Source organism: Thalia democratica, chromosome 5, assembly GCF_965202585.1.
Source record: "Thalia democratica chromosome 5, ktThaDemo2.hap1.1, whole genome shotgun sequence".
NCBI classification, from domain to species: Eukaryota; Metazoa; Chordata; class Thaliacea; order Salpida; family Salpidae; genus Thalia; species Thalia democratica.
In genome coordinates, this window is record NC_139169.1 from 56,800,991 (window position 1) to 56,868,887 (window position 67,897).

The window sequence follows — 67,897 nt, forward strand, 5'->3', positions numbered from 1 at the left end:
TAACAACAATAAGAAAATATATGTAAATTTTAAGAAAATAAAAATGATTGTATTTTGACTAAAAATGTTGCTAAAAATTAAATCACAAACACTAAAATTTATAAAACTTTCAAATTTAAAAAAATAAAAGAGTATAAAAGAAAATAATAATATACAAAAAATAGATTGCAATGTAACACTTTATATTAGATGTATTATACAAATTAAGATTTTTATTTGACAAAAAATATACTTATAAATCCACCTTTACTGAGTACATCATATCATGATACAAGCTATCACTACATTCAGCTGGTTTTTCTCCATTGTATTGTTGACAAACAAACTTCAAAAGGTCTATTAAACAATAGTTCATTTTATATTTAAAATGCTAGCTAATGTTTAACTTATACTTAATTTTTTCTGAGTCACAACTATTTTATTATTCAACTTATTGTAAAAGGTTGCCAAAGGTTTTTTGAAAGTTTTTTCTAGGTTTTTAAATTTTTTTTTAGGTTTTGGAAAACACAAGTTTTTTGTCAATTTTTAGTACAAAACTAAGTTTAAGGTAAAAAACTGTCTTAAAAAGCATAAAAATATTGAAAAGATAGGGTAATACTACTTTAAATGTGCTTTATAAAAAAAAATCTAAACGATACAAAAAAAAAAGATATTATACGATAGATATTTTGTACGTTTTCAAATTTTAATAAAAGTTTAATCAAAAAATACTTAAAATGTTGGTTTTTGAATTATTTCAAAGATTCTTGTTCCAAATTCCATGCTTTTTCAAAACTTCCCAAGTTCCAGGTTTTTCCTTTTTTTTATCATAAATATCAAATTCCATGTTTTTCCAGGGCTCGAGGTTTTTTGGCAACCTTGTTGAAATATGTTATTTTGATTAAAAGAAGCTCTGTAGTGTCTCAAAAATACATAGAAAAGCACTTGCAAACCTGTTTGTGCATCGTTTTGCATCTGATCGTCATGAACATTGTTAACTGTTATCCAAGGCACATACTTGTGAGCTGGGTTGAGTTGCGATGTGGTTACTGCTGCCTGATGAACCAATTGCATACCTTCATTTAAATATTTATTTTAAAGGTAGAAAAAAAAACTATTAAAACCATCATACTTATACAGACCCCAGTTGTAAGAAAACGGGGGTCAAACAGCAATTGACTTTTTTGGTCACTAAAATAATAAACTAGATATCATACATAGTTGGATTTAACAGGATTTCTTGTTTTCAAATTAGCTCTGCTTTTATTCTGCTTCAAGTAATTTAGAAATTATGTAAGTTTAAATGCAAATAAATTTCCCTTTTAAAAAAGGCTAGCAAAAACAACACAAAATATCTGAAATACTTACAGATTTATTATTCAAATTACTATTTTTCTTAAATATTGTATAGATATTATTGAAATATAAGATAATTTACTCAAAAACTCAGAACAAAAAACTTAATAATTTAAAAAAAAATAATTTGACTTCAAATTATTGCATGCAAAATCCTCAAAAAACAGTTTTCAATAAACTTATTTTAGTCTCCCTATTATACAAGTTCAAGCCAAGTGAAAAAATCAGATTATGCTTTCCTATGTTCTTTTTAGCTTTATAACCTTAATATACTTTTAACTTGCCCTAATTACATCCCTAAATTTTCCAAAAACCTTTAAGGAATTCAAAATTAAAACTTAGTAACATTTATGACGTTTCATACATTCATGCGTTATCTTATTTTTCAGAACTCTATACCATGTCAAAGTAATTGATTAAAAAATGAGCCTAATATCTAATTACTATAGCTTATTCAGGTTTTAATTTTGTAGTAAATTTTGCAAAATTTTTAGGTATTTTTTAATTATTAAAACTAAAAAATCGGCGGTTTTCAACAGACTGAACTTTTAAAATACTTGGAGAACAGGTTACTTATATATACGTCAACCTTTGAGCTTTCAGCAATTTTTATTTACATTTGGCAAATATCGCAAAAACACCCAGTGCAAAATTCTACATAATTTGGACAAACTTTCACCTTGGCATCATTAGATTTTCTGAAAACCATCATATTGCAAATTGTATGGGACGCAAAAAATGCGACCTTAGAGTTTTTTGCTTGAAAGCTTTTTATATGTGGAAACTCGCTCATATACATATTGCGCTTAAATTAAGATAATTTAAAGAAAGTTTTATGGAGGCACTTCTTGAATTTTTAAAAGAATAAAATGGCATTTCAAAAAACTTACAAAAAGTGATAAAAAATTACACAAAATTAAAAAATGCCTCCATAAAACTTTTGTTAAATTGTCTTAAATGTGCACAACGTGTTTCGTGATAATTGACACAAGTAAATAGTTACAGCTAAAAACTCACAGGTTGCAATGTGGTGGTTTTCAGAAAGTCTGGTGCCACGATGAAAGTTTCTTCAAATCATCTAATATTTTGCACATGGTGTTTACCTGATATTTGAGAAATGCAAAAAAAAAATCTAAAAACTTAATCGCTGTATTTATAAACACCCTATGGAGAATAAAAATTGAAATCAATAAATCGAGTTCTATCTAACTATGCACAACACTTGATTTAATTTTTTAGTCTTCAAAAAGTCAATGGCTTTTTGCCAGCCCACTGTGCAGTACAATAACTTTCTTTAAACCAAACTAAAAATGAACAAGTTTTTAATTATGACTGTCATCATAGTGAGTATTGTAACTACGCGTTAGACTTTAATCATTCTGTTTTGAAAACTTCTACGACTATTTTCATAATTTTTTAATATTGTTAGAATTTTTAAAATTATTAAATAGGTAAATGTAAAATTGTTTCCATTCTGAATGTTGATTAAAAAAGTAATGAAGTGTAGTACCTAAACATTATTGATAAATTTTAATACTGGTGACAAGCTGGTTTACTATACAAAATACTATTATGTTTTTTCCTAGATATTTGGTAAAATAAGTGTCTAACATAATAAACTTGTTTCAATTTTAGAACCACAAATTGTTACCAAAAATTAGTTTATGAGCATTTATTACTTCTTATATTTACAATAACTTAACAAGTTCAAATTAAGTCCGTCAGAAATTACTTACAATACAATGTTTTTCCTCATCTAGATTGTGACTTATAATACTCGAAAAAAATTCTCCTTAAGAGTTTATTTCCGTTTGAGTAAGAACTATAACTGAAAATCACAAAAGGGAGAAAAAAAATTGGTTCTTTTAGTTAAAAGTGAAAACTAAACATGCTTATTCTTTAACCTGCAATTTTAGATGTTTAAAGTTTTTGATATATAAAATTAATCAAATTTGTTTGAACCATCTGCTGAACCTAGAATTTTTTTAAGATTTAAATCAAGTTAGTATGTTGTATGTATTTGGTATTCAATAAAACAAATAGACTTCCTAACTTTAGCTTTTATCAAAATAAAATCAATCAGAAGTTTATAACAGCACAATGTTTCTCTTTGCTGTGATCATCACTTAATGTTTCATTAAGAGGAATTTACACCTAAGGGGTTACTTTTTAATTTGAATAAAAAACAATAATAATATAGATGACAATGTTTAAAACTTTAATAATGACAATAAAAAAACCTGATATATATGATTACAAACTACAAAATTTACTAAGCAATCTGACAAAAATTATTGCTAAATAACTATTTTATAATTTCAAATAAATTTATCCTACATGTTTTGTTAAGATTTAAGGCCATTGATCATTTTTTGAGGTTGACTTAAATTTTTGGAGTTTTAACCAAGTTAAATCGTTCTAAAATTTTTAAATATTCAAACTAGTTTTTGAGATACAACAGGTTAAAGTCTCAAAGTAGAATGGATTCCTTAAGAGGAGAGAAATAAAATGATTAATAAATAAAATCGCTAAAAATATATCTATGTTTTTGAAGTAGATATGTAATGCTGTATTAGAAATAAAATTCGAAAATTACAAAATAGTTAATAAATCTAAGAACGCTTAAATCAAAACATATGATGTAATAATAAATAAGGTTTTTTTTGAAGACATGATAAGTTTTGGGCAGAGTAACTTGGTGTATAATACATACATGATGAGCTACTTTTGAAAACAACTTGTAAATGCTCTTATTCTCTCTTGATTTTCTTTATTTGCAATATTAAATTTCTAATTTGTTTAATAATAAACTTTAGTAATTTCATAGTTGTTTATAATGCATTAGTGATCTTTATTAGTATTTTAGTGATAGTTTAAGTTTTCTGTATTTATGTATAATTATTTAAAATTATCAAATTATTTCCATATTCATATTACTATTAATATTCAATTTGATATTTATATTGGTTTTCAAATTAATTTATTAGGCATTTATAATTCTCATTCTAATATTTGTTATCTTGTAAGTAAGAATATATTAAGATGATTGCAAGTGATTCAGAAGCAGTATCTGTTCTGCCTGTGCTACCAGGCCCTTCGAGTGGACACATACAACAAAATTTCAGTAATATTCTTTATAGTATTTAAAAAAATCTGTAAAAAGCATTTTGTAAAATTTAATTTTTTTTCAAAAAATTTATAAAAACATGGATTATTTCTGTTTTTAGGTCATAAAACTTACATTTAATGTGTTTTAATAATTTATTAAAACAATTTTTTTTATTGCAAGGAAAATTTCCTGAAAATTTTAAGTATTTATGTTATAAAAATTTATAGGAATATATATTTTTTGTAATATTTATTTATTTACTGCTTTAGATTTTTTTATACCATATGGAACCTATCATACTCTTAAAATTTTATTGTCTGTATGTGATACTTAGATTGAATATTAAAAAGTTGTAAAAAGTAACTTAAAGCCTTGTTAAAACTCTAAAAATTAAAATCAAATTGTATAAAAGTAATTCATCTTTATCGCCTTAATATCTGAGTAAATTCTGTACAACAATTATATATAAAATTAAAAAATAAATATGTACCTAACTTAATTCTATATATATAGCTGAAAATTTTCTTTAAAAATGAAATTAATCAAAAATCATAACATATTTTTCAAAAAATTATCAACTCAGTAAAAACTAAACTAATTTATTCTTAGGGTAGAAGCTTGAACAAAATTCTTCAGAAAGTAGACAAAAACAACATTTTGCTAGTATATTAACCAACCTCATGTTAAAATTATGCTATAAAAAAGAAAAACGTAACAAACCCTGAGTACCATTAGCACAAGTCTCAACATCAGACCAGTTTAAACCACCACTTTCCACACATCTTCTAGCATCTTTCACCCCTTGCTCGGATTTTTCAATGCAGTTGATGATTGGGAAGAACTTTTCAATATTATTGCTTGAGTGTGCCATTACACAATTTTCTATAGAGTTCAAAGTACATTCATCTTTACCATGTTGGCAAATGTATTCATATTGTCCTGTTTTTTTATTTTTAAATTATATATTCAAATAAACAAACAAGTTATCAGAGCTGTGGTGAAAAGTATTGAAAATAATTACTTATTAACAAAAAAATAACTGTTGCCTGCTTCTTGAGAAAATAAAAACAAGCTTGAGTTTATTATCAAAGCTTAAAAAAATATTGTGCCTCTGGAATTTTCTAATGCTACTAGGCTTCTAATAACTTATAATCTTCACAAATTTGTTGATCCACCAATTTATTTGCACAACAATGTTTCACTTCTTTAAGGGTATAAGGGGTAGGAGGAAATATAGCTTTTTTAAGTATGTATTTGTTTACATAAAAAACTAAGCTACCACTTACTTTTTATTGTTTTTGATATTCAAAGTAACTTTAAAATATAAGCAATCAAAATTAAAATTTTCAACAGGTTTTTTTTGGGAGGAGCAAACTAAAAAGGAAAATTAGACTATCTCACTAAAAACTATCTCCTCCTTCAGTTTTTAAGCTACTAGTTTAAAAAAAATTTCAGGTTAATCATTTATAAACTTTGAATTACTTGTAGAAAAAAAATTATTAATTTCTTTTATAATTATAAAAATAAAATAATTTTTTTTTTGTTTCGGTTATTAAATTATATAATATTAATTTACAAAAATCTGTTTCCTACAAAAGTTATTTTTAAAAGTAAAAGATTATTTCCTGAAAATTTGAAGAAATAACTTTAAAAATGAAGGAGGAGAAAGACTATTAGTTAAATTGTCAATATTAAAAAAAAACCATGAATTTTTTTATTGCATAAAGTCGTATTGAACTCTTTTTTACAATAATAAATATATCTGAAACATTTTGTAATTTGTAATAACTGATTGTGTGTTGACTTTGTTAGTGTTCACACAATTGGATTTTTGGTGTACTTTTTATTAACATCAATTGTAAACTTTCACTTGGGAGATTTAGGTTTAAGAAATTTCTTATGGTTGTCGGATTTTTACCTTGTGGGTGTTTACCAAATCACAAAACAATAACAGATTTTTCCATTGAAAAAGATTGTGTTTTTTTTATATTTTTTTTAAATAATTAGCTGTTAATCACATAAGAAGCAGTGAAACTATTACACTTAGTGAACTTATTTACTTAACTTTTTCACAGAGTTTATCATTGAAGAGGGGTTGATGTTTTTTTCACTAAAAAAAAGTAAAATCTTTAAAATGTACAGAGTTAGAAAGAAATTAGTTAAAAATGATAGTAAGCCACATATGGTTTATTAATTTCTGTAGCTAATTAAATGTAATTACAAGTAATAAAATAAACATTTATATATATATAATATTTAAAAACAAAATAAGGTCAAAGGGGGAGTCCAACATTTTTTTAAGAAAAATATCATTGGCTCTAATTTAAAAGTTTAAAGTATAACTACAAAATAATTTTGAAATAATAAAAAAGAAAGAACTTTTGAGATATACCCAGTTTAGTAAAAAAAACCTTATGAAACAAAAAAAATTAAGACTGATTGTCTCTTAAGTTTATAACACTCATTAAAAATATCTCCATCCTTAATTTTAAAATAACTTATTTCAAAATTTTATTAAATGATCTTTTAGATATTAGAAACAACATATACAAAGCAGATAAACAAATATTTACGCCTAAAACTAAACAAAATAATTATATTTCTTGTTTAAAATAAAAATCTTAAGTAAAAACAAAAAATCAGTTTTTGTCAAGTCGCTCAAAATTTGTTAAATATTAGACCAAAAAAGCTTTAAATCAGTTGCTCAAAAACTGATAGAGATTATGTTTTTTAAGTGAAATATTCTAACTTAACCTTTATAGTTTGCGCCTTCCATAAACAATCTATTAAACCCTCTAACTTTGATGACTTATATCTCAAAACTACTTATAATTTTTTCAAATGGGAAAAACAACTGGTAGTTTTGCTTTTTAGGAAAAAAACAAATCTTAATCAAAAAAAAAGTGTTATAAGTAAAAAAATAATAATTAGCTCCCCTTCCTATAGCCTCAAAGAATCAAAGTGTTAGTGGGTAGCCTTTTTAAATAAAGTTTTAGTAATTCTAACCATAAATAGTAAATCTAGAAATACTATTTATAGTCAAAACTAAAACTCTTTAATAATTGTTCCAATTCTAAAAAAAATTATATGAATTATTTTGTTTATTTGAAAAACTTTCAATTATGCTTATTCAAACATAAATTAAAAGAACAACTTATATTTGATTAAGTATAATCAAAAACTTTTGAAATAAACAAAATATCTCTTTAAAAGTGCTCAGTTTGGAAATGGCCTTTTTAATGTCATTTTATTTTTATCCTATTCATACTTCAAAGGCTTTTGTCTTTTGACAAAAGTCTTTCTTTACATTAGACATATAAAGATTTTGGTGTTAAGCATATGTAACCTGTTATTTTTTGTTTTTAATAAATATGATTGGTTCTAATTTGTATACAAAGTATTGAGCAATATATACCAATTTTTCTAGGTGCGAAATCATCCTAGGAAATTACCCCAATTTTAAGTAAAACAACAAATTTATTAAGCAGTTAAAAAAAACAGGTTAAGAAAGTTTTATTCTTCTGGTAAATTTAAAACATTTATTGATTTTAATGAAAGTTACAATACTAATTAAACATAAAAAATACCTGGAGAAACTTCTTTTTCAACTGCATTACCATATGCTACTAAAGTTACTTTCATAATTTCAGTATCAAGTAATTTGTTCCATGTTGGATAAAGTTGTTCAGTAATAAATTGTCTGCAAAATGGACACAGTGATTCATAATAAAGCTCAATGCTTACTGGATCAGCATTGCTACTATAAAACTCTCTGCAGGAATTTAAAACATCACATTCTTTTCTTATACTAGCATTTTGGCACCAGTATTTTGGATGGATGTTACACTTAGCAGATGCTCCAAAAGCAAAAAAAGTCAGTATAATGTACAGTTTCATATTTAAAACCTTTTGAAATTAATTTATGACTTATTCTTTAAGCTACAGCTTATATGCATAACTCAATGTAACAAGAAAATTTAATTATAATTTATTTAAGAATCATCACTTTGCACAATTAAATTTAGCTTATTTGAATTTATAATTTCATACATAAGGCTCTATTAGATAAACACAAAACTTAAGTGCAGGAAAAAATCATATTTAGAATTTTTTTTAAATAGCTTAACTTGAACGTCTCACCTATTCTTACTAAAGGGGCAGATTGAAAACTTATGTTACTGTTCAGTTTAGGTGATCACCCTTTTTTATCATGAAACGCATGACTTCTTAAAAAATGATAAATAATGAGCTTTATCACACGACTACCAAAAACAGTATCTGAGACAACCTACGACTGGCTTCGTCCTGATTACTACTCATCAGGCAGGCATTGTCGCGATAAATTGCTGTTGAGATCTTGCAAAGCGGGTTTAAGTACAAAATACTGAAGCGACTTTTTGTGGGTAAAGTTGAAAAAATTGATACAGCTAAATCATTCACAGCCCAATTCACAGCCTAATGCTTGTTAGATAATTTTTACCAACAAAGTTGAGATGCTTCAATAATTAATAATGTACTTTACCACACGACCATCAACAACTTCTTTAAAAATGCAGATTTTATATATAGATTTATATTTGTAATACAAAAAAAAACAACTACTTTTCGAATGTTTACTGCAGTTTTAAAGCGTTTAGCATGTCATCAAAACAATAACAAAGTTTGTCCTGAAAAAGAGGTAAAACTGTATCCAAGTGGTATACGAATCGGTAACTAAAAGGTTTTTTTGTTAACCAGATCCTTGGACTAAACTTTTTAAGCATTTTTTTTGTCGAGCAAAATTTATTGGCAAATTTTTAAAAAGTAACAAAAACACAAATCATGACGTTTCAAATAAATTTGAATAAATTCAGTTAGTTTATTCTAAAAACAACTTCTGCACAAGTTAATTTGTGGTTAGTTTTGTGTTGTTTATTTTTAATTTAATTATATTTTTGTTGCTGTTTTTATTGTTTTTTATATCAATGTTTTTCTTAAAATGCATGTTTTGGTTATGAAGGTAGGGTTGTTGTCTTTTTTTCTTTGTTTAGCGATTGTTCTTTTTTAATTTACTAATTTCGTTTTTTTTTTTCCAAGCTACATAAGTTACACGTTTGTTAATTTTTGGTCTTCTTTTAGTTCTGCAGAGTAATTAATTTTTAAACAGTAGTCTTTGTTTGCGTCTTTTAATTCCAATATGTTACTATTTTTATTCATTGAACGATAAAAACAGCGCTAAAAAAGTTTGGTCTAGAGACAAAGGAACCTTTTGGTTATCGAGTTGTACACCACATGCTTATCAAATTTTTTACGAGTTATTACACATATTTTTTTCTTTCATCTAATCATTTAAATATTTAATAATAAAAAAATCAATTAAACGAAATGAAAGAAAAGAAAACTGAAAGAAAATTAACTAACTTTTTTGTTTAAAAATGTACTTAAAAAATTTTCTAATAACATGAGAACTAAAAAACATATATAACTTTAAATTAACTTATAAAAGGAAATAAACGATACTAATAGCATACATGTGAATACTTGAATAATAGGTTACAACTTTATTAAAGAAATTAAAAATGTAATACGCTAAAACATTATTACGTAAAATTTATATACATATAGTTTGTTAGTTTAGTAATATGACTTTTCAATTTATTTTTAAAACTTGTCTTATGGTTATTGCATCTTTTTTTGAATGTTGTACTAGTTGTACCCACGTCAATTGGGTTAAGTCTTCTAATGGGTAACCAAAAGCACGTGGAATTAAATTTTATAACTTTTTTTTAAACTATGTGAAAGCCCAGAACTTGATTTTACATCTGAAATAGAAACTATACATGCTGTGCTATTGATAGTTGGACAAAATATGACGAAATTAAAAGTAGTATTAGAACTACGATTAATTTGCTTGAAACAAATCGATTATCACTGTTGTCTACTAAAACTAAAAATACACTGTGGCTTAGGAAAAGTGTATTTTTTAAAAGTTATAAATGTACAAAGTACATCTAAAACTCACTTAACTTTAAAACGCAAACGTATATTGATGCAACTTCTATTAACTTGAAACTACGTTATTGCAGTAAAAAAAATATATGCAACTTAAGGATGGCAGGTATTATAAGAATAACGAAGTAACAACTACTCTTTACTTTTTAGAAATATGTTCAGACTGCTCTACCTGTGTAAAAAAAATCCCATGATTAAATACACTTAAGAAACACTTATAAAAATATCTATAGTTAGTATCAAGTTTTTGTCTTCCTATATAGCAAGTTGCTTTAATTGTATTTTTAAATATAACCAAAAGTTTGTTAGTCACGTTTACTGAAAAATGAATTCACGAATGATAGCTTTTTTTTTGGTGTAGAAAATATTATTTTAAGTTTTTAGTATAAAACCTTCCATTAAACACCAATCGATACTTATTTTATCGAGTTTTTATTTCAAAATAAAAATATAGCAACTGACTATTTTTTTATAATAAATTAAACTGGTATTGAAAAAATTATTTTATGTATAGTTTAAAACGAAAATAAAATATATTAGTTATAACTTTGTTTCTTTTTTTACGTTAAAGTTTTTTTGGGTTGACTTAAAAAAAACTTATATATAAATTTTAAATCTTTCGTTTTAATTAAAAAAAAAAGTTTTGTTGCCTTAATTTTTCTGCAATTTGATACAATTTTTCTATTGACTCTTTGAATTTTAAATGTTTAAAGCCATCTTTTTATTTTTTCTTTGTCGAACTATTGTACTCTAGATCTTTTTAAATGTCATAAAAAAAAATTCTGTTTTAAAACACTTGGTAACTAAAAAAAGATGTTTCCTTTAATTCTTTTATTAAATTTCAGTAGATTTAGTAATGGTGATTACTTAGATACTTTTAAAAGGTTACTTAACAAACACTTTTTAAACAAATTTGGGGAACTCCTTTTTAACTATAAATTTGTTTTGTTGACGGATTTTAACGTTTAGGAATAATTATCTAAAAAATTTAAGAAATCTAGTCATAAGGATTTTTCAACTTCGAAACATAATGTAATAGAAAAAAAATTAGTATTAGACTTTGAACAAACATTAAATTATTTAATGGTCTATTTGCAAGCAACGGTGGTATAGTCAACTATTAAAAAACAGTAAAAAAATAATTTTCCTTATCATAAAACTGAGGTCGATATTTAATTACTTTCACACCAACAGGAAAAAATAATAGTTATCTATGAATCCTTAAAAAAAACTCTTATCTCTTTGTTCAATTCAGTTCTGTCCAGAACCAAAAAAAAAAAAATTGTTCCATTACTTATTATTTTTACTGCACATAATGAACTCAGTGGGAGTGTGTTTACTCGTTTAACACACAGAAGCATTTGTCGGTTTAATAAAGAAAAGTACTGTGAAAATTGTTTTATTTATTAAAAGATACTTAGTTACATAAAATTCTAAAGAAAATGTAATAGCCACTACGTTAATGTCGTAGTCGAATAGTTGAGATGACATGATCAGTTTTTAATGAACTAAAAGAATCAAAAGTTGAAAAACTTTTGTATATGTGTCGACCTGTAGGTTTTGACCTCGCAACACTTGACTTAACTTTTTATAGGTGTTTAGTTTAAAATAATAATTGCTTGCTTCGCAAAGGTTTATTTTTTACAATAAAATAAGTGTAATTAAACTTAAGTAATTCAATTGAACGTTTTTGAAATAAAACTAACTTTATTTTTAAGATCAAAAGCAATGCATTTTCATCGTTTATTTAAATTAAATATCTCTTTTATCGAAAACTTTAAGCAACTAAGTAATAAAACATTTTTTTTTAAGTTAAGCTTTTTTAAAATACTTAGCAATAATGACATCACCAACAAATTTTGGTTTTAAATCTATTTATGCTGACTTCCAGTGATGCACAAGGAAAATGGTAAAGCTTTCTAATGGTTATTCTTATTATCTAATAAATTTAACAATAGTTATTTAAAAACTTATCAAATAAGGGATAAGGGTGTAAATTAAAATAAAAGTATTTAAAAATATGTTGATGATCAGATAAGAAATACCTTTAACTATACTTTCCGTTATTTTGGAACTAGAGTCTTTGAAAAAAAAATACTTTTTTAACAATCCGGTTTTTTAGTGAAAAAATTCTAGAAACTTGTGTTTTCTCACTTTATCGACTAATAACTAAATTGTTATTGTGTTTTAGTTTCAACCAGATTACTAAATATTGTTCTTGAAAAAACCAAAAAACTATACTACTCAATTTGATGACCGAGAAGTCTTTTCGTACTGCCTGTTCCTTAAGCCATTTTTTCTATTGAGTATCTGTTTTTTTAATAAACTTATCTTAACATATCTATTTCTAACAAAAATACTAAAACAGTATGTGTAACTACTAAATTTTGTATTAATTAAAAGCACAGTGCAATTCAATTTGAACTTTGATAGCTACTGTTTTTGAATTCAACCATTTGCAATAAACTACTTAAAAGCCTTTCAAGATCGCTCTGTGGAAGATAACTTAATTTATATTATTATATATTTTTTATGTATTACATTAAACATAAGTAAGGACAAGATTCATTCAAAGACGTTTTTATTGAGCAAACAAGTAAAATACATTTCAGTTAACCCTTATCAACTACTTTAGTTAGCAATAAATATAAAAATTCTTCTTATATAATCTTATTATATATATAAACATATTGCTTTGCTTTTCGCACTTCACAACTTGTCTAACAAAGTTTAAAACGCTTTAACTGCTTTTGATAAAAAATGCACAATCAAAATTTGATTAATAATAGTTTTAGTTTCATTTTAACAAATGTAAAAATCATAAGTAAACAAAAACTTTAAGCAATTGATTAGAACACTAATTTTTATAGGTAAAAGCTAAACTATGGTAAATTTATTTTTAAAAACAGAAACTTTCAGTATATTTTTCAATGAAAGTTACTATTTATAAAAGTGTGATAAACGATTAAAACTTTTGGTGGATTTTTTCACTTTTAGTACTCAAACTGAGATGTTAATCAACATTTTGAACAGCTCAATTTTTATAATTAGAATAAAAATAAAACTAGCCGGCAAAAAAACTGATATGTTAAGTCAATTTAAAACTTATGAAAAATAACAAACACATTCGTAAATAAGAAATTAGTAATAAAAAAATGCCAGCGATGAACTTTTAAGCTATAGCTGTACTTTTTTATATAAATGTAATTTTAAACTTTTTTGTGACAAAAACTTACAAGCTAGACTCATAATTCAGTAACTACTAACGCTTTAATATTGCTTGATTTGTTACATTTCTGTTTTAAGATAGTGCATTTACTTTGTTTGAAGCAAGTATTTTAACAAACTGCGGACTGCGAATTATTTCTGTACAGTGGGACAACTTTATTTACGGAAATTGACCCACGACTTATTGAATACAACTTAGATATAATTTAAGAGTATATAATTAAATATTTTGAGCGTCTTTTTTTTTGTCGTTCAAAAAACTATAATAATAACAATAAAATATAAAACTTTATAAATAGGTAAAACATAATTCAGAAACTACTTAAATTATTAAAGAAAAACAATCTGAGTACTACATTCAGTTTGCAAAAACTATCATAATGTAAGAATGCAATATATAAGAATGTTAAAAGTTGTTTAAAATATTTAATAATCAAAACAACGAAAATATGCTACCTTTATTCTAGCTCAAAATTTGAAATCTAAATAATTTTCAAAAATTTATAAACGTTCCTTTTATTAAACCACAAAAACTACATTATAAGTAATCATTAAAATAAGATATTTCCTTAAAAATCTCAAATTCCTCCAAAATAAGTTGATATTGTTAAAATTAAAAATAAATATACTAGTTCAAAAACAAATCTAATACTATATTTAAATTATTTTTTGAACTTAATTTTAATCATAATAAAAAAATAACTAAAATTGAGACGTAAAAAAGTATAAAAGTTCGTCAACTTTAAAGTATTTACACAAGGTAGTCTATACAAGTAAAATAGTTCAACTATAATTGTGTTTTCAGTACCAAGGTATTTTTACACACGAAAAAGATCTTTTGTTAATTCAAATGGTTCTTCAAACCATTCATTTGTACGATCGTCATAAGAACATATTGATGATTTCAATTCTTGAGTTAGTATAAATTTGTTATTTGTAGACAACTTAATCGGCATGAAAAGGTTTATTTAAGGCCACAAACTTTTTCAAAAAATTTTCAAAAACTTCACAAATATTCGAAAAACCTCCAATAATATTATACTTGTCTTTTACAGCAGCTGAGTTGTGATCATGTTTAGCTTTGATCATTCTTGGCACTGATGTCCATTTGTCAGCAAAAACCTCATAAGATTATACTGGGCTCAAAGTGTTATTGTCGGCATCCCATCCGCCGAATACAGTGATGAGTTTCCTGAAATAAAATGCAAGACGCACATGTCTTTAGAACACAATCTAGGCTCAACTCCAGGTTTGCTCAAAATATAAAATTGTAAAGTTTTCAAAATGTTAGAATTTTATTGAATAATCTTCTATGATTCAGGGATAATTCGTTACCCATGACCAAATTAAGTTATTAATTATTTTGTTATTAAATTGAATAAATATTAGATAAGGTAATACATGAAACATTATTTATCAAAGAAACTATAGAAGTTTCAACTATTATAAAACTTTACGACAGGTTTTTAATACTTTAATTGAGATTGAGATGTATATCATACTTTTAGTTTACTATTTGTTTATTATCTTAGTTTTGCTCGTTAGACACTAAGAGTTTTGGTTAATAAAAAGTTAAGCATTTTTACTAAGGCTAACGTTTATTGTTCCTGTGTATGCAGTAATCTGCTATACAGTAGCGAAACATGGACTTTGTTTAGCGTGCAGAAGAAGAAAATCAACAAAATCCACCTATGATGCCTTTGTCGTTTCCATAGAATAGCATAGCAACAAAAGATCACTAACGAGGAAGTATTGAGACGTACAAATCTTACCAAAATGTACTTTACCTTCAGTAAGTGCAGGCTTCGCTGACTTGGTCATTGAAGGTGGGTGAAGAGCGAATCCCAAGTCTCTGTTGTATAGGGTCGTTGGCAAACGCAACCGAAGTCGCCCAAAACTACGGTTTAAGGACGTATGTAAGAGTGATTTAACAAGCTTGAATATAACAATTGATGAGTTGAAGTTGCTTGCAAACGAAATCTTTAATGTTGACCTACTGTTTGATGTATTGATCTAGTATTAGTGGTGCTGAAACCAATAAAAAAAGTGGTATATTTTTTATATTTTTCTTTGAATATAGCAAGTCTGACTAAAAAAACTATTTTTTATTTTATAATTTTTTATACATACAAACCATCAAACTTTGAAAACTAGTAAACAATAGCTTGTGCTCTTTTTGTGTTTTTTATTTAAATTCACGACTGTATTTGGTATAGAGTGGTTTTTAACCTTTTCTCATTTTTTACCCTTTTATAAAGGTATTTACAAAATTTATCCCCAAATAAAACTGATTAATAATTTCTTTTTCGAAATGGAAAAAATATTTAAGCATTCGAACTGACAAATCTATAAGTTTGCTAATATTGCCTCAATTTTTCTAAAATTTAAATAAAATTAAGTCTAAAAACAACAAATTCATGTAAAATTCTTATTCTGTAACACTTTTTGAAATGTTTATTTAGAGAAAATTTACCCTCTTAAGCAAGGAAATTTACTCCAGATTAAGAATCGCTGTTCTAAAGGAACAGGTTCACAGAATTATATAAAAGAAATTCAATTTAACTAGCGAACATTTTTTAAACCTTAATCTAATATGTTAGCAGTTTAGTAATTTTAATATTCTCTGAAAAAAAAAGTGTTTGTACAACAGAAACATTAGATAAAAATTGGCAGATCAGTTTAAACTAAATGGTTTGGTTTTAAACAAAATATAAAATCAATTTTTTTTAGATTTCCAATTTAAAACAAAATAATTTCATTTTTTTATTCTAACTTGCAGTTTTTAACGTAAAAAACGACTATTGTATTTTAATTGGGCTCGTTTAAACATTGCTTTGTACGTTGCTTAATTTTTCATTTCTTTTAACGTATTAATAATATAAATACTACTTATTTTTACAATGTTGTTTTAATGATTTCAAGTATTATAAATATACAAACTTTTATTTTTCTTGCCGATGTGACGTTCTAACATTCAGATGGTAGTAACTTAAGAATAATTATTGTAGCATATTGTAGTATGACGATAGTGTCTGTATGAATTCGGTTTTTTTCAAAAAATTAACTAAATACTTAATGCTAGGAAAAAGCTACTAAAAACTTTATAAAAAGATAAGTTTTGATTTGTAAACAAAACATCAATTTAGTTTGTTACAAAATACATTTTAAGGGCTTCTTATAATTTTTCAAAAAATTAATAATCTAAAGATTTTTTGAAATTTAGATTACGAAAAATAGTTATCATTGTAGTTTACCTTTCGAAAAAGAAAATAGATAATTTGAATTCGTATGACTAAACAGTTTAGCTAGTAAAACTGACAAAATTTTCTTTTTAATGATTGAAAATGTACAAAGATTTTTGACTTAGAAAAGCTACATATATTTTTTTTTTCAAATTTTTATTTTTTTTCAATTTTATAAAAGTTATTTAAAAAATTCCCTTTTCCCTGACAATCTATTTTAAACAAAGTTCATGAAATATATATATAAAGTTTATTTTTATGTTTTTGCCTTACAATATCAAATTTTTCAGCTAATAAGATAAGAAATAGTGTTATTTTGTTTTATTATTGTCGTTAAAAGTTTTAGTTTTACATTTTTTGGGCTTTTATAAGAAACCACATTTTTCTATGTTTACTCTAATATAGTTATAACGCTGTTAGCATTATAATTCTTTTTTGTGTATATGTAAGAAAATTTGTTTTACTTTTATAGGAAATTTTAAGAGTTTGTTATTTATTTCTAAGGTATCAAAGTCGTTACAAGTCAGAAATATTTACACTTTAAAACTTTATCAAAAACCATTTTTTTATTGCCGATCGTTTTAAAAAATATTCAAAAAAAAATGTTTTTTAGTATATTAGTATAACCAATTGTCTAAAAGAAACACAAGCAATTATACAAACATAAAAAAAAAAAAACATGTGTTAAATAAAAAACAAAAAAAAAAATTCAGTAAATATATCTAAAAAATTATCTGTGAAGTTATTTGTAGCTATCAGTTTAGTTGTTATGTAATAAACAAAACTAAAACTATAAATTTATGATTTTATTGTGTTTAGCGATTTTTTATATGTATAATTATGAATTTCTTTCCTTTTACTCTTATGCAAATTCATCGTTTACATACTCTCATCCGCCTCACCATCAGAGCTTTCGTCATCTACCTCACCGTCTATTTCATCATCTAACTCATACTCAGAACTCTCACCATCTACTTCATCATCTACCTCACCACCTACCTCATGGTCTACCTCATCATCTACTTCATCATCTAGCTCATCATCTAGCTCATCACCTACCTCACCATCTACTTCATCATCTAGCTCATCATCTAGCTCATCATCTACCGCATCATCTAGCTCATTATCTACCTGATCATTTACCTCATCATCTACCTCATCATCTAGCTCATCACCTACCTCACCATCTACTTCATCATCTAGCTCATCATCTACCTCATCATCTATTTCATCATCTAACTCATCATCAGAACTCTCATCATCTACATCATCATCATCTAACTCATCATCTACCTCGCCACTTACCTCACCATCTATTTCATCATCTAACTCATCATCAGAACTTTCGTCATCTAGCTCATCATCTACTTCACCATCTAGCTCATCATCTAGCTCATCATCTAACTCATCATCAGAACTTTCGTCATCTGGCTCATCATCTACTTCACCATCTAGCTCATCGTCTACCTCATCATCTATTTCATCATCTACCTCATCATCTACCTCACCATCTATTTCATCATCTACCTCATCATCTAGCTCATCATTAGAACTCTCATCATCTAGCTCATCATCTTCGTCTGAGATCTGATTAGAAAATTCTGAGCTAGATTGGATCATCGGATAGCCGTAATTGAGTCCCAAGTCTGTTTTGTTTATATAAAAAGATTGCCATGCTATATATGTTTACCTTCACAATTTATTTTAATTTGTAACTAAACTATTAAAAGATTTTTAAAATAGTCAACTGTGAATGTGTATACGAAAATTTTAGTATTTTAATTTGTTTTAAGCAAGTTTTTATCGATTTTAATTTTAACTAAAAATATTATATACCTTCAAGTGTAAAATGAGGAATTTGCTTTAGAGTAGATGAAGTCTCTTTTTTTGACTTTGCTTCTGTAGTTTTATACAAATAAATTAAGCCCTTTTCTAGTTTTTTGCAATTAAAATTAATTATTTTATTTAAATTTTTACAATTAAAAAAACAAAAAATTATCAACTAGATATCAAAACTCTCTACTATTTACTTTAAGAAATTTACTTAAAAAAAAACTTCAACAGTTTATTTTAACAAATAAGTTAGTTTAACTTGGTAACAGTTCACTAAAACGTTTTTAATTAAATAATGATTCACTTATAAACTTCAGAAACAAATAAAAAACTTCAAACCAAGTTTGTAAGTAACCTGTTGAATCTTTGATGTTATCTTCAATCTTATTTGCCGGTTTTTCTTCTGTGACCAATGAGATAGCATTTTCATCAACATGATCATTTTCTTTATCTGTTACAACATAGCTTTCCTCACGTTCAGGTTGTCGTTCCAAAAATTTTTCCTAAAGTTTATCATTGTTAAGTTAGCTACATCTTTGACTAATGCACTAAATAATTAGAATTTTATTTAAGTTATTTATTTTTTACTTTAAAAATTAAAACTTTGTTGGTAAGGCTGATGCAAACGGTTACTTTTACTAGGTCAAAACAATGTTAGAAATATAGAATTTTCACTTAAGCAACTATGCTCAACATATAATCTATAACAAGTGAAAAACAACATTAACTTACCAAAAATAAAATGATGTAGTTAAGAAGCACCAATAAGAACTGCAGTACTTTCACGCTCAAATATGAACCAGCAGCTTTGACTGTTTTTTTAACAAATAGCAGTGCAGTTCTTATACAACCGGAATGATTTACGACAACAAATTCAAGTTTGTCTGGTTCAAAAAAGCCAAGTTGTGTTACCTTCCTAATCATAGAATACATAGCAACAAACCTGTAAACATTTTAAATAGTTTTGTAATAAGAGTATTGATCTTAAATGATATAATCAAAATTATAAAACGCTCTCATTACTTCTCAAGTTTTATCTACTACCTAACGAGTTGTAAACAGTTTGTGATCTATTGCTGATTTAGACTATTATAGTTAAATTTTTGCACAAATTAGACTAGCTCATGAAATAGATTTATTTTAACATGGTTAAAAAAGGAAATGTTTTTATTTTCTTCTTAATCGTTGCTACTCTGTATTTTAGATTTGCAGTTACAAGTTTTATCCAATTATATCACCTTTAAACTAAAACCAAACTATCCAATATTAGTAAATAGAATTAACCAAACTATTTACACTTTTAATTTAGTTTTCAAGTGTTTATAAAAAAAATCTTTTAACTTTAATGTTTCCTAAAGTTCTGTATGTAACATTTTGGTTAAAACAAACAAGCTCGAGTCATATCGGGAAAATTTAAGTTTTGTAGATAAAAAAATTTCAATAAGTTAGTTGTGTTGACCAACTTAAACAATAAGCATTAACTCACATGTGTTTCAATGAAACCTTTGCTATAGAAAAATAAACCGCTACCAACAGAACCCCATAATCGTTTCCTAAAAACTTGGATATCTTTTGATCATATATTTTCTCTAGTTGAGTAAAAATAGTTTTCCTTTTCTGTTTTTGAGGTCTTGACCAAAATTTTACTTTTTGTAGAAAACTGTCTCTGATGATTTCTTCGTCATTTTCAATAAAGTTGTCAAGAAAATGGATAATTCTGTTTTCCACCGTTAGTGACTCTTCGTATTTTGCATCTATTTCAAGAGCTTTCGATGAGCTGCTAATAATTTTTTCTTCACTAAAGAAAAGCGTCGCTACAATAGCGCAAACGATGAGGTTATGTAATATTAGAAATCTCATTGTTACTCGTTCAGTTAATTTTTATGTTACTAATTACTATAAAAAAACATTAAAACGAAATCGAAAATAAAACGTCATAATAAACTAATACTCTTTAGTTTCTAATTAATATTTTTGTATGATTTTGTATATATTTTTTTATATTGAATATATTGTTCATTTTACTGAGTGTTAAGCTTATTTAAATAATAATAAAAGTCTTAATTAGTGATTTTGTTTATTACACACAATTATAATTTTTGCTGGTAATAGAAGGTTAAAAAACACTTTTATAAGATTTTATACACAATCTAGTATTTTTCAATAAAACAAGTAGACTTCTTTAGTTTATATCGACGCAGGGATCGGAATCCTTTAGTAAGCAACGGGCCAGCTTTCCTAGAATTGGTTGCTGTCGGGCCACTTTATTTAGAGAAAATTTTTCGCGAGCTTCAGCATCTAAAACAGTTGCACCAATCGGTAATAAATTCTATTCATACCAAACTGTGACAAAACAAGCAATAATAAAGCTCTACTAGCTATTACTAGTTATTACTTTAAGGGCCTAAATGTTAGTTTTTACTTCAAAACCTTTTTTTTTTTGTTATAATAAAGAACGTTTTGCTAAAAAGTACCTGGCAGGGCGCATTTTTGCTTTCAGAGCCGCAATATGCCCGCGTATAAGCATTGTGAAATAATCTGAAATAACCAAAGAAAAAAAAAAACTTTAGGATTGACATACACACGTACAACTATTTATTTTTGTTTAGGTTGTTTTGCACAAGCGTTTAATTTCACTTTGAAAAGAGACTAAAGAAGCAACAAAACTATCGACTTTTTTTAATTTTTCAACATCTTAAACTGTATGTGTTATCTTAGTATTTTCACAAATATATTCCTGTAAAGTAATATAATATTATTCTTTTTTCTTTAGAAGCTACCAACTTTACTTTTAGAGATGAAAAGCGTAAAATAGTTTATTAAAAAGCTCTATTTTGCTGGTCGAGAATATACTAAAAATAAGTAGCAGATTATGACCAAGTCTTTTTGCATTTGTTTGCCAACTATAGCAAAGATATATTTGAAACTTTCGACTAGAAGTTTTATTGAAAAGCACTGGACTAGTAAATATTAAAATAAATTTGTTCTATGTTCAATTTTTAAATAGTTTAAGATAATTAAGTACAAATTAAGTTATCAAAAGTTTGTTAAGCTCTAATTATACACAAAAGTAGTAATTATACACTTAATTTAAAATTTACGTTAGCTTTATCAATACAAGTATTCGAAGTTAAATAGATATTAATTTATAGTTTAAACAGACAATAAAAAATATACCTGCCTTTTAACAAATTGATTTAATTTTTAGATATATGAAGTAAATATTTTGTTACTGAATTAAAAAGGCTTCACTACAATTTAAGTTTCAATTTAAACGTCAAGTTTAATAATATTGTTTTTTTACAGATTAATGTAAAATGTTATTTACAGTAAATGATATTTGTAACCCTAATGATACAATATAATATACTAAAATTACAACAGTTTTACTTCGACATAAACTTTTGATTTGGTTATTTATTGTAAAACTGTTTAATAAAACATTCAAAAAAACACAGCATTAGGAAAATAATAAACTAGTCGAACAAAGTATCAATAAAACTAACTTTATGCAAATTTTAAATTTTGTAACTCAAGTTTAAATTAACACTTCATAACTAGACGTTTTTAAAATAGTATAAAAGTTGTGTTTAATTATTACTTTTTAGTATTTTACAATAAAGGGCGGTTTTAGACAAAACTTAATTCTTATATTATTGCTTTTTTAATCTTTGAACGTTTATTTTTACATTGTTTAAAATTATGATTTTTTTTTGAAAAAAATGCAGTTAAAGTTTTTTTACTTTTTTATTTAGTGAAAATTTTTTGTGGACTATGATTTTGGAATACTTTTCGTTTTATAAAATATCTTTCCCAAAAAATAAAGACTCTTGAATAAATATTTTCTCTATTTATTTTATACATTGTTTGCATTTTTTCTTTATATATTTATCACTAACACTGTTACCCCTATCCCTCGATCGCTAAGCGGTTCTCGAATTTGACTGGGTGGATTTTGAATGTGTCCCAAAAGAAATAGACAAAGCAGTTTTTATTTACTTCGTGTATTATAAGAGATTGTTAATCAAAAATCTTTCTCAAAAGATAAAAACCCTTCAGTTGTGGCCAGCATCAGACAATCCTCAATCGGAGTTGCGATTCCAATTGAGGCGCGGTGAATTTTAACTCATTTGAGAATCATCATACCGCAGTCATCATTTGATGATCTTACTGGTCTACTAATTGAGTAGACGCAGGTAAGGATCACCCATACTGAAGAGTAATTTTTACAGTCAACTGTTTGTTAATGTTTTGTTGTATGCAAGTGAGCATTTGCTTGTGACGTCATAATACACTAGAACTTTTCGTCACTCACGAAGGTGAAAGAGAATTTAAAATTTTCTTCAGTCTGCGTATTCATAAAAAAAAAACGTTTAAAATTAGAAATTTTCATTAAAGATAGTTGCTTTAGTCTATAAACGATTTATAGGATATTCACTAACAGAAAACTGTACTTCTTACTGAAAGTAATTTTACCTGTAAATAGTAGTTTAAGAAATACTTACAAAATGGATTTTGTAAAGGTCGTGATAACTTCAAATATTCTTTCGACAACATTAACAATCTTTAAGTGTCTAAACATACCTTAAAAATATTCTAATTGATCGAAGGTTCTCAATGTCTCCAAAATCTATGTACAGTAAGCAAATACAAACAAATTCAGTGCACAGTAGGTAACTTTTTAATATTTTCTTTTTTTAAAAACTAATAACCTACTACTTTTTATATATGCTAAAACTAATAAAATCATATTTGTTGAGTTATGTTATTAAAAATATTTTTTTTACATTGTTGGTCGTATTATTATATGTAAAATTGCTAAAATAATTATTTATTCATGTTTAACAACATAGAAAATAATTTTTTTAATTGTTGTGTTTCAGTTGCTTATTTAGCTAAATCTTGTGAACTAATAACGTTGTTTACTATTGAATCGATTTTTATTTAACAAAATTAAAATTTTAAATCCTATTACTGATGATTTTAGTTTTCTTTCATGAAACTTCGGATTATATGATTGTTACATTTGATGAATTACAGTACAATTAAATTCTACATATTGTTATGAAGATTGATATTTAAAAAACTTCAAAGTTGAAAAAATATTTAAGTTGAAAGTAGCTGCTGCAATAAAGGCTCATAGCGAGATAAAATGAATCACTTAAAAATTTGCAGCACAACTAATAGTCGCACTTTCAAACAACAAAAATAAAAATGGGCTCAATTTAAGGACTTACTTAAACTAATTGAGCAAATACTAATAGCTTGATTATTTATAGTAAATACTAGTTCTTTTAAAATAAAACCAAACACTTTCATAAAATGTTAAAAAAAACAGTTATGTTTTTATTTATTGTAGCTGTAGATCTTTTGATGACATTTGTGATTGGGGCTTCTTGGGGGAAGTTTGTTTGAGGTGCAGGTTCTTCGCGACTAGGCTTTTGCTGTTCAGTTGCTTTTTATGCTCTTTAACTCCCACGACTGAAAGCGGTGATCTAAAAACAAAGACAGTTTATTGAAAGTTTTAAGTAAAATTGTGAAAGCAATGAACAATTTATAGTGCTTTATACAATTAAAAACTTAGTTTCAAGTTTAATTAGGAAACAAATAAAAAACAGTCTGTCTTTACATGCTATTTACGTACCATGGAAACCTAAATTTTAATACAAAGTGCTGTTTTTAATAAGTTTTAAATAATGATATAACTGTCACGCACTCAGGCTAATTGAGGCTTGTTTGATCTTTGTTGAGGTTTTGTAAAAATATTTGGCTGATTCATGTTAGTTTTACTTTTATTTTTGGTTTAGGAAACAACTGAAGTCAGTTTTTTGTAGCTTAAATCAAACTAAGTAAATTTAATTTTTAATTATTTTGTAAAAAAAATTTGCATTAACTTAAATATTATTATTTTTGCCTTACGATTAGTTATTTTTTTAAATAGTACTTACAGGGTCGCTACAACCTCAGGCTGTTCTTTGCTAGATTATAAAATAGTTTAAGTTGATTAAATTTCAATTAGTTTGCTATTTTATAGAATTTGTGTATAAAGAACCTTCGGTTAAAAATACAGTGTTGATTTCAATTTTTGTAAAATTTTCTGCCTTGCGACTAGTTTTACTAAATAACAAAATAATTCCAAACTTTAATAACTATAAGTATTATATGACATGATAAAAGTATACTTTTCATATTAGTTTGAAAACATAGAGTGTGAAATCATATATTTACATTTCTGATTTTGGTAATTTAAAAATAAAGTAAAAGTGTATCAAAATTAAAAACTGTGGTTCTCTTCTCAGCATCTTAAAAAAGTTTTGCAGAGTGAATAACTAAAAAAATATCCACAGTAAACCACTAAAAAAATTGTATGCATAGCAGATAATTTAAAAGAATCTGTTTTGTTCATAAAATAACTTTATAAAATTTTAGCAGTATTTTTTAGTTAAATGAGATATTAACGTTGTTTAATGACTTTTTGAAAGTATTTTGAAAAAAAAACTTTATATTCATTTATTTAAGCATTTAAATATGATTTAAAAAGTTTTCTATGCACTTTAAATGACATTATATGCACACTTGCTAAATATAATTGCGGCAAAGAATTAAAAAATGTCTATATACAAAAAAACAGGAATTTTTTTTTTGAAAATACTAATTATGATGAGTTCGTACTAAACTAAAAAGTCTGGTAAAAGCTTCTTAACTAGAGAAAACACAGAATATAATGGATTTCAGGAAACAATTACAAGCTACCTCGTGCTTCTTTGAATTTTTCAGGACATTTTAAATTCAAGCTTGTTTTAAGTTTTTGTAAAAAACTCAGGCTATGTTAAATCTTTATATATCTCATGCTAACTTTAATAAATGTTTCAAACTTGTATTTTTCTTTTAGCTACAAAGTCTATTCGTTTTGTTTATAATTTTATTTTGGTATTCAAGCTTGATTACCAGTATTTTATTAATTTTTTGTCATGTTCTAAACAGATACTCAGGCAGACTCTAAAAACTTTAAGTAGTAAAAAAGAGTGACAACGTTGATGAGGTATAATTACAAACTTTGTAAAATTTTCAAGTGTTTAAAATATAAAGTGATGTATGACAATAAAAAAATTATATACGAATCAAGAATAGTCTAAGTTTCTAAAAAAGTTGTTTGTGTTATGAGTGTGTAAGTATTTAAAGATGAGTTTAGTGAACAGTACTACAGAAAAATTTCTATAAATCATTAAGATATATTGTGCCACAATATAGATTTGCTATTTCAATAAAAAGTATAATACAGAAGTATTTTAGTCTAAGCTTTTATATTAAAAAAAAAATTAAAGGCATCAAAAATATATAAATTCTTAAATCAGAGTACTAATTATCAAAGAGTGTAGCATTTTAAAAACTTAAACAACTATAGGTATCATATGACATGATAACACGTTTATTTAAACAATTAGGGATTTTAGCTTGCTTGATTAGTTAATAGCGTAAGAGGGTAAAGTATTTTTATACAAGTTGATCTTATTTTAAATAATTGTATTTAAGCTAGCAGTTACTTTTTACTTTATTTTGAAATCTATAATTTCTGTTAGACGTATATTGATAAAAGTTTTAAGACTTCAAGGACCAAGTAAAAATACAAAATAAGTCTATTTCATTGAAACCTATTTTCTCCTAGAGTTTTTAAGCAACCGTTCTAGAATTTTCTAAATTTGTGCTTTAATTAGTAATAAACAATTGTATTGTAAAAACTTTAATATTCTAAGTAAAAAAATATTAATTATTTTTTCTTCTTTTAGGCATAAAATTTTATTTTTCTTTAAACGTTAAAACAGGATGTTTTCTTGTAAAACAATAAAAACTGTTTTAAAATTTGAGGTCAATTTTAGAAAAAATTAACTAGAAGATAGATTTTTAATTTTTTCGTACTCTCTTTTAAATAAATGTTTAAACAGAGCCTTTATAAATTAACATATACAAAATATAGGTCTTTTAAAATTACTACTATTTTAAACTTTACAAAACTAAACATTTAACCATTTAAGTTTAATATTGATTTCAAATTGTGACAACAAACTACATGTAGTTTAGAGAAGAAATTTTTTTTTATGTAATAAATACATTTTTGATAGCTTATTTACTTTGCTTAATACATACTTACAACTACAAGCTTAATTACTTCTACAAAATTCCGGGAAAAAATAACTTTAACTAAACTAATATCATTAGTAAATATAACCAAAGATAACTAAAACTAACACGGGATTTTGAGTGTGAGTCATAATGTCTGGTGTCAGTCTTTCTTGGCTTCTAGAAAAATTTAAATACTTATAAGTTACACAAATTTTAATTATAATTATAAAACTAATGTATTTATTTATATATATGTATAAAGCAGGGTCATCGCGTGCAGTAGAGAACTGTAAACACCATTAGTAAATATTTTCAACGAAATTATTTAAATCACGTTTCGTTTTCGTAAAAAAATATTGTTTTGCATTAGTGCAAAATTACTGTTGGTTGATATTAGAAATTAGCGTATTTTTTTCTGTAAATTTTATGTTATTAGTGTTAAGTTATTGAAACAGTTTAAACTTTGTTACGTAGTTGATATTTGCACGTTTAAGTTTAAATTACATATAGAAATTAAAAAAAAAAGATCTATTTTTCAAAAAAGTGGAATTCAAGTTTTGTTTTAGAGTTTTAAAAAAAATTTCTGTAAGAGTTTTGAAAAAAAAAACTAAAAATTTGAACACTTATGTTTAAAAATTCATAATATATTAAGACTTTTAGTGAACTATTGTGTTTCTTAGAAAGTTTAAAAAGAAAATAAATCTTTCTATAAATTTGTGTATAAAAACTTTCACAAACTAACTACATCTCAAAAGAAGTTAAACTTTGTATAATAAGACTTTACTTTCAAAATATTTATACTTCAAGCTTTTAAATAAGTCCCTATATTACTTTTTTACAAAAATCATTTACTCTTCTATGGTTGTATGTTAAGAAAATATGGGTATTAGGTTAAGGTTTAAGAGCTAAAGGTTAACACCAAGATTACCCGTGCAAAAAAGGGGAAATCTGATACTTAGTAAGGACTTTTCAGTTTTTTTAAGGGTTTCAGTGTCCACTGTAGTTTAAGAAATCCTTCCAGGATTTTAAACTAGAAGTTTCCTTGTCCCTTTGTAGTACAAAACTAAATTTAAGGTATAAAAATGTTGTTATTAGTATAAAATTAATGAAAAGGCTCATTAATGCTACTTAAAATGTAGTTTAAAGTAAATGAAACTCTGAACAATTTTTTTAAATGCATATATTTCTAATTTAGTATCTAACTAAATTTTATTAATTAGCATATAAAAATTATTTTATTATACAAGTTTTCAGATTTTTCAAGGAATATTTTCATCGCCGGTATGCAGTAACAGCTTCAAACTTTAAAAAAATAAAGACGATATATACAAAACGTTTAACAAATTGTTAACTTATTTGCAATCTTTTTTTCTCTTATTTCTTTAGCAAACAGTAACTTCCTCAAATCTGATCTGAGTTCAATATTTTCTTCCATTTGCTTTATATTAGCCTATAAATAAATTCTTAGCTTTATTTATTAAATTTAAACAACATTGTTTCTTTAAAACTTTTTAATTACTTTATGTTCATTATGTGATAAGAATATTAATATAGCTGTTTTTTTTTAATTTGTAAAACATCATTTACAAGACTCAACATAATTTTTACTACAATACAATTTTATAGAAGATTAAATGAAATTTTTTCATTAATGTACAACACAACATTTATATGAGAACTTTTAGAAAGTATACATAACTAGTTCACTTTTTTAAAATTTAAGTAAATGAAACCTAAAAGTTATGAAACTTGTACCTTGCCTTAAAAAAGGGTTTATAACCCATAAGTTAAAGCTCTATAACAAAAAAGAAATTTTATTATTGTAAAAAGTATTTAAACAAATAAATTTATAATGTAGTTTCAAATTTTTTAAAGTTTTTGAAGTCATTTTAAAACAATTATTCTTATTTAATTTTGAAAAAAAACTTAATTGTAAAACTGGATACCTTATAAAGATGTTTTATTATGACGTCACATTCTTCGACAGTTGGTGTTCTTGGTTTTACACCTTCTTGTACGCTTACCTAAAGATAAAATAAATAATTATTTACTAATTAAGTGTTAAAACTTTTTAAGTAAAAATTTTTTTTAGTTATACCACCTAATAGAAAAAAGTATCGAAATCGAGCAACAACTTTAAGGTTTTTAGCAGGCTAAATTTCAATGATTTAAATTATATTGATTATATCTAAAATATAAAGCATACTTTGTTATTTAAAATATAGCAAACTCGTTAAGACAGGAGTAATAGTTTTACAGTTGAAAAAAAAGAGATCAAAGGGATCAAAGTTAGTGAGTTCAACAGGCTTTGCATAGAATTTAGAAAACTAAGTCAAAAGTAGCTATTTATTAATTTTATAAATTTCAATTAAGCTTCTTCAAATTTTCACAAGTAACTTCTAAATTTCAAAAATATTTGTGCAGGATTTAAAAGTTTTAGTCTACTGTTTTTTTTTTTGTTGTAAGGCCTACTCAAAAGAGTTTAAACTTTTTTTTTTTAATTAAATTTTAAGCAGCGTTTCTTTGAAATTTTAGTCTCTAGCTAAAAAAAAACAGTAAATAGACCTCAGTGTAATTTCAAAATTCTAAGAAGCTTTACAATGAAAAAGTTGCAGTCTATACATTAGTATCGGTGACTTTCTTCAAAACCAACTACATCTTAAAAATATCTTTTTTTTGTTCTACGAAACGTGACTTATAGTTCATACTTTAAACTTTTATATAACACGAATGCTACTTTATAGAAAAAGTACTTAAACCTCCTTTCAAAGCTTTAACGTAGAGATAGGCAACGTAAAGCCCGTCAAGCAAAATCTCTGGCCCAAAACTTATTTTTAGCTTGAAAATAGCTTATACAAAACAAAATAAAAAGGCTTTCTTACAACCAAATACTAGTTTTGTGTTCTTAATTTTACCTTCAGTACACATAAGTGACTATAATCGATACTTTAATTAAAACTCTACTCAAACAGGTGTCGTAAGCTTTCGTAGTATGTCTTTTAAAAAATACGCGATAAATTTTAAATAAGTTTGGCTTGCAGAAGAATTTTTCTAGTAAGTCTAACTTGCCAATAAAAAAGTTGCCCACTCCTACTTAAAAGTCATAGAAATATTTTTTTTATAATTTTATCTCTTTTGAAAAACGTTTTACAAGCTAGCATGCAATTGAATTTTACATTTTTGAGTCAAATTAGGTTTTGAGTTATAAGGTAGTTGTAATAATTAGATTTAAATCTATATTTAACTACAACTTTTTAGCTATCGTCCTCAACATTTATCAGTCAAAGACTATCTTAAAAATAAAGAACTAGGATTAAAAAAAAGTTTGAGCAAAGATATATATACATATGTTTTTTTTATACAACTAAATTTTATTTTTGGTAAACATTGCTGTTTTTTAATTATAACAACATTATATTTTACTTTCAATAAAAACAACATTTTCATAAAAATTAAGGTTAATTGCTTTAAAAATGAAGCTGAAGCAAGACTTATAGTATATCTATCTGAAATCTGAGAAAACAGTTAATGAAAAATTTCTTTTCCAGACGTTTATTTAGAAACTTTAAATTAAGCTGCCTACATATAAAAAGTTGATTAAATTTTTTGTTCTATAAAAATTGTTTTACATGACACAATTTGAGCTTTTATGTAAGGTCTAATATTACTTATAGTAAAACATTGAACTCCCTTTAATGGTCTTAACTTGTTTAAATCTTGAGCACTGTTCTACACAGCTATAAAGTATCCACAGAAATTCAAACAAACCATCAAGGGGTTGAGTGTGGCACCCAGGGGAAGGACGAGGGATTGCTGCGGGTTGAGAAGTTCAGTCGAGTCCTCCCGTTCGGGATCGTGCATGTCGTCCAGCTTCTGCGACAGTGTGGCGTGGTTGTTGATGTCCGCTTGGCTGTGGGACTTTTCTATCTGCAGCATCGGCTGCGTGCTGTCCACACTCACTCTGTATACATGTTGGATTTGCTAATACAACTTAAAAATACGACCTAAAGCTTAAAAATAAACTTTGCAATACATAATTTTGAGCACTAAAAAACCTAGTGATAGGTTGTGTAGCTAGTAAGTGTTTCTAACGTACGTATATTTCAATAAATGGCTTAAAATTCATTCGACCAAGAGAAAGAAATATACTGTTAGTTTTTTTGTATACAGAAATCCAATTTAAGAAATTTCTACAAATTCTAACAGAACAAATATAATTATTATTTAACTAAACTAAACCAGTAATTTTAAAAAATTAGAAAAGTAAACAAAAAATGGAGAAAGTTTTGCCTGATTTGAAAATTTTTGATTGAGTTACGATTTCAACAAAAAGTGTAGAAAATGTATGTGTGGTAGATAAAAATTTTTGCAAAGTTTTTTCAAGTTTTCAAACCACAGCTAGATAAATATAAAGCAAACAAAACGACAGAACAATTTTTATTATAGTATAAGGATAGCAGAACATAAACTTTATTTTCTGCTTAAAACAGTTTCCATGAACAGTAAAGCGAAAACTTATATAAAAAGTACACTCCATATGACTTAAAGCTAAAACAAGTATAAAAACAAATAAACATTATAAAGAAAAAAAAGTAACAAACCCAATTTTTCTCAGTGCAAAATGCAGCATGTTGTTTCTGGCTTGTGCATTTTTTATCATTTGTCTCAGCTCTTTCATCTTTTCACTATTCTCCAAGTTGTCATTAGGCTTTACTACGTCTGTTTAGAAAACAGTTGAACTATTTTTTGTTTTATGAAAAATATTATTTTACAAAATTTAATATAAATAACAATTTATTTAAAAATCCTAATAAGTATACAAAATTAAAATTAAATTATTAACTAAAAAAAATTAAAAAAGCTACAAAAATGTAATAAAGTGGTAAATACTTAAAATATTTTATAAAAAAATTGTAACCTATTTTTAAGATTTTTATTTTTCAAATATACATCTAAGTTTAAGTTAAATATATTTACACCTATATTGCTGTATTTTTTTAATCAAATACTACGTAAACAAGTTTATTCATAACTGGAGCAGTCAAATAAATAAAAAGTAAAGTAAAAAGGTTTACCAAAAAAAGCATCGTTAGTGAAACCTTTGTTGTCTGATAACTTTAAATTGCAACAAATGATAACTCTATTAGGCTAAAAACTATTTAAGTCAGCAAGTAGTATCATATAAAAAAAGTTAAAAAAGTAAAAAAAAAATTAAAAAATTTGAATTTCAAAAGTCATTGTATAATGTTGACCACCTCATTTTTTAGAAACTATTTCAATTTAATAATATGCTTCAAAAAACTTCATAAGTGTTGTTGGTCCTACTCGATAATTAAGAAAATCAATTCACAGTTTTTACAGAAGTAGATTTATAGAATAATATAAATAATCATTTTAATATTTTGAAAACTAAATCATTAGTACAAAGTTTTTTTTTAAAGCTAAACATGCTATGCTAAGATACAACAACAGCATTATATTTGCTAATTTATTCAAAAAAATGCTCTAAAATATAACACTTGATATCTTGAAATAAAGATAAAATAATTTTTTGTTATGATATTTATTACTTAAAAAGTTAAATAAAATTACTGTAGATACAATAACAGCATTATATTTGCTAATTCATTCAAAAAGAATGTTCTAAAATATAACACTTGATATCATGAAATAAAGATAAAATAATATTTTGTTATAGATATTTATTGCCTAAAGAATAAAATAAAATAACTGTATTAAACATTTAGTTTTCAACTTTTTAATGAATACATTATGTTGTACATATACTGGTTGTACATATATACATTATCAACTGTTGAATTGCTTACACTCATGGTTGGTTTCATTTCTAAGCAATAAGTCAACTAAAGTTATTTACACAGACATTCAAAAGGCTTTTGACTCTGTATCCCATTTTAAACTAATAAAGACTTTAACTCAATACAAAATTCATAAAAGTTTAGTTAGCTGGTTCAAAGAGTTTCTTGAAAACAGAACCCAAAAAGTAGTTATTGGTAACACTTTTTCAGAGTCTTTACCTGTTTTCAGTGGAGTGCCTCAAGGAGGGGTTATTGGCCCACTTTTATTTATAATTTATATCAATGATATAGCTGTAGAAGTAGATGTCGATAGCAACATAAATCTCTTTGCAGACGATACAAAAATTTTTAGCCATTCTAACACAATTCTACAAAAATCTTTGGATAAAATTTATCATTGGCTAAAAGAAAGAAAACTAGTTTTAAATCCTAGTAAATGTCAGGTTCTAAACATTCAAAAAATACATCTAGTATCACTTCTGAATTTAGAATAAACAACATAAGGTTACCTTCAACTAAAGTGTTTAAAGATCTGGGAATTTTTATTGCTGAAAACCTAAAATGGGACCACCATATCAATTACGTTTATCAAATTGCATCAACTATTTCTTTTCAAGTTTTAAAAAGTTTTAAATCTACAGATATAAACATTCTCAAAAAATTTATCTCGTTTACATTCGTCCTAAGTTAGAATACAACACACCAATTTGGTCTCCATACCTGAAGAAAGATATTAACCATCTTGAATCCATTCAAAGAAAATATACAAGAATAGTCTTCAACCGTTGTAACATCTCATACACATCTTATTTTGATAGACTCTCAAAACTTGGTATTAAGTCTTTAGAGTATAGAAGGATTGAGTTTGACTTAATTACTTTTTTCAAACTGATTATTAGTGAAACTACAATTAATTTACAGTCTATTTTTGAACCTCATAAATGTACTTATTTACTGAGAGGTAACAGCAGAAAATTTACATGCAGACATAATTTCAATAATAATGTTTGGCATAATTCTTTTTTTTATCGTTCAGTTGAATTATGGAACAAGCTTCCAAACGAATTAGTTTCTTGTAAAAAAGTTGAGCATTTTCGGTTAAGGTTAAAAAAGTTTGATTTAAATAAATATTTTGTTAGCAAAATTCATAAGTGATTTTTTTTTGTTGTTATTTCTTCATTAACCACTGCTTGTATTTGTCTAATTTGGTTTAACCTATAGCTTTATTTTATTAGCGGCGCCTTTCCTCTGTGTATAACAAAACCTGTTCCTTAATACATAGTTTATTGGGCTGTTAAAGTGCTAGAGGCCTTGGGTTCTTAAGTTTTGTTTATAGTCAGTGTTCTCAACATTTATCAGCTACTACGAAAGTCCAACAAACGCTGAGTTATCTGAGTATTAAAGATTTGAAAGTAAATATGAAGCAGGCTCTCCTAAGAAAAATGAAAAACGTTGTTCATATAAAAGCGGTTCTAGTTATACGAATAAAAGTGAAACAAGTTGTATGGATAAAAGTTAAGCCGATTACTCAAATGAAAGCTGAACCAGTTGTTCAAATAATGTGAAGCCAGTCGTTCGAATGAAAGTGAAACCAGTTTTGGAGTGAAACCATCTGTTCGGGTGAAGTTGAAGTAGGATATTGTTGTTCTCTTTTCGGAAGCACCGGAATTATAAATTTTGTGTTATAATTTTAGGTGTTTTTATGTTAATTTTTTAAACTTTAATTAGTTAAACTCAGTTTTTTTTTTCATTTTTAATGTACAATTTTGGTTTATATTTGTCTTTTTGTTGTATGTCTTTTTGTATAAGTGGCCTAGGTTTTGATGCCTGGGTCCTTCGTATGACAATAAACTTACAATAATAATAATAATATACAAACACTCTAAAAAATGTATAAACATAACTAGCTAAAAGTGAGAGAGTAAATAATTCCACAAACATAATAACCAGCTTTGTATTCAAAAATAAGCCTTTATTATCATTTGCTTTTAAAAAATCAATATAATTTTTCACAACGTATAATCTAGTTTCATTTTAACTTTTATTATACATAAAAATATTTCAAACGTTATTACAAATCAACTTAAAAGTTAAATCTTCTATTTTTAAATTCAGTTTAAAATGTATTTTTTAAACAAATTTTTTTATACTTTGGCGCAGTGACTTAAACGAATAATGTTTTTACAATAGTATAAAATTAATTAATGACTAGTAAACTGGTTAAAATTAGAGAAAAAAATTCAAATAAATACTTAGTTTTGTGTGCATTCTAAAGGTTTATAGTACTTATTAAAAAAGAATACTGTTGTGAATATTAAGTATTATTTTAAAACTTCGAAAAATGATACCAGTTTAGATATAAAAATTAAATCTAAAAAATTTACTAATAAATTTGTATTAAAACTGATGTATTTTAAATTAATTAAACATTCTAAGTTAGAATAACTAAAGTTAAACTAACTTTGTAATTTTCGTTTAATGATTGATTGAAATTGAAGATCTGCAAAAAATACATATTTTTTTAAAGTAGTCTTTTATTATTTCAAATTTTGTTGAAATAGATTTTAGTAAGTATAGCTTAGCATTTTGTATAGCCAATTTATACTAGACTAAACTAGTGATATCAAATGTTTAATTTATTAATTTAACAAACATATTTCTTAATATCATCTTGGATATTGCAAACTTGAAGTTACAACTGCAACAATAAATTTTTACTTCAAATTTAAAGTTTCATGACAAACTACATTAAATAAAAATAAACAAATACCTTTGTTTTCTTCTTTAAGAATTTCAATTTCAGCATGGAGTTTTTTAAGTGTATCGGCATGAATCTTCTGTAGAAATTTAACTGTCTTTTTGTATTGCTTTAACTTAACTTGAGCATGTGCTGATAAACCTTAAATTTATTACACAATTTAAGTTAAAATACCATTTATAAACACACCTTAATCATTAAACAGTAAAAACTGTAGACCTAAGTAAAGAGTTTAATTTTTACTGACTATACAATTATTTTCTATATTAGAGTAGAAATAAAAACATATCTATAAAAGTTACCTTCTAAGTCTTCATCATCATCTAGGCTGAGATCATCAAGGTTTAAAGTATTAATATTGCAACGGTCATTTACCTCCTCAGGTGGTAGTTTGGTTGGTGGCAGCTTTGACAATCTTTCAGACAAAAACAACTTAGGCCTAAATCTTTTGTTGTCAAGTTGACTCAGTCTTGCCCACGATGGCAAGTTTCCAAGTGGTGGTAGGGCCTTTGATGACATCACTAAGAAAATTAAATTTAATTAACTTAGTGAACTATAATAATAAAAGCTACTTTTTGTTATAAATCTAGTTTATAACTTTTTACCAAAAGTAACTTTCTATTTAAGGTTGTTTAGTTTCATTATAAATAATAAATAACCTGTAAAGACAATAGATTATGAAATACAATACAATGAGCTGCATTAGTCTATCAACACTAATTGTATATTAAGAGCAATATAAATAAATTAGTAAAAAATAAATTATAAGTTAGTAGTAATAGTGTACATTTTTTGTCATATTGTAAATTTAAAATTAGCTGTTGAGCATAACTTATATGAAGAATATTTAACAAAAAGTAGTTGTTTTACTTGCTCTTAAAACTTATCAGAAATGCTATAGACATAGATCTTATTAACTAAAATTTAGATGAAAAATTTTACTACTAAAGGTATACAATTAACATTATTACAGATTCTTTGTAATAAGAAATATGGATATAATCATTTTTAAAATCATACTATGTAAAAAACTACAACTAGGTTTAGGTTATAAAGAAACACAACTAAAAGAACTTAATAATAAGAACAAGTTTTTGGGTCTCAAGAACCTAGGTTTTTTTATAAACTAATCTTTTTTCAACATTTTTACTTACTAATTGCTTTTAACCATTTATTAAATAACAAAATAAAGGTACAAAGTAAAAAAGCACAGTAGGTAAATTTTAAAAAAGAAAATCTAAAAGGAAAAAGCTTATTCCATTAGTCTACCTCCTCTCATAATTTTTAAGCAATGAAAAAAAGACTATTCATAATAAAATAAATAAATATCAATATTTTACTTAATATAATTTTTTGTTGTGAGTGTAATGTTTTTAGTTATCAGGCAAGCTTAGTCTAAAGTCATAGGGGAAACAATTAAATGCTTCAGATTTATAAAGAATTGCTTCATAGAAAACTTGTAAAACACTAAATATCAGACTTTATTTTATAAATTTTTAATGAATAAAAGAACACTCAAACTTTTTTTTTCATTCCAATATATTTCGTCAAATTCTCTTCAGGGAAACTACAATTGAAACAATAAAATAAAACACAACAAGTATATGTACAAAATAATATTTTTTACAAACTAATTAACTGATCAATTAAGTAAACATAAATGTAATCAACGAAAATGTAATCAACAAAGCTTTAAAAATTAACACAAAATGGTCTTAACTAAATAAGGCTAGGGTGTAATCAAATTCTTTCTTTTTGCATAAATTTGGTTTGTTTAAATGTATTAAAATGGCTTCAAGTCTAATTAATTCCAATGTATTTGAACATTGTCGCATTACACTGAAATTAGATGATGCAAACTTTTTTCCACAACTTGGATTATTCACAAGGTGTTCTGCTATCGCAGATTTTTTTATTGCATTTTTGACTGCAATATTCTTTTTGTCTTTTTTGTCTTTAATATATGAAGTGATACACTTAGGAACATGTTCCTTTATTCTATGCTTTTTATATGAAGGCTTAAAGTATGAACTATAAGTCAGTTTTAATTATATCTAAAAATTCAATTACCTTTTGAGAGATGGTCATTTTTGAAAAAAAAAAGTTTTTAATTTAAACAAACCAATGGCAGTTTTTAGATTTCAATTTTCTCAAATATTAAAAAAATCTTTTAAAACCATTCAACTTTTTTATCTTAAACTAAAAGCCTAAACTTTTTAGTAAGCATACATTTGAAAATTTAAGTTAAATCACATTGGGAATTGTAAAACCTTATAATTAAAAGATTTCATAAAAAAAAGGTGGTCTTTTAAGAAAAAAAACTTTCATGTGAATAATTTAAATATTAGTAATGATAGCAATGAGCTGTTAACTTTGAATAAGATTAATTAAGAGTTCTCACCTTTTGAAGCAAAAGAACAAGCATAAGTTACAAAAAAATAGCCTGAGTAAGAAAAGTAATTTATTTCGAAGTCTTAAAAAATAGCTTGAGACTAAGAAAAATAAAGAAATTTTGCATGAATTTTGCAACAACTTCAAATAAATTTGTGCCAGCTATAGTTTTAATTTTCACCTGAGTTTTTTTAACTTTATTTGAGTGGTCTGAGTATCTAAATTGTGTGGCAAATCTTGTTGTTGATAAACGAAAGAGAATATAGGTTTTTAGTTAAATTAATTTTTGATGGTTTGGTTTGTGGGATCCATTAGCAACCTATTTAGCTAATTAAAAAATCTGATAGTAAAGATAAAACTCTATAAAATAAAATCAAGTTGCAAAAATTAAGGCAGAGTAGTGATAAAACATAACATAACAAGAAATAGTAAGTGTTAGGTCTGCATTATATAACTATATCTGAAAACAAATCCCGCTGGTTTGCATCTTTTTCATATTTTTTTCTCAAATGTTTACAGAAAAAAAAACAGAAACTTATCTTTTTTTTTTACTTATTAGGTATTTCAACTTATACTCCATTCAAAATTATGGAATTTCATAAGGATTTTTTTTTAAACTGCTATAATATAAAAAAGTGTATACCTTATCAACCAGTATAAAACTAGTTGAAATTTCTTTAATTTATAACATTGTGATCTTAACTGGCTAAAGTTGGCTAAAGTAAAAAAAGTCCTATAATTTCCGCATGAATAACTACAATAACAGTAGCTGGCTAAAGTTAAACTTGGCTAATGTTGGCTAAAGTTGGCTAAAGTATAAATTAATAAAAATGTAGTCCATTAATAATAAACAAACAAAATAGAAATAAAAATTAGCCTTAAGTATACTTTACAATTTGTCTAATATTTTTAATTTAAAAATTAATCTTTTATGTATCAATCGCCATCTACAGAAGTATATAATAGAAGTATGAGTGGAATAAGAAAAAGCAGCCGAAAGTATCAAATTGAGCAAATCGAACAAGCTTTCATAAGCCCAACAATTTTTAAAGAGAACATCAAAGATGTTCAGAAATTTTATGAAAATTTAGAAAAATCTACATTTTTTACAGTTAAAAACTTCATGATTAAGGTTTTAAAGAAAAAAAAAATTACTTACAAGACTTATAGTTCAATAAAAGAAGAGTTTATTAAAGTTGCCTATAGGTATAAAAACAGCTTGTTAGATGTAAACATCAATAGTCCTTGTTCTTCAACTCAGCAAGCTTTTAGTAGTGGAGAGCAAGAACAGCAAGATTGGACAAGAGATTTAAGAATAGCTATAGCAGATGGGATTGAGGAGTACAACAGTGAAGATGATTTTATACTACCTAAACACAAGAAAACTACATCATGTATAACAGTTAGTAATTAATTAATTTATTAATCTGAAACATTGTTTTATTTAAACTATTACTTTTTAGGAAGAACTTTTGATGAATGAAGCTGGACATGGTGAAAGTAGCATTAACGAAAGACAGCTGCAAGAAGACAACTTTCTTGAAGATGATTTTATGCTACCTCAGCACAAGAAAACTATACCAAGCATAACAGTTAATAATTAAGGCCATAGGCGGGTAAACACTTTTTTAATAATAATCTATCTCCTCCTTCATTTTTCAAGCAATCTTCTTTAAATTTTCAGGAAATGTTCCTTACATCATGGATAAAAAACATTATTTATAAATTTTTATAATTAAAAAAAGTTATGACAAAAAATAAAAAAAAAGATTTTTTTTTTTTAAACAAAATTTGTACCTAAAATCTTTTAAATTCACAGGTAACGTTTTTTTTTGTTATTGTATAAAGATTAGACTGTGAAAGCTTGAAGAAGATTGCTTAAAAAATGTAGGAGGATATAGATTTTAAACAAAATAGTCTTTTTTTGCTATTTTAGATTTCCCTTCCCATAGGGAACCTATTATGCAACCCGACTTTGACTGGTCATATCTCATAAATTAATTTGAATTTTTTATAACTATAAATAGCATCTTAAAGCTTAGAAAAAATTCTATAAATTTTTTTTTGTAAATCAATTTGTAAAAAACATGACTTTCTCCCCCCCCCCCTTCCCCACCCCCCTATGGCCTTAATTTACTTATTAATCTAAAACATTTATAAATTATTAAATAAACTACAATTTTTAGGAAGAACTTCAAATGAATGAAGCAAGGCAAGGTGAAAGTAGCATTAATAAAAGACAGATACAAGAACTCAACAATACTGAAGACGATTTTATGCTGCTTCAACACGAGGAAACTATAACAAGCAACATAACAGTTAGTCTTTTATTCATATATTTCTTTAAAATATACTACATAAAAAGAATTTTAATTACTTTATGTCTAAAAAATCAGACGAAAGAAGCTGAGCCTAGTCAAAATAGTAAAAAGCAGTTAGAAGAAAACAACAGTTTAAACTTTATTAAAAACGTAGAAGAAACAACAGATATTAATTTCAGTATTGACAAAGATGTATATAACAAGATAGTTAATGTAAGCAATATACAACTGAGAAACACTCATAAAATGACTATGGTCGGATATGAAGAGGTAGGAAATTATTCTACTTAAATTATTTATGCACCAATTAATTTTATGCTTTTTCAAAAAAAAATTTAATGAATTAAATACATTTTAATCAAATGTTTTGTTTTACTAAGTTTGCTTTATTTTCACAATTTGTACTTTTTTATATCTATTTACTTATTCTTAAGTAGTTTCTAGCATAATTCAAAACATTTTTTTATTTTTAGTAAATGAAATATCTCTTGTTGTTTATTTGTTTGAAAGAGTTAAGACACTTCTTTTAATAGTTTTATTTTTTTTTCAAACTATCAAAAGCTGTCTGATTCAACTCTAAAATAGGTAGACTACTTGCATGCTATACATATTTGTTATAAAATAAAAGTTTGTAATTTTAGTACTGAGTTTTTTTATTATTTTAGGTTATAAGAAGATTATTAGATGGAAAAATAAAAAACTGTTTTGTATTTCGTTTACGAAACACTTATTATAACTTTAAACAAAAGTGTTTGAAAGTGACACTTATTTGTGCCGTTTCAAGAAGTTGTAAGTGTCACTGGAAACTTACCATTTATGAAAAAAGAATTCATCTAAAGCGAATTAACTCACCAACCCATGAAAAAGAAACTAGAATGAAAGAACGAAACAAACTGACTAGCAAGGAAGCAGGTTATATGAGTAATGATTATTAAGCTTTGACTGTTTTAACATTTTAAGTACTTAGGCTTAATTCATATTAATAATTTTTTAGATCAAATTGTTCAACTACTAGACAAGAATGCCAATGTTGATTATGTTGCAATACTATTATATATTTATCCTAAAACTAAATTAAAAGCTAAATATGAATTACACATGAGTTTTGCAAAATTTTACAGTATGTCAACAAAAGTAAGACGTTTTTTACTGTGCTGAATCCTTATAAAAAAGAAGACCATGACGAAGAAAGAATAAAATATATAGCACAGCTAGCATGCATGGAAAAGATAGGCTATAAAACGTATAATCAAGAATATTTGCCTATGGGACAAGTTAACGACGTTCAATTAGCAATACTCAAAGTAAGTGTTCTACCAATTATGAAGTCATATACAAACTTTGTGTTAGACTAACAAGTTTTTATGTTTAGTATGCTGAGCAACTATTGAAAAACGACGAGACAAAGCAAATAAAACTTTTCCAAAACTCAACAAAGTATAGAAAAGAAATCTCCTTCGACATTCTACTTTGTGGTGGACCGTCGAACACACTAAAAGATGGTAATGTTTGTTTTCAATGCGGAAAAAAAACTGTAGACAAGGAAAAAAAACTGACAAAATCAAGATACGATCTTTGGGTATAATATTTGTTAAATATAAAGTGTTTAGTATATTAAAGTATATTTTGTTTAATTAAATGAATTTAAGATCTTCTGCGAAAGAAAAGAATGTAGACGTTGGTTTCATATCAATTGCTTATTCTTACGGAGTAAACCGAAGGTTAAAAAGTGGATTTGTCCAATGTGCAAATAGATTATTAGAGATAGATTCGTACTTTTAAAAGAAAAAAAAGGAAATTCGTTGCATTGTAAATTCTAAGATAATTTTTTCAAATTATTATCAGCCTGTTTGTTTAGTGAAGAAAGAAACACTGTTACTGGAGTTTTTTTTGTGCTTTAAACTTTTTTGTAAATGTTTTACAAGAACAACATTTACTTTTCAAGGCAAAGATTTTTGAAGAATTTTCGTTAAGTTATGATTGACTGTAACTTGTTTGATTTTCAAAATATAGACAGTATTTTTTTTCAAGTTATCATCAACTCGGTTTTTAATAAACATAAAGAAGAATATTTTCTAAAATTTTTGGTTTGGTAAGCAAAGTTATATTTGAAAACGTTGTAACTTAATTTATTTTCGAGATAGAGACATAATATTTAAAATGAAGTTTAATATATGATTCTAGATTATGCTTGCAAAGTTTTATAGGTGTTTAAGCTTAATTGTAGAAGATAAGTGAAAAACAAGAACAACGATTACTTCTAAAACAGTAAAAGTTAAGAAAACTGTGTTTTAAGCTAAGTTTTTTAGGTAAGCAAAGTTATATTTGAAAACGTTGTAACTTGATTTGTTTACAAGATAGAGACATAATATTTAAAATGAAGTTTAATATATGATTCAAGATTATGCTTGCAAAGTTTTATAGGTTTTTAAGCTTAATTGTAGAAGATAAGTGAAAAACAAGAACAACGATTACTTCTAAAACAGTAAAAGTTAAGAAAACTGTGTTTTAATTTAAGCTAATTTTTTTTAGGTAAGCAAAGTTATATTTGAAAACTACTGTAACTTGATTTGTTTACAAGATAGAGACATAATATTTAAAATGAAGTTTAATATATGATTCAAGATTATGCTTGCAAAGTTTTATAGGTTTTTAAGCTTAATTGTAGAAGATAAGTGAAAAACAAGAACAACGATTACTTCTAAAACAGTAAAAGTTAAGAAAACTGTGTTTTAAGCTAATTTTTTTTAGGTAAGCAAAGTTATATTTGAAAACTACTGTAACTTGATTTGTTTACGAGATAGAGACATAATATTTAAAATGAAGTTTAATATATGATTCAAGATTATGCTTGCAAAGTTTTATAGGTGTTTAAGCTTAATTGTAGAAGATAAGTGAAAAACAAGAACAACGATTACTTCTAAAACAGTAAAAGTTAAGAAAACTGTGTTTTAAGCTAATTTTTTTTAGGTTAGCAAAGTTATATTTGAAAACTACTGTAACTTGATTTGTTTACAAGATAGAGACATAATATTTAAAAGGAAGTTTAATATATGATTCAAGATTATGCTTGCAAAGTTTTATAGGTGTTTAAGCTTAATTGTAGAAGATAAGTGAAAAACAAGAACAACGATTACTTCTAAAACAGTAAAAGTTAAGAAAACTGTGTTTTAAGCTAAGTTTTTTAGGTAAGCAAAGTTATATTTGAAAACGTTGTAACTTGATTTGTTTACAAAATAGAGACATAATATTTAAAATGAAGTTTAATATATGATTCAAGATTATGCTTGCAAAGTTTTATAGGTTTTTAAGCTTAATTGTAGAAGATAAGTGAAAAACAAGAACAACGATTACTTCTAAAACAGTAAAAGTTAAGAAAACTGTGTTTTAAGCTAATTTTTTTAGGTAAGCAAAGTTATATTTGAAAACTACTGTAACTTGATTTGTTTACAAGATAGAGACATAATATTTAAAATGAAGTTTAATATATGATTCAAGATTATGCTTGCAAAGTTTTATAGGTTTTTAAGCTTAATTGTAGAAGATAAGTGAAAAACAAGAACAACGATTACTTCTAAAACAGTAAAAGTTAAGAAAACTGTGTTTTAAGCTAAGTTTTTTAGGTTAGCAAAGTTATATTTGAAAACTACTGTAACTTGATTTGTTTACAAGATAGAGACATAATATTTAAAATGAAGTTTAATATATGATTCAAGATTATGCTTGCAAAGTTTTATAGGTGTTTAAGCTTAATTGTAGAAGATAAGTGAAAAACAAGAACAACGATTACTTCTAAAACAGTAAAAGTTAAGAAAACTGTGTTTTAAGCTAATTTTTTTTAGGTTAGCAAAGTTATATTTGAAAACTACTGTAACTTGATTTGTTTACAAGATAGAGACATAATATTTAAAATGAAGTTTAATATATGATTCAAGATTATGCTTGCAAAGTTTTATAGGTGTTTAAGCTTAATTGTAGAAGATAAGTGAAAAACAAGAACAACGATTACTTCTAAAACAGTAAAAGTTAAGAAAACTGTGTTTTAAGCTAAGTTTTTTAGGTAAGCAAAGTTATATTTGAAAACGTTGTAACTTGATTTGTTTACAAGATAGAGACATAATATTTAAAATGAAGTTTAATATATGATTCAAGATTATGCTTGCAAAGTTTTATAGGTTTTTAAGCTTAATTGTAGAAGATAAGTGAAAAACAAGAACAACGATTACTTCTAAAACAGTAAAAGTTAAGAAAACTGTGTTTTAAGCTAAGTTTTTTAGGTAAGCAAAGTTATATTTGAAAAAATTATTATTATAAATGAAACTTATCATAGAATGATGTTTGATTTTTATTTCTATTTTGTTTGTTTATTATTAATGGACTACATTTTTATTAATTTATACTTTAGCCAACTTTAGCCAACATTAGCCAAGTTTAACTTTAGCCAGCTACTGTTATTGTAGTTATTCATGCGGAAATTATAGGACTTTTTTTACTTTAGCCAACTTTAGCCAGTTAAGATCACAATAATTTATAACATTGAACTAAAATTAAACATACACTAAAATAAGTATTTCATTAGGACCACCACAAGTTATTTAATATATTAACTAAAAACAAAATATTATAAAAAAAAACTTAATGTTAGACAAAGTGTATTTAAAAACTAGGTAATAATTAGTTGTACAAAATTATAATAACAAGTTGTAGATAAGAATAAAAATTATACACTGTTGTATGTATTTTAACAATTTTAGAAAATTTATAAAAAAATACAAAAAGAACAAACTTAGCTCTGCCATCAGGTTTTGTTGGTTGATTTGTGACATATTGTAGTTAGACTTTCCAACAGTTTAAACTAGTGCATTAACTTAGTATATCATCCTTTTTTAATCATCTTATTACCAGCTTGGTTTGTATTAGTAAATTAGCTACATAGTAGCCATGGATATTTTGGCTTTCTAAAATGTTTGAAGCTAAACTTAAGCGAAAAAACGAGTATACAATTTTCATACAAATAATAAAAGTTTTCTTATTATGAGTTAGTAAAAGTTTTTAACTTTATGATAGATTCATTTTTTTAAAGAAATTTTACTTATAAAATGGTATTAATTTTGCTAATTTTTACAAAAGTTATAACAACTAAATGAAGGGGTTATGTCCAGTTTTGATAAAGGAAACGCAGTTTGTGCAGTCTTTTTGGATTTTAATAAAGAATTTGATAGGGTAGAATCTACACTATCTACACTGTAGATAGAAATATCTTACTAAGTAATTTGGAATGTTATAGTTTGAGAGGAAATATGCATCTACTAATCAGCTCATATCTAGATGGAAGGAAAGGAAACAGTTCGTTAGCTTTGAAGGATATGAGTCAACCTGTGAAAAAAGTGAAGTTGAGAAACTACAAAGCTCAGTATAAAGACCGTTGTTATTCCTAATACATATAAATGACTTACAGAATGGTACTAGTCTTAACGTCTTAAACTTTGCAGATGACACAATATTATACAAAACGTTCACAAAATACACTATCTAAATGACAGTAAGAATTTTAACAGAACTAAAAAAGGTATAAAATCGGCTTATGGAAAACAAACTTAAACTAAGTCTTAATAAAACCAGAAGCATGATCAATCAAAAAATAATTTTTATTAGGATCCTAGAGTAAAAATAGGTAAAACAGTTATAACCAAACTTAGTAATATATTTTTTGAGTAAATCAAAAAAAAATCTTCTGATTTATGTTTGCAAATGTTGTTTGCTTTCTATTGTTACAGTTTAAGACTAGGACAAGTACTCAAAAAATAAAAAAATAATATTTTTTAAATGAAAGAAAATTTGTTGTTGTTAATATCATTATTATAAAAAAATTTATTGATTTTTTTTTCATGTTTTTATTTTCTTATCAAAAGCATAAATTTTATCGTACTTATCTTCATATTTTCATTTATAAAAATTAAGTTCAGTTATTATAAATCACTTCTTTAAAATTCTAAAAAAGAATATACAATAGTTTATTTAACTATTCAAATGTAAAACTATTTTTACTATTCAAGCTAAATTATTAAAAAAAAATAAAAGTTACCTTTTTAGCACAAAATAATTAAATTAAAAATTTTCGTAAAAATATTTCAGCGCATTACATTTTACTTTTTTCAAAGAAAAGAGGTTTTAACCTGTAATTCAAGTATTCACACGTTTGCTATTAGTGTTGTTTATCTCCACTAAAAGTTAATTTAAAGTAATATATATTTTTTAGTTCTCATGTTAATAAACAAGATTCATAATACATTATTTAACACAAATTCAGTTAATTTTCGCTTAGTTTTATTTTCTTTTATTTTTCATTTTGTTTAACTTATTGTTTTATTAGCAAAAATTTAAATATTTAGATGATAACAAACTTTGTGTAATAGCTCGTAAGAAACTTTATAAGCATGTTGTGTAAGACTATATAACCAAAAGGTTCCTTTGTACACTAGGTCCTTCGACCAAATTTTTTGAGCGCTTTTTTTATCGTTTAATAAACAACAAATCTGTAAAAAGATAGCCATTTGTTTAAGGAATCACAATTAAAACTTTAACAAATAATTATAAATCAAATGTTCGTTATTAATATTTTTTAGATACTTTTATAGTGTTCTTTAAAACTTTCCATTAAAGTTAAAGTTTTATTTTATTTTTTTTTGATATCTTTGGTTATTTCATTAGTTATTAATTTTTTTAAGGTCGGAAAACGGCTATAGAATGTTAATTTGAGTATAAAACTTTAGTAGCTAAAATAAATCATTAAAAACATAAATGTTTAGCTTAATAAAGTTTAAAAGAAAATCTTTTTGTGTCAGTATTTTAATGACATGGTTAATGTTAAGTTAACTATAAGAATCAAAACTTGAAATATTAAATAATAACATGTATTATAATTGCTTATATTATTGATAATAAAAAAAAGAAAAACTGCTTTAACATAAGCAAATTTTCAACTACTTAGTAACTAAATTTAATAAAAGATTGCTTCACATAATTCTTTTATTTTTACAAGCAACTAAGTGTTCTTAAATTTTAATAATTAAAATAAATGCTTTATATATAAAAAATTAAGAACTAGAAAACTTTCCACTGTAAGAATTAAAAAGAAAAGTTTTGATATTTTTTCTATTTGACCGTGGACTAGGAAAAAGCAAAAAAAAAAGCGAAAATTAATAGAGAAATTATGCAGTTGCACATAGTTTTTTTTAAGTGTAACTGAGTAATATAGTTATTTGTCTTAATTAAAAAAGATTGCTCAATTTACTGAAATGTAAAGAGCTTATTTAAACAGAGATGTACAAATTAAGTATTTTTAAGTAAAATAAAATACTTGCATAAATTTACTTGAAGAGGTCGCAATTTTTCAGTCACTGAAACCTGGTTGTAAATAAAATATTTAATTTGCAACTGAGTAAGAAATAATTTGTATTAATAATTAAAGTTTTAATTTTCTTATGATGGGTGGACATTAATAGTTAGATCTTCTAATGTATTTATCATTTTTATAAACCTTTGAGAACCATTAGAGATATTTTCTAAAGAATTAAAAATACGGAGTTTGAAATTTTTTAACTACTTATTTTCCATTGAAAACCTAACTAAATTTAATTGAAAGTAATTACGAAAACCAAATAAACTAATTTTAAAACTATCATATTGCACCAGAAATAGTTATAATTTTTATAAAGAATATTTAATTATTATATAAAAATAAAACCTTATGAGCAGCAGTCAGTTTTTGTCTTGAATTTAAGTATTTAAAAGTACATTTTTCATTATATTTGATGTTAAGTTTATTTTATTGTACTGCATGATAATTTACTTCCAGTGTCTCTATTTATAGATTTACAACCAGTCGTAGGTTGTCTCAGATACTGTTGTTTACGGTCGTGTGGTGAAGTTCGTTATTTATTAAACTAAGAGCTGGAAATGTGTTACTAATATGTACGACGAACGCCAGTTCTAAACGATCTATTCCTTCATTTACTCAGTCTACCTGTTAGGAGCCTATTTAAAAGGAGGAAACACAACCGTTACCAACTCCTGCGTTCAATTAAACACAAGCAATGCTACTTGAAGGAATGCGTTTGTATGGGCGAGGCAATGACGCAGTCAGCAAGCGCGGTTTTCGTGAGCAAGAAAGAGTTTTCGTGAGCGGTAGATATAGCAATTTGCGAAGACAGTTAAAATTTGTCGAGTCGTACGATCATGCAGCTGATGGTCGGCCAAAAATGCCACAACTGGTCTACTGCAGACGATGTCATGGTTTGGTTGTTGTTAAAAATAATCTGTATGTAACAGGAGGGTTTAAAAAAAGAATGTGAAGTTTTTAATTCCACTTCCAACAGATTTGTTCTTATAAAAACACTCCGAATGCTCTACAAGACAACGGTGCTACAGCTTTTTTTTATTGGAAGCAAAACAATTGTAGTCGGTAATGGAAGAAACACGAAACTCGGTTACGACGTCGAAAAAAGTACTTGGACGGAAATACCTTTTAAATACACAGAAAAGCCTTGTTTTGATGCTACTAAAAGTCTGAGGAAAGAAGAAGTTTCTCTTAAAATAATTTATTTAACTTTTAATGTTGTACAAGCGAATTATCTTACGTTTGAATAAGCTAAAACTGCTAAACATGTTTGACAAAAAGATTTTAAAAGAGTTTAGGTAAAAAAAATTAGATTTAAATTTAAAGTTTGAATGTTCCTTACATTTTTCGAATCATTCAAAAGTCGAACATCAATGTTGTCAGTAAAAGCTTACTGCATTATGCAAATTTTTATAACATAATATTAAATGACTTTCTAAAATAACTTGTGGCCTCCAAATTTTATTAATAAAATATTATTAAATATTAAAAATAATTTAAAATGTATTTTATAATTACCTTTAATCAACTTAATTGATAACTTTTTTTAGATAAAGATATGTGTATCATCATTTGTGACTTAAAATTTATAACTAAATGTTTCAAAGTTATACGTAAAGAAAAAGTTGATAATTAATGAAAGGGACATGTATATACAATGAAAAAGATATATATTTTTTAAGAAATTCTGTAAAAATTATAAAAAATTAAGTGGACAAACTTATTGTGTTTTGAAATTAATTTTACTTATACGGATATAGATCCTGAAACAACGCATTATCAAAATCGTGCTCAGATTTTGCAAGTGATTAAAAAAAAGCACTAATTCGATGCTACTCCTATGTAATGTTTTAAAGGGCCATGTTTAAAAAAAGTAACTTTTAAAAATTTACTTACAACGAGATATTAATGTTTAAGTAAGCAAGATAACCACTTGTTTTTAATAATTGTATTTTCAAATTTTTCTAAAACTTTTTTATCAGGCGTAAAAGTAAAAAACTGTTTTTGTTGAATTTGGACATATAAAAGATTTCATTTACAATGTAATTGCTTGGTTTTTGTGTTCAAAAATAGATTTTTTTTTGGAAAGACTAAACGAATCAAATAAAGATTTTTTGTAAGCTTTTATTATTGATTCTAAATTCATAGTATTTTTCAAGGTACAAAATAAATATTTTTACTGTGATATAGGTGATATCTGTATGCTTAATTTGAATTAGTGTATACTACAAATACTATTATACACCACTGTGAGTTTGTTTAAAAATCAGAGCAATTTTTAACTAAGCGTTTCTGGTTGCAAATTTTTTTTGCTTTCGTTATGTAAGTTAACATCTTTAAAATGTAATTTAAAATATATTTTAAAACTAATAGGTTTAATAAACAGTATTTTATTGAAGCTAAGTTGTACAAACTATCATAAATTTAACCATTTTCGACTTTTAACATTAGATTCATGTATATTAGATTTTAAATTTTTAAATTTGCTTTACTTAAAAGTTATAACTGACTTAAATGTTTATTTTAGGACTTTTCAACCTATAAATTTTACTGCTTGGTTTTTTTCTTTTTAACCTTTACCAAAGATGTACTTTGCTCAGAAGATCGTTTTGTAAAAAATAAGTAAATCTTATTAGTAGAATTGTTATATGTCTACCTAAATAGATCAAAATATTGTTTAAGTATAAAAAATAATAAACAATGTGCTTACAATATTTTTAATTTAATCAACTGATATGTATTTACATTTAAAATACTGTTTTTAAAACAAAATCATGTAAACAGTCGATTGTAATTTTTTAAATTTAAAAGTAGTGTAGTTTAGTTATCTTTTAGATTTACCTTTACAAACATATGAAAAAATAACGACAGTTAGCTAAGTTTTTCATTTTAAAAATAAACACTTAAAAGTTAAGCTGAATTTTATCAAAGTAAACTTTATATATAAAATATTAAATTTCATAATAAAACTTGGTTTTGTAAATAAAAAACGGATTTTTTAGGGTCATATGATCATCAACACCTTTTCTATAAACAATAAATTCTAAAATTTACCGTATTATTTAAACATCTGATGTGTGTATTAATTGTTGTGTAAGAACGAAAATCATAAAAAGGCTTAATATAAATTAAGCAAAACTTGGTTATAAAAAATAGAAGTTTTTTTATTAAATGGTTTTTCTTAACTTAAATTTTTTTAGTGTTAAAAGTGTTTACGTGTTCTGTAAAACCTAATATAATAGTGAAAACAATCATACAATTTATATTTATGAGACTCTTAAAAAAAGCTTGCACTATATACTAAATATTTAAATTATGTAACAAATTAAAAGTTTTTGATTTAAACCCACATTAGAAATGTTTAAGCTTTTGTTTTTATAGTATGCTTTTTGTTCGTTAAATCAGTTAAGTAAAAATTCAATAAGTTGTATCAAAAAGCATCTTCTTACCATAAATAAGTACAGTTTAAGTTTCTTATATACATTATCATTGTTAAAAAATATAAGTTGTAAAATACATAATTGCAAAAAAGTTTGGAGTCGAGAAATCTCACGAATAAAGGTTGTTTGTTGATATTTGTTGTATCTTCAATGTAATGCTTTTTTGTATCTGGTACTTTAATAATTTAGTTGTTTACAATACAAGTGCGTTGTTTTTAAACACATGAGATTACAACTAAATTTAATGGTAATTCCAAACTTTGTAAATTTAATATGGGATATTTTGTATTAATTACAATAAGGATCAAACGAGCTAATATCTGAATTTTTTTTTATAAGCATAAAAGAACTCAAACTAAACAATTAAGTTGAAATGAATTGAAACCTTTTTAGCAAAGTAATATAGATGTAATAGTAAAATAGATAGCTTACAAAATTTAAGCCTAATAACAAATGTATTTTTCAAACTTGATTTCTATAATGTAATAAAACCATTTTTTTGAATCTAGTTAAGATTACTAAAATATTATTCGTTTGTATTGTGAATTTTTAGTTTATTAACAAATAACGATGTGAAAACTCTTTAAATAAACAAGTTCTAATAAAAATTTATAAAAATTTTTATGATAAAATTTGAAATTTTAATCATTGATAATTTGTCTGAATTGTAATTTACAAATTTTTTATCAATCTTAAACATAAACTGTAAATCTACCAATTAACATTTTATATAAGTTTCAGTTCAAATGCTAATTATTCTATAAAATATAATTAAAAAAAAATTAAAAACTATTTGTGTTTTAGTTTTACTTAAAAAAAGCAAGTTAGTAGAATTAAACGTGTATAGTGAGTTCTACTATATTGCTTATGTATATTAATATTGAATAGAAAAAAAAAAAAACAAAAAAAGAACATTTTAAATCAAGGATTCAAAATTTTTTTTAAATATTTTTTACTTTTTGTTTTTGTTTAGCGAGAAATCTTTCGGTCGATAAGTTTTCTTACATTTTTTAAACTATCTATTTAAAATAACAAAGATACTTTATCAAATAAATACCGTATAAAGTCAAATTAAAATAAAAAGTAGGTTTATTAATATACATCAATTGAAATTTTATTACTTAAAAAAAATCATGTTTAAACGGTTATAGCTAAACATAAAGTTTTGATCACACCATCAGACCACAAACTTTCAGTAGATTGAGATTCGAGTTTCGTTTTTATTTCTAAACTCGTCTGTCAATCGCAACTGAAAAAGTTTGCAATAAGCCGATAAAACATAATGTTGGTTAGCTACTGTTTAGTTATAAGTTTCAAAGTAAAACATCGTTTGAGTTTTATAAAACAACAAATATATTTAAACATAGAAAACAATAAAAGTTAACAAAAATTTGAAAACAATTTATTAAGTGAAAGTACAATGAAAAACGCTTGTGGTGACAAAGAGCAAAAGTGAACACATATATTTTTTTTAATGCCGAGCTTAAAAGAGTTATATCAAAACTTTAGCATCACCGTTTAGTTACGTTTTGTTATTACTAGATGAGTTAGTTACATGTGTACAAGAAATAATTTTTAAAAATATATTAGTTACTTTAGTATTTGTTTTTTTTGTAAAGGCTAATTTGTTTATATTAAAAAATGTTAGTAAAACAGTAAGAAACTAAGAGTTTATCGATATTTTATAAAAATAGAGTATAAGTAGTTATGTTTTTGATTAAAATTCAAAAACTATCGTTCTATTGTTTTTTAAAACTGTATTTGTTAACAAAAAAAAATCAACTGTGATTTTGTCTTTTTGGAAAAGTTATATATAATATAATTCTTTTCTTAAGTAAAAACTAACTTTTTATTTAAAACTTGAAAAAAATTCCAACAACTTATTTTGAAAAAATAAATTGGAATAGTTAAAACAAAAAATCATAGTTGATATTAGGATTACAAAAATTTTATTTTCACTACAAAAATACTGTTACAAAACTTTGAACAACACCTATAAACAAGTTTTTATTGATAAGTTTAAAATAGCTGTTAAGTTTAAAATTTTATCCTGCTTACCGAAAGGTCTTTCTGTACACAAGGTATTTTGACAAAATTTTTGAGCGTTAGTTTTTTAATTTTTTTCGTGTTAAATAGTTTTCTAAAATAATTTTCATAATGTATCTTAAAAAATTGTTTTCTATGGTTCAGAAGAAGTTTAGTTCCATTATCATTAAATAAATGTTGTACGGAATAAAGTACAGGACAGGTAAGGTTACAAACTGTGTATAACACGCTCGCTTTTGACCAGAAAATGTTTATCGATGCAACGGGTAGTGTTTGACTGATGTTTTTCTCCATAAATAGTTTAAGATCACAGACTTATACTTCACAAAAACTACTTGAAAATGCTAATTAAAATTACCAGTCAAAGTTTAAAACTAAGACCTGTTAAATAAAATGGTTTTCGAAACTATCAATTATTATTAATGTGTTTCATAGTAACTAATTTCTTGTTTTTTATTAAAATAAAGCGGTAAAAATGATTTAGTCTCGAAAAGTGTTTTAGTGTATTTATTTGAAAAAGTTTTTAAACTTTTGAAAACATAGATTTTTATAATTTACAACATGGATGTGAAAAGTTTAAACATGAATGGGTAAGTGTTTTAGTTTGTCGTTTCTGTTTATACAAATGTATTGCGCAAGCATCTAAAAACAGTACAACTTTGCTGTTAGTTTATTGTAATTGTTGGATTTTAAATTTAACTTTATTAACCATAAACGAAAGCAAATAAAAATTAAAAAAAAAACTGCTTAGTATTAAAAATTATGCATATCACGAGACACGTGTTACGCGTAAACAATTCCGCTAATTTAGGTATTAAGAAATCTACTAATAAGCCGTTTTTTGCGTAAATAGTTGGAAAAAATAACTTAAAGTATTGTTTCTAGAAAACAAAACAATTCTCAGCAAAATTTTTATTCAAGCTATAACTTAAGTAAATTGATTAAGAAAAAATTTGAATAGTAAAAATTAATTCTCACTAACAAAGTTTAAAGTTGTGAAGTAAACTATCCGTCTAACTATAACTTAAAAATTTTGTTTTAAAAACAAAGTTATTTATCTAAAACACATATTGATTTTAGTTCCTATTCACTTAGTAGTAGTATTGGATACTGCGAAATTTACATAGAAAGTTCAGAAAGGCTACCTAAACTAATCAATTACAAGAAAAATGACGGAAGGTTTATAAACCAAAAATCAAAAAAAGATAAATACAAATCTGAAAACTTTAAAGATACTTTTGAGAGGTTATAAAAGTTGTATTATAAGCTTAATTTCATTTTGTTAATGAAAAAAGATTATAATTAGAAAATTTTAACTTTAAAGGAAAAAACAACCTTAGAAATAAAAAATAAAACTTAGAAAAATAATTTTATCGGGAACATTTTAAAACATATTAATGTATCAAATAAAGTTTTAAGATATAATTTTTAAATTTACTTAATAATTATGCAATCATGAAATTAAGCAAGTGTATTTTAAAATGAAAACTGAAAAAGCAATAAATAATTTTTTTGGTATACAATTGAACTCGAATTCTTAATACCGTTGAAGCTTGTTCGTTTTTTATCATTTCAAGATTTTGAAAAACACAAAATGCAACATTTATATTATAGTTCTTCCATGCGAATGTTTGGTCCGTTGCCATGGAAAATCCTGCCAATTATTGCAAGTGTCGTTCCAATGATTGGATTCTGCATAACGTTAGTTAATACGGCTATCGATTTAAATCAATATTCAAATTTATAATTTATTGATATTAAATTAAAAATCAGCCGTTTTGGAAAATTTGAACTCATTTTTGTTTTAAACAATTAGTTAGATATTAGTTTCGTTTTAGAAAAACTAATAGTTTTTCATTAGAAAGTTTAAAGACTTTTTTGACACACAATTTTTAAAAAGTTGATGATTGTTTTTATGTAACAATAATTATCGAGTTTTAATTAAAAGTATGTAGATTATGAACTTTACTTTTCTCATTAACGTTGTGAACAAATGACCTAAAGTACTTTAAGTTTTGATACTTAATTTCCTGTTTTCGTGTCTTAGTAAAGTTTGTTAAATAGATACAAATAAACAACTTTTAAAGGTACACGGTAGCAAAACTCAATTGTCACACAGAAAAGTGGTATTTTCCTTATGTGAGGTAAGATCTTTTAATAATAAAATTAAAACAGTATAAAAAATGCTTCTTAAGTTTTTAACTATACACTTTTTTTTACAAAAATAGTTTTTCATTATGTAAAAAAAAGGATCAATATTAAAAACAAGTTAAGTTATAAATTGTATTGACTCGTCTACAAACTAATAAAGTTTTATTTGCAGCTACACTGGCGCAGGTTTCCCGGAACTCATGTACTTTGGCTTGTTGCTGAACTTGGAGGGGTTTTTTGGTAAATAGAATTTTGTAGAAAATAAATATATATATTGAATTTTCGGTTCTAAACACACTATAGTTTTGTATACAAGAGTTATTTATGTGAAAACTAGTTTTTTTAAAGTTATTATGATTGTCACACTTTGAATTAGTAATTCTACTGCATTAAGGAAACAAAAAAAATTAGCCGTTTTGAATTTAAAAGTTTAAAACAAGGTTTCATAAACTCATTTTTATATTAGTCTATAATAACCCTTTTTGGTAGATAGTTTAGAGATTACCACCCAATTTTGGAAAAATATTTTTTTTTGATAAATAAGAAAACTTAAAAAATTTTAAAATTAAAACTCGAAAGTTGTTTTTAATGAAAATGCAATCTGAAATGTTTTATGTTATAACTGTTTAAAACTAAACTTATACAAATTAACTTTTAAATTTTTACCGCAAATAAGTTTTAAAAGTAGACATAAGTTCTAAAGTTATTTTGATATTTTGAAAAAAATTGTAGAGTTTTATTTATAAGTCACTTTTTTTTAATACCGTTTAAATAAATACTCTTAACATAGTTTGTTTAAAAACTAAATACACTAGCGCAAAAAACAATTTTGTTTAAAACACCAGGCCTGATGATAGTTTTTCTGGCATGGAGATACTACCGTCACCTGACGAAAGATTCCCTGCTTAACACATGCACCTTGGTCGTCGGATCGTTCTGCTGCTTCGGTGTCGTCATAGTTGGAAATTTTCCGGTTCGTTGCATCTGTTGGTTTAAATGTTTGACTTAGTTGTATGATATTTTTCTTGAACAATCTCTGGTGTATCAAGGTCTATGATTTTGAAAACATTTTGTAGGTATTAAAAAGTTGTTTGTAAATCAGCGACTTTACATATTAAAAAACATTAGCTATATTATTAACTATCGAAATAAATGTCCAAAAGAAATATTTAAATATAATTTTAAGATATCATAGATATAAAACTCCGATTTAAATACGGGTTCTTACTTGTTTAAAACTAAATTTAATAGATCTATAAATAAATCAATCTCTTACTTATTGCTACTCAGTTTTACTTATAATTACGATTAAAAAAAAATTTAAACAAAAAATCTTAACTAAACAGTATTTATCATAAAGTTCTAGACTAAAAAGCTAAGACTTAGATGAACGTAAATAATGTAACGTAATGATTTTTATCATTTACAATCTACTTCGATAAGTTTATATTAACGCACAATTGGTTTTGAATAAACTGTTTGCTTTTCACTCGATTTGTGTTTGATCGGTATTAATGGATTTACACTTTCTTATTTTTGCGAGAAGTAAACAATTTAAGTCTAATAAATCACTATTTCAACATGACGGGAGGTCTAAATATTTATTCTAAGCTACTCATTTTATATATTGTTTATTGAACGTCAAAAAACCCTCAAAAAGTTTGGTCCAAGGACCTGGTGCACGAGAAAAACAACTGGCGAAAGTTTTTTTTTGCAGTACGTTCATTGTAGTACAGACAATGTCGCAAAAGTATAGCTTAAAATTGATTTATTAAACCAAACTAAATCAAGTTGACTAAGTTTTAATTCAAAACACTTTTTAATTAACATTTTTCAAAAACACTTTTTGTGAAACACAAAAAATTAAGTATTTGTTGATTTTAAGTAAGATTAAGATTTTAGAAGACAAACTGTTTTTCAAATAACGTATTTTAAAGTACGTAATTTAGGCGATAAATATGGAAATAAAACTTGATTTAACCGGAAGCATTTATTTTTAAAAGTTAGCGTAGACTTTTCACATATATATTCTATATTTTAGAACTGTTCACAGGTGACTTATGGAAAAATTCCTCATTACTTTGGAGCTGCCCTCGCTTTTATTTTGGGAACTGTTTACTCGATCTTAATTGCGGTTATGAGTTCACGCGTTCATAGCATGTATATGAAGTTGACAGATAAACCTTCACAACGAAATTCGGCCGTGATAAAACGAAACAGAACTTTTCTAGCACTGGTGATGACTTTATCACTTATTGCTCGTTAGTTATGTTAATAGCAGAACTGATCTTGTAATTTTGTTTCGGAACCTCAGAATCATTTGCACTAAACAAAATTTTATATAGCACTTAATTAATTTAAATTAAAAATATTTTTGTACAGTAAAATGCATGCTTTTATAAAATGATAAGAATATATACGGTTTTAGTTTTAAAAGCTTATTTAGTTGATTCAGCAATAAAACAAACAAGTAATTTTAATTAAAAGCGTATTAAAATTCCAAAAACTAAAAAACAAGAATATTAAAATAAAAGTTTTAACAAATTTGCACAGAATTAAAAATATTTTTACAACAAGAAAGAATAAATTAATAAAACAACAAACTGACTGTTATTTCAGTTGATAAAAACTCAATGAAAAATATTTTATAGTGATTGGATTTATTTTCTACAAAAAATTGATCAGGGGTGATGAGAAAAAAGTAAGCTGTTATACAAATTAAGCGAATTATATTTATTTGTAATTGTTCAAAAACTAAAATTCTGTAGTAGTAGAAAATTACTTTTAATTGGTTTAAAAATAATATATTTTAGTTATTTCTTTACAACTGGTATGTTTATATTGACATAAGTTTATTAAACTGTAATTATATTCTTAACAATTATTAGGAAGAATACATTAACAATAATTTGAAACTTTTGGAACGTTTAGATGACGGGAATTGTCCTTTTTATCCGAATTCAACCAGAAGTTTAGATCTTTTTGGAGCTATTGTGGAATGGATACTAACTATTGGCATACTTATTTGCTTATTCATGTTTTACTACGAATTTCAGGTTAGCTCAGTTGTTTGAAAAACAAGCTAGTTCGAGCTAAAATTAAATAAAAATAAATTCACGTAAATATTAAATCTTTAAAAGATCGTGTTTGCAGTTGTTTTAATAAGTCCAAAAGTATTACTAGTTTATCTTAAATGCTTTGCATGCTCTTTCCTTTGTAACCTTTGTATACAAAAGAAAACATTAAGTATTGTTTCACAAAAAGTCTAAAAACTATAAAACCTTTAAAAATTTTAAGCTTTTGTATATTTTAGCTAAAAATGATATAAATTCAACATAGTGTAAGTTATGACTGCAAAATTATAACTACTGTTCGCTACCGCTAAACTTTACAAATATAGATCTTTGATGCACGTTTTTTATGTTTTCTGCGATTACCATTAATTTTTGCAATTTAAAGGCATCAAGAATTTTCAGTAAAATAGTTGGTACTATTAGATATATAACACAACATTTAATAAAGTACTTGTTCATTACTACAACTTGAAAGTTTAAAACCCGTTTAAAAAAGTTCAAAAAAAAAAACAATTAAACTAAAACGTTAAAAAACAAGTTATATAAACAAAACTTTGTTTTTACTTAAAAAAAAAGTTTCAATAAAGATAAAAGTGACGTTGGAACTCTTTTAAAAGCTTACTATTTTCCATTTTAAACATAAGTTATTAAATAAAACTATAAGTATATTTGAAATTTTTCAACAAAATTTAAAGCTTTTAGTTTTGTCTTTACACCGCTTCTTTTACTAGCATATAAAAAATATACATTTTTTATTAGTATAATGTATGTAAAGTACTTTAAACTAAATATAATATAATTCTTAATAACGTTTAATGGTATAAAGTTAACACTAAAACTTTATTGATAATGTAAGTAATCAACATATTCTCGTATGTAAAATTTATGTTTTTTTAGTTTAGTTTTTCTAATTTTTTACTATAACTATAGTTTACATACTCTACTTCTTATCTTGTTATTAATATATACACGCTTCCGAAAATAAAAGTTATAGTATTTAAAAAATGCAAGACTTTAAAAGTTTTTATTGAAAAATTAAGTTCTAATAAAAAAAACTATAAATATCGAATCATCATCAATCTTATCTAGTAATAGTAAATTAATTTAATTTATACTCATATTTATAGGCTTTTGATCAAGTAAAAGTTGTATTAAAACAACGAAACGGAGTAGTTTTAAAAGTTGAAAAAAATTTATACAACTTTGAAAACACCGATGATGATGTTACAATTAACAGTCAAACCGTAGAAGAGGTATCGAGTGTTAGTTGAAAGTTGTTAAAAGAAAATAAATTTTGAAAGTTATAGAAAGATGGAACTGCAGTAAAGCAGAATTCTTTTTGCAACATTTAGTTCGTTATTAGTTCAACTCATTACGCCTACATACATAAATAAAACTTTTAATAAGTTGTTTGAATATTTTTTTCTTTACACAAAGCATTAAGTAGAAGTTTAAATCGTTAAAAAATATATTGTTTTTAGAATGCTTTTTTTGCTAGTTTTTTTTTGAAATAAATAAACATTTGGTCTCCTTCTACAAGTACAGGACATTGTCTGTTTAACAGTTAAACGTATAATGAATAAATGATCTAAAAATGTTTTTAATAAAGTTTTAAAACACTGTAATTTTAATTTTGTAGTTGATAGAACATTGTTGCTATTTTTTTGTGCGTCTTAATAAATAGTCTTTTATAAAATGTAGTTTATGGTTAGTTATTATCATTTGATAAAAACATTCCAATGCATTTAAAACAAACTTTAAAAATATCTAGCATTTGTTACTTTTGTAATTTATATGTTTCATTAGTTAATATTTTCAAAAATTAGATAGTAAATTTTCTTGTTAATTTTAGTTTCATAAGTTTTGATGATTTTCGAAGCTTAATTTTCACATCTTTCTTAAAGATTACAAGTTCAGGTCTGCTGACTTTAAATCATGATAAAAAACAAGAAATTATAAGGCAAAAATATTAAAATCTGGTTAAATTACAGAAACTGTATCAAAAACGTGTTGTCTAGATAAGAATGACTTATTTAGTAAAAATAAGCAGTTTAAAAAAGAAAATAAGAATTGAACATTATAAATAACCATGTTAAATAAGAAATAAGTGTTAAATATTAGATGTAACCATGTAAAATAAAGCTAACTAGCTATTTACTGTTAAGATAAAAAAAACTTGATATCAAGTTTTTGTAGTTTTGATACAATAAAAAAGAGTTAGTGAAAAGCCTGTAATTGCTTTTTAAAATTCTTTAAATAAGTTTTAAGAATAGTACTTTTTACTTTTAAGTACAAAGTAATAGTAATTTATTAATACAATTTAGCTACCAAAAACTAAAAGGGTAACGACAAATTAATCGCTTGACACGACAAATCAGTTATATATTAAAAAATATATAAACGTTTTCGAAAAAATAACATTTTAAACCAGGGAATTCCAAACAAGGGCAAGGAAAAGGGACCATAAAGGGGTCATAATTTGAAAATTCTTAAAGAGTTCACTAGATATTCTTGAGATAATGATGAAGAGCAAAAAAGAAGGTCTTAAGCGTATTTAAGGGTAGTTTTGATATTTAAATTAGATATCACGGGGAAATATGAAACTTACTCTAGAAAAGGGCCTTCTAAAGTGAGTCATTTTAAAAAGTTAAAGGCCAAAAGCTGCAAAAGAAACTTACACTAGATATTCTAGAGGTAATGTTGAAAAGAAAAAAATAGAAGTGTTTAAGATTAGTTATTTGAGAAATCTTATTGGAGGGGGCAAAACTTTTTTAATTTCTTCAAATGAACCTTATGAAAAAAAAAGCTCGGAAAACTTTGTTTTAAACAATATCTACAAAACGGGTAGCTGTCAAATTTGCACGAGGGCACAAAAATGCACGAAGATACTTTTGTACAAAGATACTTTTGCACGAAGGTAAAATTGCACGAAGACACTATTGCATGAAGACTTTTTTCACGATTAGACAATTTTGCCCGGGTTGAATTTTAATTTTTACTATCACTGCTACCTCTAACTCTCACCCTCGGTCGGTAACTTGTTTTTATTATTTTTTTTTCTTATTTTTATTTTTCAATTATTATTTTTTCAATATCACTGTTATCCCTAACTCTTAGCCTCAGTCAGTAACTTTTGTTTTCTTTTTGTTTTTTAGTAATTTATCTGTTAGTTAATTTTTTCTTTTTTTTTTTACTCTAGTGCAAAAATGACACTCCGTGTAATATTATAAATTTCTCGTGCAATTTAGTCCCCTCGTGCAATTTAGTAAACTTGTGCAATTTTGTCTTCGTGCAATTTTGACCCGTTTCCCTACAAAACATATAGCTAAGTATAATAAATCTAAAAAAAAGGTTGTAAAGTTGGTAAAAATGTTTAATTTGTTCTCTGCTGAAAACGATTGCAAGTGATCAAAACGTTTCTTCAATAAAGTTTGTACGAGTAATGCTTACTACTTTTATTTTCTAAGTTAAAAATCTGTTCAAAAGTTTTAAGATATAACAACGTCGTTATTTAGAATAACAAAGGTTTAAAACTTTATTCATGCAAAAAACTATTAATTTAAAGTTGTGTTTCAAAAAGGTTTTGTATTCTACAAGAAAACTAAGTATCACAAAAGAGTTTTTACATTTTTAGTTTTCGGTTTTATAGTTTTCCAAAAACATTTTCTTAAACAAGTTAACTAAGAAATTTATATTAAACTATCGATATAATTGTGAACTCTCTACATAAATCTCTGCACAATTAAAATAATAAAAACCATAAAAAATTTCTAATTGTGTTAAAAACTTTAATAGTAGTTTTACATTGTTTTGTCTGATTAGATTTATCAAAATAAATTAAAAAATTTTTTTTAACAAATTTTGAAGCTAATGTTTATCTATTATAATAAACAACTTTGGTTTAGTACAGGGGTCAAGAAACAGTGGCCTCTAATGTACATTTAATCTTAAGATATATGTTTAGAATACAGTAAAAATATTTTGTTGCAAAAGTGGTTTTTCTTATACATTTTAAAAGCTAGCAAGGCAAAAATCTAAAGTATATTAAATAATGTCAAAGTACTTTAAATATACTTACCCCTGACTCTAGTTTTTCTGTTTAAAACAGGTATGAGAAAAGCAACAGAAAAATATTTAAATACCAGGTCACTATTCTAATGCCGTACAAATTTATGATATAAGCAATTAAAAAAAAAAAACTGTTCACTAAATAAGTATTAGCATACAATTATTAAAACAAGGTGTTAAAAATTTACATTTTATTTATGTCAAACGTAATTTTTCATAAATAAATACTAAATCCTAAGCTGTTACTGTAGCTCTCTTACCTACAACTGATTACATTAAATGCCTTCAGCTAAAATTCAGTTTTATTGTATAATATTTTTGAAGGAGCTTCCAATTATTTTTAATTAGTGAATTATTTAACACTGAATATATAGTTGTACTATACTTACAGTTGTATAATGAAATTATCATACCTGATCAAAGTTGCGTATTAGAAAAAAGGTATTTTTTTTTATTTATATACGTAGTATGTGTCAAAAATTAAATAAAGCTTTTTTAATCAAGGTTGAATACTAAATATAAACAAAACGAAAAATTACGTAAAAATGTATAGTTTTATGAATTAAACTCATTAAAATTTGCATGAGTTTTACAAATTATCTAATACAGACTGAAGTTTGAACAAAAACTACAAATAAACTTTGATTTTTAAAAGGGCCTAAAAATATATTATGCATTCCCGGCTTGGACTGTAGTTCCCTCTGTAATGTTTTCTGTCTGTTTTTTTATTATGTTTTGTCTTACTTGGAAAATAAAGTTTCGAAAAGTCTAAAAATGAATGTTAATTAATTTTCGTTTAAAACTAAAAACAAAAATTATAAGTTGACAATTACTTATAAACACTATTATTAACAAATATTGGCATATAAAACAAAATAGTATTTACAACTTTAATCAAATATACGTGTCAAAGACATATTCTCATAAAAAGTAGACATATTCTTAAAATAAATGTCTTAAATGATGGATTTATTTTTAATAGTTTTTTACTACTGCTACAAACTTATACTAAATAAAGAGTTCATTTTATCAGATTAACTTAACAACTGTGATATAAGTTTTTAAGAAACAAAATACTTTTTTAATAGCTGTTTTGTTTTTATTTTTGTTTTGTAGTACTTATGTAATTAATTTTAAGATTTTTATTTGAAATTTTGTTGAAAAAAATTGTAACACATTTTCAGATATTATTTGCTATTTACGTTATTTGTTTAATTAAACTGCAAAACAAAAAGAAATTATTAATTTTCTAATTGCACGTGTAGACCGTAAGTTCTAAATTTAGTATGATTCCGTTCGATAAATTATATTTAACAATAATACATTATACTTAACTACAACTATTTTCAACAAAATTTAAAATAAAAATCTTAAAATTAATTACATAAGTACTACAAAACAAAAATAAAAACTCATCACATTTCCTAATTTACAAAAACAGCTTTTTTTATGTAATTTAAACCGCTCTCTTGATAAAATAGTTGTTTAAAAAATAATAACTTCAAAGACTTCAAATAAATAAAACTATTTTTTTCTGTTACAAATTTTAACTTTTGCAGAAATTTTTAAAATTGTACGGAATGTTTAACACTGTCTATTAATTTACTATTAGTTTATTTTAAAGATATAGTTAACTTTCTTGTAAAACAGGAAACATAAATAAAATTGATTCTGTAAACTCTATAATGCAGTAAGATTATGATTTGTAACAAAAAAAGTTTATTTAACTTTAAATCCCAATAAAGTAATACTACAAGTTAATTAATTAGAATTACTAATTTCACAGGGTATCAAGTAAAACAATATCAAGCTAGTTAAGCAAAACATGTATAATGTAGTAAAAGATTTTGAAATAAAACTTTTTAAACAATTTTTTTTTAAGAAAGCGTACAATATAAAATAATTATACACATACCCAATTAGGAACGATGTTTAGTTTATTACTTTTTTTATAGATTGTAGTACTTTAGTCCTTAGCTAAAAAAATATTTTAGTATACTATAAACTTTTATAGTTAAAAATTACTAAATAATATAAACACACTAAATTAAAATTTACCCTCTACAAGGGCAAATAGAAAATTGATCAAAGGTGTTAAAACTTTAAAGCTAATTACAAATTATGAAAACAGGTCTAAATTGCATGACACAAAATTGCACGAGAACAAAATTGCACGAGTGAACAAAATTGCACGGAGCCAAATTTGCACGAATCACTTTCTTTGCACGGGAGTAAAAAATTACAGAAAAAATAAAAATAAAACAGAAAAAGAAACTAGAAGATAATCAAAAAAAAAAAAATTACTGACCGAGGGTAAGGGTTAAGGGTAGCAGTGATAGTAAAAAAAAATTAAAACAAAAAAAAACAACAATAATAATACAAAAATATTAATTAATAAAATAAGCTATCGATCGAGGGTAAAGATTAGGGGTAACAGTGATAGTAAAAAAAAAAAAATTTTTTATATATATAACTAATAAAAAAATTAAATAATAAATAAAAACTATTTAACTCGTGCAAAAATGTCTCCGTGCAGTTTTATCTTCCTGCAATTTTATCCCCTCGTGCAAAAGTGTCTTCGTGCAAAAGTATATTCGTGCAATTTTGTACGCTCGTGCAAATTTGACACCTACCCACAAATAATATCTATAGAAATAAAGCATTACGGTATAGTATTGCATTAAAATTGACTACAGTTTAAACTTTATAGGATGTTGTTTCTTACACATTCAAACCACAGTGTATAAAATGAACCTGATAAAGAGAATTATGTATGTATCATAAGTTGATAGTAGTAGTACAAGATATTTAAAAAAATAATTTTAAAATAAAAGATATAACTATTTAAGTCAAGGTTTTTTTTTTTCATAAAAAAGTGTTTGTATGTTCATTTCATTCAAGTCGTTAATTATTATTTAGTTAAACACCAGTTTTTTTCAAAAATTGTTAATATATGTGACTCTTAATTTCTTTTATTTTACTTTTTGTTGGAGAATAATTTTTTTGTATACTTGTAATCAAATAAAATATTGACCTTTTGTTTTTAAAATAAGAAAAAAAAAAACACTACAAAAAGACACTGAAAACATTACAATAAAGATAGAAACTACAGACAAAGTTGTTCATGATAAAACTACTTTTAGGCCCAAACTAATGCTCATTTGAAGTTTTTCATCAAAAATCAGGTAATGTTACGTATTTTATAAATTTAATGCTAGTTTTTTTGACTTTATTTCGTAAATTTATAATTTTGTATAAGATAATTCTTTTTGATATGTTTATATTTAGTATTCAACGTTGATTAGATAATTTTTGTTTGCCTTTTGGCACACATTATATAATAAATAACAGTTCATGCTGGATTTTGCTAAAAAAAGTCGCAACTTTGTACAGATATGATAAAAAGTATTATATGATTATAAGTATTACCTAATGATTAGAATTATTCATGAATTGAACTAATTAGATAATCAGTAGTAAACTGAAATGAACCGTATTTTAGCTGAAGCTGTTAAAACTAAATCTGTTGTAGCTGAGATAGCTACGATTAACAGCTTAGGATGAAAAAAATGTTTAAAATTAGTTGTTAAATTAATTTTAAAACATCTTCTTATGTGGTTATAAGTTTGTAAATATTAACTTTACAGCTTATCAGTATTGTAATACTAAGTGTATTAATATTATTTTAATGTAAAATACTTCAATTATTATTACTGTATTGACCTGCCATTTACAGAATTTTTTATACCTTTTCCCTTCCTGTTTCAAAATAAAATACTAGAGTCCGAGGTGACGATATATAAAGTCTATTAAAAACAAAATACTTTCCTTGCTAACTTAAAAATGTAAAATAGTTAGCACTTATGCATTTAATTGAAGGTATATAAGTTCTGTTATTAGTTACATATACAAAACTTTAGTAAAACTTTAGCTGACTCATGCTTATTTGAAATATTTTGTGGTAATCAGGTTTGTAAGTTTTTTTTCAAAATTTCAGGCTAGTTTAAAGGTTTCAAAAGCAGCTTTGTTTTATAAGAACTAATAGTTTTTCTACATATTGAGTCACTTAGTTATTACTTTCAAGTTTTAAAGTCTAAATAACGGTATTTTTAAATGTTGGCTCTTACACTTAAAATAGTAAATTATGTCGTAAACTTAAGGTAAATGAGAGTAGTTCATGTTAGTTTTTTGACCATCCGGCTGACTATTTGCTTATGAGTAGTATTTAATTATTGATGTTAGAACTAAACTCCATTTTTAAGCTGCATTAGTTCAATACAGTACTAAAAAATGCAAAGTTGTTTAACAGCTAAAGCTTTAGATAACAGACAGCAATTAGGAAAGCTCAGAAAAATAAGCTTAATTATAAAATAGTACATACTTGTATTTATCATCAGTGTACAAAACAAATTAGTAACGTTTAAAGATTTTATAAGGAGCTATTGAATTTGAAACATGCTTCTGTTTACTGATTACTCCATTTGTTAACACAAAATGTAACAATAACTCATTTACTTTTAATTTAAGAACTGTTACATTTTCTAATTCTCTGATTTCAAATTTTACTGATGTAAAATTGCCCACATTTATTCAAATATATATTATATTTTATTTTATTATTTTACACTATAATTACCATTTCTTGGTAATAGTTCTTACTAAACTAAGTGTTCAAAAGATATTAACAATCGAAAAAACATAAATTAAAAAATGCCCTATGAGATGACTCTCTTTTATAAAATTGTTGATTGGTTTACACTTTTATAACCATGTAAAAGATTAATTTGCTTTAGTTTGAGCTATGAGTAAAGTATGAAAGTAGTTTCTTAAATGTAGAAAAACTGTATTCATGAAGCTCATTTATTAATAGATTATAATTAATCGAATTGTTTTTGCTGTCTTTAATTACAAATTCAATCAGTACTTATTTATTATTCTACAAATGTAATTAAGTAGCACCTTAGCAACTTTCCAATTGTTTTGTGCAAAAAAAGACTTTAAATATTTGACACTTAAAACTATTCCAGTTTGTAAGCTCTATATAACTTAAGACTAAGCCTGTACAACAATGCAAGTTTAGTTTAGAGCAAAAGCCTTAAAAAAAACTTGTAGCAAGTAGAAAAGCTGAGAAAATTGAGTTTAACTAGAAGTTAGTTACCTTAATCATTACTATGTTAAAATACATGTGTCTATTGTACTATAAAATAGTACTAGTATCAGACAACTTAATTAAGATTTCTAATAGCTAAAACTATTCATTTTTTTAAGATACTAAAATTGCCAATTCAGTGTTTCATACAACACTTTGCAACACTTAACTATCACCTTATACACTAAATCCAGCTAATAATTAAATCTTTGCTAATATTACAATAAATGTTGAGACTCACTTAACTGTTTTCTACAAATTTCTTAAAAAATAAAATATATACAATTAAATAGTATGTATTGAGTTAAAATTAAGCTCATGGCAGTAAAATGTTATATTAAAAGCTCTTTAGTATGAGCCAGATGTCTGCTTTGCTTAATACCAATTCAAAGTAGTGTGAAGAACTTTGAAAAGCTGTTAAA

At 25.1% G+C, this 67,897-nt stretch overlaps 3 protein-coding genes and 1 non-coding gene across 5 annotated transcripts in view; 1 reads left to right on the forward strand and 3 right to left on the reverse strand.

Moving 5' to 3' along the window:
• Positions 1–8,346, reverse strand: part of LOC145836047 (gamma-interferon-inducible lysosomal thiol reductase-like) — an 8,374-nt gene extending 28 nt beyond the window's left edge. The window contains exons 1-4 of the mRNA XM_082943838.1: positions 8,032–8,346; positions 5,165–5,383; positions 933–1,055; positions 1–336 (exon numbers count right to left, since the gene is read on the reverse strand). The exon at positions 1–336 is cut by the window's left edge and continues 28 nt beyond it. Coding sequence (XP_082799964.1) covers positions 233–336; positions 933–1,055; positions 5,165–5,383; positions 8,032–8,341 — 756 coding nt within the window. The 5' untranslated portion in view covers positions 8,342–8,346 and the 3' untranslated portion in view covers positions 1–232. The remainder of the gene's footprint in view (positions 337–932; positions 1,056–5,164; positions 5,384–8,031) is intronic.
• Positions 8,347–22,808: 14,462 nt separating this feature from the next.
• Positions 22,809–22,957, reverse strand: LOC145837324 (U8 small nucleolar RNA). The gene has a single exon (XR_014369961.1). It is a non-coding gene; the product is annotated as a U8 small nucleolar RNA (small nucleolar RNA).
• Positions 22,958–23,686: 729 nt separating this feature from the next.
• Positions 23,687–45,054, reverse strand: LOC145836066 (uncharacterized). 2 transcript variants are annotated; one of them, XM_082943861.1, is made up of 10 exons: positions 44,935–45,054; positions 35,739–35,957; positions 35,449–35,577; positions 35,140–35,178; positions 31,461–31,578; positions 30,628–30,820; positions 28,806–28,883; positions 28,212–28,309; positions 26,986–27,036; positions 23,687–24,233 (listed from the first exon to the last, which is right to left on the reverse strand). In XM_082943861.1, exons 1-10 carry the CDS (start codon positions 44,972–44,974, stop codon positions 24,089–24,091), a joined length of 1,110 nt encoding a protein of 369 aa, XP_082799987.1. In that variant the 5' UTR covers positions 44,975–45,054; the 3' UTR covers positions 23,687–24,088. The 2 variants fall into 2 exon arrangements, with proteins under 2 accessions (XP_082799987.1, XP_082799988.1); XM_082943862.1 differs by lacking the exon at positions 44,935–45,054 and adding an exon at positions 38,471–38,586.
• Positions 45,055–54,157: 9,103 nt separating this feature from the next.
• LOC145836658 (transmembrane protein 150A-like) lies at positions 54,158–60,725 on the forward strand. The gene is made up of 9 exons (XM_082944444.1): positions 54,158–54,278; positions 54,648–54,734; positions 55,121–55,177; positions 55,357–55,424; positions 56,030–56,157; positions 57,238–57,420; positions 58,073–58,240; positions 59,386–59,520; positions 60,690–60,725. The coding sequence occupies exons 2-9, from the start codon at positions 54,655–54,657 to the stop codon at positions 60,723–60,725; spliced, it is 855 nt and encodes a 284-aa protein (XP_082800570.1). The 5' UTR covers positions 54,158–54,278; positions 54,648–54,654.
• Positions 60,726–67,897: the final 7,172 nt, after the last annotated feature.

What these genes read in the sequence shown, in the direction of transcription:
- LOC145836066 (XM_082943861.1), bottom strand. Translation starts at nt 44,974, where the DNA reads ATGTCACAAATCAACCAACAAAACCTGATGGCAGAGCTAA. An exon ending in TTTGCACTGAGAAAAATTGG is followed by an intron (nt 30,821 to 31,460) that starts GTTTGTTACTTT and finishes ACATGTATACAG; the next exon opens with AGTGAGTGTGGACAGCACGC. An exon ending in TAATAAAACATCTTTATAAG is followed by an intron (nt 28,310 to 28,805) that starts GTATCCAGTTTT and finishes ATTTATTTATAG; the next exon opens with GCTAATATAAAGCAAATGGA.
- LOC145836658 (XM_082944444.1), top strand. Translation starts at nt 54,655, where the DNA reads ATGCGAATGTTTGGTCCGTTGCCATGGAAAATCCTGCCAATTATTGCA. An exon ending in ACAGAACTTTTCTAGCACTG is followed by an intron (nt 57,421 to 58,072) that starts GTGATGACTTTA and finishes AACAATTATTAG; the next exon opens with GAAGAATACATTAACAATAA. An exon ending in TGTTTTACTACGAATTTCAG is followed by an intron (nt 58,241 to 59,385) that starts GTTAGCTCAGTT and finishes TCATATTTATAG; the next exon opens with GCTTTTGATCAAGTAAAAGT.